Here is a 63,659-nt window from a genome sequence, read left to right on the forward strand (position 1 = left end):
TGCATACTTTAAAATATAATTTAGGAAATCCTTAGACATCAAAAAGATTATCAATAATTTTATGTGAAAAAAAGTATGAATTTGATGTTTAGGATTGATTATTTTTATATTGCTAATATCATAAAAAAATTTTACAAATAATGTTGGAAAAGCTGTAGCTTTTTTAAAAATCATTATATTTAATTTTTCAACAATATGATGTAATAGTGAAAATCCTTTTTGTAAAAGATATGGCTAAATTTGTTATTAGTCATATCACAGTCTAACTACCTTGCATAAATTCTTAAACTATTTACCAAGTTATACAACCTTTGACATAATTAATATTATAATATTTATAAATCTCTTTTTCTTAAAATCTTTATACCTAATAAAGGTTTTAATAAAAAAATTATCATTAAAACTTTTCTATTTACCATACAATTCAAATAATTGATAGAAATGATATTGCAACAATAATTGTCATGCGTTTTTATCAACACCAATGTTAAAGAAGGGGGTGAAGCTTTAAGAAAATCCTTGGACTTCAAAGATGCCATGGCAATAATAGGGAAGTCACCTAATGTAATTATTTTTGATAATTACATAATAATTTATTTTAATACAAATGATATTACAACAGGAATTGTTATGTGTTGTCATTAGCATCAAGTTTAAGAAAAAAGGGGTTATGGTCTTAGAAAATCTCTACACTTCAAAGATGTCATAGATTATTTTGTATGAAAAAACAAATATGAACTTGGGTTTGGAATATGTTTGGCATTAGTTTTGTTTATATTTTTAATATTGTAAAAACGTTTATTAAATAATGTTGGAAAAACTAATGACTTTAACTTTCTTAGAAATCATTATATTTAATTTTTCAACAATATCATATGATAGTGATGATCCTTTTTGTTGAGGATAAAGCTAGATTTATTTTTAGTTATCTCATATTTTAATCACTTCACAAAAATTCTTAAAATATTTACTAAGCTATACAACCCTCAACTTAATTAATTATTATCTCTCTTAAATATTTATATTTAATAAATTTTTTAATGGGAAAACAAAATCATCATTGAAATTTTTCTACCTACAATATAATTCAAAAAATATTTAGTTTTCACACAAAATAATCCATTGTATAATGTAAACGGCATTGCATTGTAATGAGAATTCATATGTTGTCATTGGCAGCAAATTGAAAGAAAGAGGTGAAGCTTTTCTAAAATCTTTAGAACTCAAAGCTATCATGGATTATATTGTGTGAGAAATAAATATAAACTTAGGTGTGGAATATATTTAGCATCAATTTTACTTATATTACTAATGTCATAAAAAACTTTAACAAATAATATTGGAAAAATTGATGACTTTAGTTTTATTTTAAATCATTATTTAGTTTTCTTACAATATGATATGATAGTGGAGATCCTTTATGGGGCTGATAGTGCTAAATTTGTTATTAGTCATGTTATATTCTAAATGCTTTTCATAAATGTTTAAAATATTTATTAAGTTATGTAACTCTTGACTTTAATGATGTAATATTTATATTTCTCTCTTTTGAAATCTTTATACCTAATAAATTTTTTACTAAAACAAAAATCATCATTAAAATTTTTCCACCTCTGATGTAATTCAAAGAATTTTTTTTTTCACATAAAATAATCCATTTTATGATGCAAATGACATTGTAACAAAAATTGTTATGTGTTGTTATCAATACGAAATTCAAGAAAAAGAGTAAAACTTTTAAAAAATCCTTAGACCTCAAAAAAGATATGGGAGAAAATAAGAAGTTATATGATGTAAATGCTTTTGATAAATCTATTAAAGTGAAACTATGGTATTAGTATTGAATCAAGCCTTAAAGGAGAAGTGTCTACCCATAGTGTGGACATTAAGAAAGGTTAAGTTAGCATTAGCATTAGGATTGACATTATTGACATAGGCATAAGAATTAAACTCACTTTTTATGGTTTTTCCTTTTTTATTTCTTTTGTTGATATATTTTTCTTACAAGGAAAGTAGATTAAGGAAGGAGGGCTAATTGTCTTTTGATTGATTTTTCTTTTGCTCAAGTTTTTCTTATTATTTCAGATGTTTTTTTGAGAATTCATAGACTAAACAACAAATTTCTTCTTTTTAAGATAGAATAACAAATATACTTTCGGATAGAATCATCATTATTAAAGAGTTCAAGTTTTGTTTAGAAAGTAAAAATGTTTGAATGCCACAATCTCAAATATATACTAGAGGGAGAGCATGAATTTGAGTTTGGAATATATTTGGCATTAGTATTGTTTATATTTGTAATTTGATAAAAAAAATTTATGAATAATGTTGGCAAAGTTGGTAACTTTAGTCTTTTGAAAATCATTATATATAATTTTTTCAACAATATGATGTAATAGTGAAGATATTTTCTATATAGAATATAGTATGTATGCCTTTTAAAGCTAAATTTATGATTAGTCATATCATATCTTAATTAAATCTTGTAAATTTAAAAATATTTACTAAGTTATATGGACCCCAACCCAATTAATGATGTAATATTTGTAATTCTCTATTTTAAAATCTTTATACCTAGTAAATTTTTTGATGGAAAAAAATTCATTCTTAAAATTTTTTACCTACTATAAAATTTAAAAAATGTTTATTTTTCTCAATATATTACATAAAATATCCGTTCAACTCAAAGAAAAGGGTGAAGTTATTAGAAAATCCCTAAACCTTAAAAGAGACCGTGGTAGTAAATAGGAAGTCATTATTTATAAATGCTTTTGGTGGATCTCTCAAAATGGGGTTGTGTGGCTATGGTATTGATATCAACTTAAGTCTTAAAAAAGGATTGTTTACCTATGATGTGGGCAAGTGAAGTTGACATTGGCGTTAGGATTAGCATTGTTAACATAAACATAAGCATTAGACTCATTTTAATTGAGTAGAGCATGTGCAACCTTGTGGCTTCCTAAAAGACCCTTATTGAGAAGGTTGTCTTTGGACAAATCATATATTTAAAGTTAAATAAGTTTAGGTTCGAAAAATTCTTTAAGGTGCAATTCAACTTTAGCAAGCATAGAGAAGCACAATTCAGCATCTCAAACCTTTACAAGTTACAACATAACTCTGCTTAAATCTTCAACCCTATAAGTAAAATGGTTGTTAATGGGTGATGGTAGAATATTGATCTTTATAATTCTTCTTCTTTTGTTTATTTTGTTGACACTTTTCTCTTATAAAGAAGGCAGATCAAGAAAAGAGGGTAAAATGTCTTTCAATTGATTTTCTTGCTCAAGTTTTCCTTTTTATTTGGGATTCTCTTTAATAATTCTTTTTTTTTTATGGACTGAATAACAAGTTTTCTCTCTTTTTAATGGAATAATATGCATCTTCCTTAACCTAAACTTCATAATGCCAAAGCTAATGAAGATCATATCTGCATCAATCCAAAAGCTAAGCATAACGAAGCTATGCTCGCAAGTGATCACCAAACGATCCTCCATGAATCCATCTATAGCAAAACGTAACTCACTTCATAGCAAGCACAAGAAGAATCATCAATGATCGATATATCCCAACTGAAATCCAGCAAAGATTCAATCACTAATTCTTTCCTCTTATAAAGCTAGCATAGTCCATGACTGAATCACTTTTCAAGGAAAAGCCAAAGCTAAACCTTTACTAAACAATCTCATCTAGAACACAACTAACTCAAACTTGCCACTTAGTTCATGTGAACGTCAAGACAGTTGCTAACTAGCAAATGCACGAATGCCAATAACACAAAGTCATAGCCAAATCATCAACACTATTTTCATTGAGACTAATGACACTCAATATCAATCATATGGAGAGATATCTCATTTCACTTGAATATCAACTTCAACAATGTCAATGAAAAGGCATCACTTCAATGCCATCAACACTAGAACAAAGCTAAAAGAAAGCACGAGTGTATCACCACTCAAAGCTCTCTAGCAACCAAGCTAACCAAGGTCGAAGATACTTTAGTTAGTATCCGAGACCAATCCTTTAGCAAAACTCAGTTATAGATAACACTTCTTCAAGGAGTGAATCACCACGTCCAAGACTCAATGAAATCCAACACTATGAACTAAACACAACCAAATGATATCAACAAAGGTAGAGTCGACATGCCAACATAGAAAACCCATGTAAGTCAAATGACACGATCCTCCGCAACACCATCCGATAAAGTAAACCCATCACTGCTAAATCTTCATCGAGCGAAGCAAGTGTTTAACAGTCCTCGACGAAGTCTACAAGCAACCATTAGTTGCAAAGCAACTAACCATCACTTATTCAACTCGCTTTCACGAGACCCAGACACTAAACTCACATCGTCAAGCTATATACTTGTCCAACATGAACATAATACCCCAGGTACGAGATAAAGGTTCATGGACAAGCACGAACTAAATGACCACTCGAATCCAACTCAACTGCGATAAGCTCACTAATGCATTTAGTCACTAGCTCTGAGCATTCCTTGAAGAGGCTAGCTATGCATGATCAACACTCAGCTGAAACTAAAGTGAAGACCATGAGATGGATCCATATCGGTACACAACCTCCTCATGGACAAAGCTACAGTATGGGTACCAACATCTCAAACTTAAAGAACTAAGTTGAACATCACCATCCTCAGCCAAGGCGCAGGGCCACCAAGACCAAGTCAAGATCAGTGAGAGCTCACTACTCTCATAGAGTCTAACGAAATGCAAAGTGCAACCTGCCACCAAGTATAACGCTACAAAAGAAAGGCACAAGGGTCACCTTTCTAGAAAAGTGCAACGGCCACTTTTCTACACTAACTCTAGATTCTATCCAACTCAATTGCAATAGCCCCAAAAGTCGGCATCCCTTTCGGGCCGCATCATACAAACTACATACTAAAGTCTAAGTTAACCAAAGTCAACTCCAACCCCTTCACTAGTTTGTATTGGCTTTCGAAAACGGAATGGTTTTCGAGCAAAGTGATAACAGATCAGCCATTGGAAGAGCTTAAGAAAATTTGTGGAAAAATTTCCATTCTAGAGAAAGAATGACTCTCAGTCCAGGAATGCAAACTTTCAACACTCAACCAACTTCCTCCTACTAACAACTTCACATAGGTTCACTTCAACACAAATTCTCATGACCTATAATATGCTTAAGCCTTGAACATCTTTTTGCCCATACTTTTGACATCCGCAGAATGCAAAGTGAACATCCAAGGCTTGATCACGAAGACCACATCTTCGGATATCCACATTGCACTAACACTCTTTTTCAATCATTCTCAAGATCCAATGTGAAGCCAAAACACTAACAAGAAAAATGACATGGAAAATCAAGCTCTAAGGAAAATTCCTCATCACTCGAATCAACAATGCCACTTCCACTAACACAAGTGCTAGCGCTATCAATGCCTTAACTACACACCTTTTCCATCCAACAATTTACTCCAAGTGCTAACGGATAAACCAACAAGCCATAGCAAATGAATGCTACAACCCTTTTCCAACACCTTAGTGGGCAAACTCAAGGAAATAAGGAACCAACTTAAGCTTAGCATAATGGACCACCATCGAGAATCCAGTCAAAGCTACTACAATGCTACTTTATGCAAGTAGACTAGCTTCACCATCAACCACTTTGGGGTTGATCATCACTTAACCAAGAAACTTCGTAAACACATTGCTCATTATCACATGGATATGATATAGAAATTACAATGACTTGATCATCAATTGAGCAACACCACAAGCAATGCCAATGTCATTACTTCAAAGGTTTATGTGAGTATCAAGTGCCAACTCAATTCGACAAAATGCAACATAAATGCCACACTCCACCAATAAAGACTTACAACACTCAACACCACTAACTTTTGTTCATAACATGGACAAGCTCATGCTACTCTCTATCCAACCAAACTCAACACTAATCCAACACCAAGCTACTTAAGGAGCAATAACAAGGTTCCCCAGAAAAGAATTGAGCATTGTAACCTAAGTCTTCCAATAGCAAGTCTAGATAAAATGGTTTAGCGCTTCACCATTATCCATCCCATGACTCACCATTTACAAGACCATCATTTCCAACATGCATCAAGGTAGGGACTCTTGATTGCATGATGTGAACACGAGCAATGAGTCACACCTCGTTGCGTATCATCTTTCCAAGAAGAGAAGATGATTTACGTGTTTGATCCTTTGTCCCTAATGACTCTCTTTTCGGTCTCATCTTTGACTACACCTCAAGCTTGCGTTTGCACTGCTTTCAGTCTAATCCAAGAAAAGTTTATGAGAGAGCACGGCAATGATTACCTGAATCAATAGACTAATCCCTACAGTCTTGATTGATCCACTTGTAATCATGCCTAGGAAGGACCCACTAGTGCCATGCTAAACAGCTATGGACTAGCCTATTTGCTACTCATAGCAAACCCAGGGAAAGTTTGCTTTCACCCACGGTACATGGAACAACTCATGGAACCACCAATAGGCTAACATTAATCCTGCCAACTCAAAGTGCAACTTTGAGTTGCTAATGTGCCTCACTCACGAGCCCAAGCGTAAACTCATGCTAACGGAGTATCTCAAATCCATCCTATGAGCCCAAGAGCAAGCTCACATCATAAGGTACAACAAGGTAACCAAATCCATACCCAAGGAACAATTGTGAACCCTTTGCACCAAACGTGTACCCACTCGGATCATCGTTTTCATCTCTGCGTATGCAACGAGACTAGTTGCCCAATCTCATTAAATAGTATTCGCTGAGACTCATTCTCTGATACCAAATGTAGCACACGTGGTTTTGACCCTTTATCCTATGGAGATTTACCATAGGATAACACCACGAAGCGGAACCTAACCCTCTTTGTGCCACGTGATAGATGCCACGTGTCCATGCCACGTGTCCATAGGAACCCGAGGTTCAGGGCCTTAGGCCACTGAACGAAGGAACGGTGCCAAACTCCCAAGCATAGAGCCAAGGAGTGACGGAACCGAACCACGGAGCAACTCCCGAGCATAAGCCCAAGGAGCGAAGGGACAGGAGCCCGGAGGGACTTGGAACAGTCCTGGAGCAACCAGCATCCCAATGCCAGGACTAGCATGCAAAACAGAGCCAAATGGAGTCTGGTGCTATTTCGGCATACCGGTGGCCTAACGTGAGGATATGGGTACTCCACCAGCTAGCATGGAATGGAACTTGGGCTTAGACCCAAGCCGGATGCAGAACAAGGACAAGCACGCAAGTGGAAGCTAGACTATGCCTCAAGTTGGTCGGCTATGCCTGACCTACCCACTATCCCTACTATACATTTGAAACCCCCTATAGCCCCCCCCCCCCCTTGAGGAACACACGCTTTGGGCTTTCACCCCAAGCTTCCTTTAGTATCAGGAGTTAGTCTCTGGGGCAAGCTCGAAACTTACTAAATATGGAATGTCCTTAGATTGCGAATTTGGACACGGGACAAACACCATTGTGTTCAAGACAATCTCTACATTCCGTAGATGTGCCAAATGAGCAAATCTGGACACTTTCCATAAATAGCATTTGGGACCGGAATGAGACCAACACAAAAGGCATGATAGCGAGGGTGTTTGGCAGACACGGTAAGCTATCATGTAGCGATATTGAGGGACCAATCTCAATATGCGAGGGTTCTTGTCACTAGCAAGTGCAAGACAAAATGAGACGGGAACTCCTTACCGGGCTAAGTATGCTTAGCTAATAACACGTAGGAATTCCGTCCTTATGCTCGTCTGGTCTCGAAATGCCCAATTAACTCCACTAGCACAAGAGGGACTGATAAAAGGTCCAGCAATACTGACCTCCTGCCATCGTGGCAGTAAGGTAAGAGTGTCCGTAAGGACTAGTCGACAAGTAACTTTCGATACTCGAAGTCACATTCGCGACAAATTCTAATACTTTTTGCTAACTTTGTGCTTTTGTGTTTTTTGAGAAGCTCACTATAAACAACCAAAGAGAACGACTTGAGAAATGATATGCAAGGATATAAATACAAAGGGAAAGGGCTCATACATCCCTTTTTTTTCAATTAGTTAAGGTTCTTAAGATTGTATGTTAAGTGTCTTTGAGTTTAAATAATACTGGGTTGTATAACATCTAAGGAAGTCCAAATTTAAGAGCTTACAGATCTAACTCTATTAATTAGATAAGAGAATCACACTATAAATTGAAATTATTGACAGTCCAATTTATTCTAATTCTATTAGAAAGATAAGAGAGTGAGATTCTTAGCTTTTATTTATGAGGGTGTGAACTTTAGGAAAGCTTGATGGATTATAAGGAACCAAAGAAAACAATTTGAAAGACAACCTATAGTGTTTAAATATAGAGGAAAAAGGCCCATGAATAAAAATATACCCCCTTTTCTAATTAGTTAAATGTCTTGGGATTTTTAGGGTTAAACATCTTTGGGTTTGAATAATATTGGGTTATATAACCTCCTAAGAAGTCTAAGTTCAATAGTTTACACTTATTACATAACTAGCCATGTCGTGAGATATTTACCAGTGACGTGGGCCAACTAGGGCAAGTTCAACTATTCCTCCTTTTTAGATAGCACAAACACCCATAATTTATACCACTAGTGTAGCATATGTGATTATAGAATTGAATATACTATCAATATAAATCCTTAGAACTTATAGGGATAAAATAATTATTAAAGGTGTTTTCATAAAGCATTTGCCCCTTTTTTAGTTGACTTAAAGTGTGTTATATGTGATATCAGAGGAAATGGCATGGGTTTGATTCATTGATTAGTGGCTATTTAAAATATAATATACCTTTGAGTTAGGTATATTTCTACCCCTATTAGGCATCCATGAGTACATCTTTTGTTTTGTAGAGCATTTATAGACAAAGGTATCTGCTGTGGGATTGCAGTATGAATGAATGATTAATTGCCTCATAATTGGTTTATATAATGGAAGGATTGGTAGATTTAGTGTGGAAATGAAAGTGCTAGTTCCTCTAATCTCAATAAAGGTTATTAATCAATGGTCAATAAAAACATTGATATCTCTAAAAAGGGGGGTGAGTATGGATTTGGATGGGGAAAAAATAGCTCTTAAGTGCTCTCTCATTAAATAATTACCCTTTTCAATTGACTTAAAACGAAGGAGATAAGATATACTTCACCAAGCATACCAAATAGTCAAACTCACCTTTATTCACCCATGTGTTTGGAAAAAATCCTATACTCACTTGGGCAAGTCCCTCTAAAAAATGCAAAAACAACAACAATAGTAAAGGCTAGGGAAATCCATGGCTACCCAAATCACTTATTGGCTGGAAAGATTAAACAATCAAGCTAGAAGCTCTTAGTCCTTATTGTACTACACAAGAGTAATCTTGTATGGGAGAGGATGATGTAGTATGTTCAAAGAAGGAGGGATGGCTTGAGGCCACTATGTTTCTATTGGTCAGTTATAAACCATTATAGAACTAGTAGAATGGGGGCTCCAAAGTGCTGGGTAAGGCATAATTACCCTCAATTGCCCCACCATCATATACTCTTGTAAAAAGAGAACAATTTTCTATTTCTTATATATGGTCAAGGCCTTTATGTTGCCACCAACAGCCATAAGGCACTCTTTTGCTCTAAAATTCTCCCTCAAACTTTCTCAATCCCCCTAGAAGAACACTTTGAAAATCTCTCTTAGATTCACTCTTAGATTCAACACTTTTAGATTTAAAATCACTATTCCAAGTCCATTGTTTTACTAGCAGTCTATGGAATGCTCACACATAAACTCAAGACAATCTATGAAATCCCTCTAGAAAACACTCTTCATTCTAATTCTATAAGAATATTATTAAACACTTTTAAACGTCTCAAGAAAAGGGTGAGGCCCCATCAAACTCTTCCTATCACCATCCCCTATTTATATATCTTACTCCCATCTAAATCTCTTAAAATTAGATTATAAATCTTTATTTGCACTTTGTCTTGTAGTGAAAATCTTAAACACCTAAATCATAAAAGAATATTTTAATGGATCTCCTCTCTTTTGCCTTAGTGCCATGGGGTTTGGATTATGTTTAGCATCAGTTTGGCTTATATATTAAGAAAATTTCCAGATAACATTTGGTGATTCTAGCTTCTTAGAAATTATTTTGGAAATTATTATAGGTAATTTTCCAACAAGGTAAATTTTTGTACAAAATAGGGCATTTATGGCTTTTAAAGCTAAATTTGCAACTAATCATATCACATCCTAACCACCTCACATAAATTCTTACATATAAATTCTTAACTACCTCACATAAATTCATATATAAAAATTCTTAAACTATTTACTAATATGATGACTTAAATCTTTATATTTCTGATAGGAAAACAATCTCATCCATGAAAATTTTCTACCTGCCATATGTAATTCAAAAAATGTTTGTTTTTCTCAATATATTACACAAAATAATCCATTTCATAACACAAATGGAGGAGCTCTTTTCACTTTCTTCTCTTCTCTTTTGTACATGTATCTCTTTGGATTCTTTTCTCTATTCTCTGCACAGGAAGAAGAAATCATCATCCTTCACAGCAATGCGTTCTAGTTTACCTTCAAACAATTAATAGCATGGTTGAAAGGAAGAGCTCCAGTTCGTTTCATCGTAATAACGAAGATCCTTTTGCTTCCGGGATAGAACGCTGAGCGTACTCACAGTTTGTTTCCCGGGGCCGTTCGATCCACGCTGCGAATGTTGTATTGCTCGTGGACTCTCTGCCGGTTCTCTTGCCACCATTGCTCGGCTTGCTTCTCACTAAACCGCTTGCGACTGGAAAATGAAAGAAGAGTTATCATCAGCAAAGAGCAAAATATAAGAAATCACGAAAACAAAGATCACAAAGAAAACAATGTAGGAAGAAAAAACAGAAACACAAGCAAGGCGCTGCTCAGGTAGTGATCGATCGAGAAGAAACGAGAAAAAGCAAAGAGAGCGTGTACCTGAATCTCACTCTCTTGAGCTCCCTTCCTCCGGCCGGAAGCACGCATAGTGTGAGATAAACTCCCGGCTGGTCTTGTTCCACCCAATCGTTCTCGGGCTCAGGGCCTCCTCCAGTGTCCGTCTTCTCGCCATCGGTGTCATAAGCTCGAGTGAGCAAACTTGGCCTTCGACTGGAAGCTTGCTGCTGCTGTGCAGGACTGGCGAGGCCATTCGTGTCTGGAGCGATGCTGCGAAGATTTGGAGTGAGAGCTCCCAGCGAGTATCTCAAGTGAGCCGTGGAGTAGCCACCTTCGTCATCGGTGACCGAGAGCGAGTCTAGAGTTGTCACCGGAGGATGGACGCCGTTTGGAAGTTGGTCGTGGTGGAACTGTTGCTGCTGCTGTTGCTTGTGGCGATGGAGTCCGGCTGGGACTCGCTCAGCCATTTCCTTGAGCTGTGTGGATTCAAAGAAGAAAAGTTGGCTCTTTACCTCTATCGGAAAAAGAATGGAGTACCTGTGCTGTGAGTTGCTTGATTACTTCTTTTGCTGCTTGGCACTTTGCACTCTCCTCGCCGGCGATTGCCAGAGCCTCTTGGACTTGTTGCGCGGACCTTCGTAGCTCCGCGTCTTGTTGAAGTAGCTTTCGATTCAAATCCTCGACCTTTGGGAAAAACGAGCCAGGAGGAGTGTAAGAATATCGAGCAAAGATAAATCAAAGAACAAGATCTAAGAACGAGGAAAACGAAACAAACGAGAGTGATGAACGAGAAAATCGCCAATGGAAGAAACAAGCGAGAGTAAAGAACGAGAAAGTATTAAAGGACAAGGAAAGAATGCTGCACGTACCTGTTCTTTCAATTTCACAACTTCGTGGTTGACAACATCGTTCTCCCTCTTGAGCTCATCCACCAGCGTTTTCGGAGTCGCAAGGCCAGCCAGAGTCGGAGTCGGAGTGGCCGAGCGAGGAGGACTCGGCCTCCTCGAGAGTGGAGAAACGCTCCTGGAAGCCACCCTGGAAGTCGGGACCGAGAGAGCCGACACCAAAGGTCTCAAACTGCTGCCACTCCCGCCGCTGGCATACGGATTAAACACCGAGGGAATGTCCACAGCACCCCACGGCTGGACCGAGCTCGAGAATTGCAAAGCCTGGTTGAGATGATACTGCGGTTGCTGCTGCTGCTGCTGCTGCTGCTGCTCGGGCTGGAGCTCCAGCTTCCTCGGCTTCTTCACAGACCCTTCGCTTAGTTTCCTCGCATCACTCCCTCCAACCGGCGGCTTTGCAGCTTTCCCTTCGCCGGGCCTCTCCGCTCGAGTAAGAACTTCGGAAGCTCGTCGACCACCTTGTTGTCCTTGCGTCGCCACCATTGATTTCCTCGGCACTCCAGCCCCACCACCGCCACCAGGAAGCAGAACTTCGCCACCTTTCTTGAGCTTGACGAAGCAAGGATCGCAGACCCGATACGGCTTCGCTGGATTCGGAGCCAGCGACGCCTTGAGCGCCTTCCTGGCGCTACAAGAGTGGCAAAACGCGTGTCCACAGTTGTAGCAATTGTGCCGCTTGCGAGTGAATCCAAACGGTTGCCGGCAACCCGAGCAGAGCGACTGATCCGCTCCAGACACCCACTTATGCAAGCAAATCGCGGCAGTGAATCCCGAGCCGCAAGCCACGCTCTTGACTTGCTTCTCCTTCAGCGCCTCCACCAAAGTTGGCGTGTTTCGATCCATCACGTCGCCATGCCCGAGCCTTCCATTCGCTCCCTTACCCCACGTATACACCTCCGTCTTGGCAGTGAGAACAGCTACATGGTAAGCCCCGCAAGCTATCTCCTCCACAAAAGCTTCCCACAGCCGGCCTTCCACAAGCCCGGGAAGCTTTCCATCAGCCCGGACGTCCCCAAGTTGCCCGTAGAGGCTGCTTCCCATCGTAAAAACTCGGCCATTGATCGTCAGCGCCACCGTGAGAGTGTGTCCGCAAGCTACTTGCTTGAAGTTATAGTCGACCAGCGCAGCAACGCATGTTGGCACAAGCTTTTGCTCCTTGTCTCCATGGCCGAGCCGGCCTTTGTCTCCGTCACCCCACGTAAAGAGCTTCCCGGACGATCCCCCGGCATTCGAGTACCCGACCATGACTTCCACCACGGCCGCCGTGTGCCAGACTCCGCAAGCCACTCTCACCGTCTTGAGACCTTTGAGCGACTCCACCTCCTTCGGAAGAGCCACGCTTCGCTTGTCTCCATGGCCGAGAACTCCGAAAGTCCCATCGCCGAAAGTGAAGAGCTGGCCAGCCGAGGTGACGAGCGCCGTGTGCCAGACTCCACACGCCACGGACGAGACCCGGATCCCCTCGAGCGGACCCCCGACTCGCTTCGGAGTCCAGTGGCTGATATCGTTGCCGTGGCCGAGGAGTCCATAGCTGTGAGTTCCATCTCCCCAGGTAAACAAGTCCCCGGACAGCGTCACCGCGCAAGAGTGGTACTCTCCGCAAGCCACGAACTCGGTGTTGGTGGTGGCCAGCGCCTCGACGAGCTTGGGATGCGCGACATCGACGTCCACTCCGTGTCCCAGCCGGCCTCCACTCTCGTCACCCCAGCAAAACACCTCGCCTTGCTTGGTCACCAGCGCGGCGTGCCGGTTTCCACACGCGATGTGGTGAACGTCGAGCACCACCGCTGACTCAAGCGCCTTGGGCAGCAAAGAATCCGTTTTGATGCCACCATCGCCGCTGCCGACGCTCTCACCCCACAGGAAAACGTCGCCGAGAGCGTCGCCTTCTTCCTGGCCGGACCCCTGGCTGGACGAGCTCACGGCGCTGGACATGCTCACGCGAAAGTTGGCGTCGAGAGGGATGGCGGCGGAGGTGGCGGCGGCGGCGCCTCCGCGGAGGTGGAGGACGCTGGCGGCGGGCTCCGAGCTCATGTCCGAGTGGAGAGATCCCGCCGTGGAGGCGTTTTCTAGGAAGAGTTTGGAGGAGGAGTCGAGCGATGGTGCTCCCGGAGAGAAGCTGCGTTGCTGGAGAGCGTAGCGTGGGGGACTTCCGTATGGACTTTGGAAGCGGAAAGCTTCTCGGCCATCCTGGAAGAACGAAGAACGAGAACTCATGAGAAAAAAAAGCTTTTTTGTATCGTTTGATCTTGCAGGAGTACCTGGCGAGGAAGATTATCAACGTTTCCGAACGGGGAGCTCGCTGGAGAGATTCTGGACCACGTCGCGGGGCTGTTTGAGTCCGAGGGAGGACCGCATTCGCTCCTCGAGTCAAATCGCAGGCGTGATAACTGGCCCCCGGAGACAAGAGCTTTGAGTCCCACGAACCACACCTCGGCCTCGTCCTTGTCTTTGCAAATCTGCGAAGAACACTTTTACTCTCAACAAACTTTCCCAAGAACATCACGCCGTACCAGGTCGAGCGAGCGATCGTTGCCATAAATGAGCGAGAACGATTGATACTCCTTCTCTAACCTCGGATATCTCTGAAAGTTGGCCTGCAAAACCAAAAGCTCTCAGCAAACTTTTCCGGGAACCGATGATGGATGAATTCGATCGCCGATTGATCGAGGAAAGAACTTACAGTTCGCTGGCCGGGGACAATCCTTGTGATGGAGCTCAACCGCAAACTCTTCTCCTCCTTTCCAGAGTACCATATCAAGTGTGTTTCATCCTGGAAAAAGTTTGTCACGACTCTACTCGCTCTAAAAAAAAGTGGAGGAAAGATCTTTCGATCGATCGAGCTTTAGCTTTTCACTCACATTGGAGAGCCGGAATGGGCAAAACTTTGGCTTTCCTCGTCTCCCATACTTGAGGAGCTGGGCTCCCTTCTTCAGCGCAGTGATAGCCTTTTACACACGAGAGAAGAGAAAAATTTAATCATGCAAAATAGGCAAGCCAAAGAAAAGAGAGGAAGGAAGAAGGAGAAGAAGAAAAGAAAAAAAACACGACGATGGATGGAACTTGGAAGAAGCGAGGAGAAAAAAAAGGTTTTGAGGAAGAACCTGTTCAATGTCGCGCTCCACGGCCCCATTTCTCGCAAGATCTGCCATCGCCGGAACCAAATTCCTCTAGCTCCGGCGAAGAACAAGACGCCGATGATGATGATAGCGACGGCGCTGTCGATGGCAACGATGCATCTTCACACCCATGACAAGCAGCAATCTAGCTCCGTCCTGCCGCGACCCTGCCTAGATCTAAGCTCGCCGCCGCCACTGGCGAGATCCCATGCCACGCCCAAAATCGCCACTCCTCCTTCGGCTCCTCTTCCTCATCCCTCCTCCAAATGGGAAAATAAACACCTAAAATGTGAGCGCGGGCATTTGGGTAGCGATTCTTTCCACCATAGCTGGCCTTGCGGTCGATCGATCGAGAGATTCTACCATTCTACTCCACTGTTCATCATCATCCCTGTGATACACAGTGACCGAGTCTGCCAAAACAGACAACGCAAATGGAGGGAGGGCAAAAAGAAGGAAGAGAGGAAAAAAGGTTTTTTTTTTCTTTGGCTTCCTCTTTTTTGGGTCGCTGGGAATTTCTCTGTTCTCGAATGGGTTGTGCTTGGATTCTCCAGTGGCGTGCTCAATCGATCGATCTACGAATCAATCCCTAGCTTCTCCTGGAAGGACTGGGTCTCATCGGATCAGAAGAGATGCACAGTCATCAATTTCTTGGATGGATCGAGAGAGGAGCGATCGGAGCTCCTTTTATTTCGGTGGGGGGACCTCCAATTTCTCGCCCTCGTCGCGATCGAGCGCGCAAGAAATTTCCCCTTCTCTCGAAGAGGGAGCGTTTAGAAAAATTAAATACAAGTACACTGTTCCGTACAAGCCCACAATCGCGATCCTCTTGCACGAGACAAAAAGTCAAGCGCTCGATTCCGACCACCGCCAGGAATATCCACCGCGCACCATTTCAAATGCGAGAATATACCCCCTCCTTCCAGGCTCTGTTTTTATTCTTTGTAAAAACGCTTTATTGCTTCTTTCTTTCTTCCTCTTCGCGACGACAAAGCCATAGCCTGCTCTCTTCGAATGAAATCATCTAAGCATCGAAGTTACGTATCCTTATGTATGTAGCTAAGAATGAGAGTGAAAGCTCTTGGAGATCTTACTAGGCGGTGGGGAGGGACTTGGACAATAGTTGCTGCATCGCTCGGGCATAAGTCTTGTGCTGGTAAGTCAGCGTCGATTCCAAGAGATCGAACAGAGATGTCTTGGGTTCCCACTCTGGATCAAACACCAAAAAGAGAGAGAGAGATGTTTAGACACGATTGGTTGATAGAACAAAAGCTAGAACACGATCGTAGCTCTTACCCAGTTGCTTCTTGATGATCGTCATGTCTGGAATGCGCTTGTCGCTGTCATCATATCCCTCCCCGTAAAACTCCTTCGAGCTCACGTCGATTGTGGGCTCGTCCAGCTGCGGCCTGCCGCTAACTTTTGTGTACACCTGTGTGGCACCAATGAGAAGTATGAAGATAAGCCTGGGAAACTGAAAGAAAGTTATAAAAACAACACTTGCCTCGGTCATCATCAGAGCAAGTTCTCTAACTGTGACTTCATTGTCTGGGTTGCCGACGTTGAACACGTAACCATTTGCTCGTTGTGGATTTTCCTGTCATGGTTCCAAGTGATTAGACTACATCTGGATTTATTCCAACATCATAGAGGCTTACCACCATACGCATCACCGCGTCAATGGCATCCTTGATGTAGACGAACGTCCGTTGTGATTGTCCACCATCGACGAGCTTTAGAGGCTCGCTCTTGAGCAAGTTCTGCACGGAAGTAATAAAGTAGCTCGTCACATAACATCAATAGCTAGACTCCACAGAAATGTGGTGGCTTGCATACCGTACTGAAGCAAGCCAAAACTCTTGGTACGCCTTCGCTTGGCCCATCGATCCCGGGAATAAAATCCATCCGTGGCCCAATCCAGTTGAAGGGACGTACGATTGTGAATTCAAGGCCGTTCTCTGCTCCCTCGGCTGGAAAGATTATATAACACCACAACCACATGACTTAGTTTCTTTCAAACAGAAACTTTGCTTACCATAGATGACACGCTCGATCAGCTGCTTTGCACAAGCATACGACCATCGCTGCTTCTCAATCGGGCCAAAAATGCAAGGAGACTCGTCCTCCTTAAGCACGTAGTAACTCGGGTCCTGTCGCCACGAACAGAATAAAAAAACACGATAGAAGAAAAGGTAAAGTCAGACGAAGAGAAACTGGATAGAGATCACCAGGAAAAACAAAATACATGCCTTCCTCAAGGAACTGTCCTCGGGCAAAAAGCTTCCAATCGTTTTTCCATACACTTCGCACGTAGAAAAATGGATCAAGCGCTTGTTGTTGTCCGAGCAATATCTAACCTGTTCGTTCTCAGTCACTTAAGTTCCAAAAAGCAAAAAATAAGCTCTAAAAACAACTATCAAGCTCTAAAAAAGAACTAAAAACACTCTCGAAACGCTAAGAAAAACTACCGACTTACCACTGGCAATGCGTCAATAAAATTACTGTAGATCGTGTCGAGCGGCCGCGTGTTATAGTCTGCCGGTGTGCAAATTGCCGCTAGATTGATAGTCTGGCCACACACACAAGGATCTCCCGTGAGGAAAAACTCGAAATCTCTAGCTACATTCCAATGGAAATCCCATCTATGGCGACTTACCAGGTCGGCGAGCTTGATAAGCCCCTCGAGCCGCGAATCGTGCTTGATATTGATCCTGTGGAACTCAATCCGGCTGCTCCAAGATTGCCCTGGCTCCAGCAAATGCTGGATTTTGTCGCTGTAGACATCAATCGCCAGCACCGAATGCTGCGTCTCCCACATGAGCTTCTCGCACAGATGCGAGCCGATGAATCCCCCAGCTCCTATCATACAAATCTTGAGCGGCTCTATCACCTGTCCATCCAGATCTAGCCTCGCCGCCATGGATGCCAGCCTGTTGCCACAGATCCGGGCAATGCCGCGCCCCCGCGCGCCCGCGCCCTCGCGTTCTTCCCACACTGAAAAAATGAAGCACCGAAAATTTCTTTTTCACCCTTCACGGGTGTTCTTTAAGGGACCTCTTAACGGACGGAAAATGCGGCAGGATATTCCGCCCGCACGAGGTACATTCTGTCGGACAATAATATTCACGGAATATCCCATGACGCGCTTTATACGTAGCCCATCCTCCAGGCAACACACTCAGCCCCTCTCGAGCTTCTGGAAAATCAAACATTAGCTCCAAAGAAACTATGATAGCGACCAAAACCTCTCGTAGAAAACCTCTAGAAAAGCAAAGAAAACATACTTCTCGGCCGCTTGGACGTCGCTTGTCAGCGAGAAAGCTCTGCGACGAAGTCAATCGAATCAGTGCCACCGATGTCCGGCTCTGGAAGCAAAGCGTTAGATCAAAAACTCGACTGGAAGTTCTACCGGAAGAATTCATGAAAACCAAAGATTTGTTTAGAGCAGCAGTTTAGACATACCAGTTCGATCAAGAACAACGTCCACCAGAAGCCGGGGAGCCCAAATCCAGCTCGGTAGAATGCCTGCACGATTGATGGAGACGTGAGAGTCGTGTGCTCCAAACGGAGTGATTTGGAAAGCTCACCAGGGTGACCATTATTCCGCCAGAGTAGCAGCAGACCATTGCGAAGCCTAGGAATTTGAGATCTCGTCCTGCCTGCCAGGACAACGAAAAGAATTGTTTAGAGATGGTCAGCATCCCGTAGACAAAAACGAAAAAGCTACTACATACCAGTAAAGTGCCTTCCAGTGCAAGCATGGGTGGAGTCACGACCAGCGTGCACAGCACCGGCAGACTTATTCTACGCATCTGAAAAGATTTCCCAAGGTGTAAGAACTCTCATCAGTATCAACAGTGACACTCACTTTCTCAATTATCACCACGTCCTTTGTGAAGACTTGCGGAACAAGCCACGGGATTGAGATCGCGGAAAACCCAGCAACAAGCCCCACTGTTGCACCAATAATGAGAAGGATTTGGAGAAGAACACGGGCCTGAGCATGAGATTAAACCGTGACGTTTTCTGTTCGAGAAACTAGGAAACGCGAGTACCTGATTCAAGTCGCGAGAGGATCCATCAAGTAACGCAGGCATGAATGTCTGCGCTGTCTGAGCTAAAGGTTCTCCCCATACGTAGCACAAGTTCTGGATTCCTATCATCACCTGCAAGTTTCATGGTTTTACTTCCGTCTTAGTACTGTTTGGCCGGGCCTGGAATTATAAAAACAATTACCTGGTGCGCAGCAAGATTTAGGGGCCCCAACGTCGATGCAAGATATGTACACAGAGTATAAAACACGACCTGCAGAATGTTTCTTCAGCAACCAAGTCAAGACAGGAACGAGGAGGCAACCTCAAAAACGGTCGTTGTCAAAACAGGAACGACTATTTTCAGGAGCTGCTTCAAATCTTTTCTTGACGGGAGGCAGACAAGAAATATGTTGTATCCTTTATGAACTAAAGACTTGAGCATCAAAACCACTGCAACATACTGCCGAGGAAACATTTCATATGAGCGTGAAGAACTTGTAGGCAGCATGAGTTACCTGAGCAAAAGATGTTGCCCAAGCCGCGCCGGCGATTCCAAATCCTAGAGACGAGCACAGAAGAATGTCTCCGACGGCATTAATAGCACCGGCAATGGCTAGCACCTTCAAAGGGCTCCAAGAATCCTTCATTCCAAGGCTGGAGAAACTCCGGTGCAAGTTATATGCTATTCACAGAATCCAACTTACATAGCACTTTGAGCAACCATTCCAACAAGCATTGCTGGCCATGACAAAGCTCTAATCTGAAAAAATAAGAGGGCAAACTGAGAAACCTACGTAAAAGATCGTAGAACTACCTTTACCTTTACGTATGTCGCAGCAGGAGATACCAGGAAAGAATTCTGTGACTTTAGGAAACCTGATTGATTTCAAAGCGAATGATTGAAGCTAAAGAATCGTCTTACCTTGGAGAAGTGGAGTCGCGTAGAACTCCATCAAAACGAGCATGCCGATGCCGAGGCTCAACGATATCAAAAGCAGCCGAGACAAATGCTGCGCTGCTTCTTCCAGATCCTGATATAAAAACGAGCGAGTGACTTCAAAGTCTGGAAAGATGAAAAAATCTCTACACTCACATTGCGAGCCAGCGAAGTTGCAATAAGATTGGAGGTGGCCACCGATAAAAACATGAACAAATACGAGACATGGTCGCAAAGAACTGTTGCTGGCCCTGTCTAGAAAATTCTACGTAAGGCAAAGAAGCAAGGAAGTGAAAAAGAAAAAGCTCAAAGCTTACCAAGCGCTGCTAGCTCGAGGGTGCTACAATTTCCAATCACCGCAGTGTCAATGAGGCTCATCAAAGGACTGAAAAGCCAGATCCCAAGCGCGGGTCCAGCAAAGGTCATGATCTTCCAAAACTGCCGTAGCAATTTTTTCCCCCAGACAAGACGAAGAACAACGCCGGAAGAACCATCCGCCGCTGCGCTGGACTCGTAGAACTCCTCCTTGGAAATATACTCAAACTTCCCATCGCTGTTTCGAAATCTATAGCCACCGCGCTGGCTCGCCTGGCTCCTCCAATCCCTTCTGGGCCTACATTCGCGAATCGAAGCCTCGAGCGACGGAGCTGGAGCAGCAAAACTCCTGATTCTCACCAGTCCCCAAGTGGAATCTGTGCCTGTCCACGATGGAAAACCCCCAACAGCGGCGCCGACATAGCCTATTGGCATTGGGATGACGTTTAGGGTTAGGCGAGTCGTGCGCTAGTGCTAAATTTTGCAAACCATCCACAAATTCCACCATCCATCAATTCATCGATTTCGTTCTGGTCCTTTCCACTTGCGAGCAATGGCGATGACGAGCGATGACACCATGCATTTGAGCCTCACGTTCTTCAGCTCCAAAGATTGCCCTTGCCCGTTCCTTCCATTCACAGTCAATCCCACCATGCCATTCTCGTTGGCGATCTTCTTCAGTTCACTGCTTGTTTGGAAATCAACCTTTTAGCTGAAAGTGTATCCAAGCATTCGAATATCCAGGAGTTAGTACAAGCCATAAGTTTAGGCTAATTTTTTTTGCTTGAGAGAGTAAGAAAAAAATAAAAAACAGTTACTGGTTTTGATTGTTTTTTTTTTACTGAATGAGCATTTTAATCACTGATGGATTAATTGAAGTAAAATTTCACAGCTGAAATACTGATCTTACTTATCACTAAAACTTAACAAACACAATTTTATCAAGTTTTTCATTAGCTCTAAACTTAAAAAGTATTATTTAAAAAAATTTAAATAAATAACTTTTTTGAAATATTATATTTTTGTAATTACATAAATAGAAAAATGATATATAAAAATATTTCTATTATTCATAGACTATAAAAAAAATGGACATTTGATATTAAGTAGATCAAGTGCATACATAAATATAAACTAAATGATGGATTAAACATAGTGATTATTAAATAAATATATTTTTTTTTATGAGAATAAAATTCTTAATTTTTCTAACAAGATAATATTTTATAGTATATTTTTCTTACCGTGAATTTGAAATGAATTTTTTTTCATTTAAATATATTCCATAAAAAAAATTATCTAAAATAAAACTACCAACTAAAACTAAAATTTATATTTAGGTAGTTAATTTTGTTACTTATGAATATTCATTATATAAACCAAGATGCTTTGCCAGGGATAGATTCCCTGCTCGGTCAGGCATAGCACTGGATTACAGTTGCCAAACACACGGCGTCCCACTTTGGCATTCGATCTCTCGCAAAGTTGCATTTCGAAAAGGACCGGACGGCTTGATGACCATGAAAAATACTAAAAAAAGGAAGTTTCGAGAGATTAAATGATTACACTCGATGCGTTAAAAGGAAATGGCAATTTGATAAAAAAGAGCATATTCCTTTTTTTTTAGCCCTTGGGCGGGAAAGCAGCGGAGCGCGATGGCGGAGAAAGAGAAGGCAATGAATAACAAGGTGGGTAAGAGGAGAACGCCAAAGCAGAATCCATGCCGCCTCACGTTCGTCAAAGAGAAGCGGCTCGATCACAACCTCAAGCGCTGGACTAAATAAGAAGAAAATAAAAAATAGCTATTGGTTTTGCTTGCTTTTTTGGTTGTTGAATGAGCATTTTGATCATTGATGGATTGATTGGAGTGAAATTTCACGGCTGAAATACTACTGAATTCAATTTGATACAAATGCATAATCCTACAAATAAGTTTCTTTATATAATTTTCACCCTTACTTATCACTAAAACTTAACAAACATAATTTTATTAAGTTTTTCATTAGCTCTAAACTTAAAAAGTATCATTATTTAAAAAAATTTAAATAAGTAACTTTTTTGAAATATTATATTTTTGTAATTACATAAATAGAAAAATGATATATAAAAATATTTCTATTATTCATAGACTATAAAAAAAATGGACATTTGATATTAAGTAGATCAAGTGCATACATAAATATAAACTAAATGATGGATTAACCATAGTGATTATTAAATAAATATATTTTATTTTTTATGAGAATAAAATTCTTAATTTTTCTAACAAGATAATATTTTATAGTATATTTTTCTTACCGTGACTTTGAAATGAATTTTTTTTCATTTAAATATATTCCATAAAAATAAATTATCTAAACTAAAACTACCAACTAAAACTAAAATTTATATTTAGGTAATTAATTTTGTTACTTATGAATATTGACTATATAAACCAAGATGCTTTACCAAGGATAGATTCCATGCTCAGTCGGGCATAGCACTGGATTATAGTTGCTAAGCACACGGCATCCCACTTCGGCATTCGATCTCTCGCAAAATTGCCTCTCGAAAAAGACCGAACAGCTTGGTGATCATGAAAAAATACTAAAAAAAGGAAGTTTCGAGAGATTAAATGATTACACTAAAAGGAAATAGCAATTTGAAAAAAAAGAGCATATTCCTTTTTTTTTAGCCCTTGGGCAGGAAAGCAGCAGAGCGCGATGGCGGAGAAAGAGAAGGCGATGAACAACAAGGCGGGCAAAAGGAGAACGCCAAAGCAGGATCCACGCCGCCTCACGTTCGTCAAAAAGAAGCGGCTCGATCACAACCTCAAGCGCTAGACTGAGGTGCAAGAATCTCTTTCTTTGCTTTGAATAATTCTTTCCTTGGACAAAACAAATCTTCTCCTCCTCCTCCTCCTCCTCCTCCTCAGGAGCACGACGATCCAGTGCCAGAGCCAGAGGCGGAGATGGAGATGGAGCCAGAGCCAGAGGCGGAGAATCCCATTGCCACAATGTATGTGTGGCCATGTATCATCCTATAAATGTCTGGATCCTCGTCTGGATCTCAATCGTTCTAAATTAATCAATCTTTCTGTTCTTGGTTCTAGGGTCTGTCTCGATCTGGATCGTTTCACGATGCAACTATTTTTCTAGAGTTTTGGCCATGGCGGAGCTTGCAATTGAAAGAATTTAAGCGGTGCAAATCTCTATGGCTCCTTCGAAATTGAGATCTCAACATAGAGCATGAATATGGATCTACTGGTAGCAAGCTGCAAAACAGGATCCTCCACCAGTGTATCCCGGAAGAAAAGAATGCCAACTTGTCATTTGAGCGTCGATCGGACCTTTTTTCACGCGCTCAATCCTCTGATCCGTCTCGTCCATAGTTTTCTTCCCAGCATCCATGAGTTGCTGGTTTGACATTGCTACAAAAACGAAGACCAAAGAGCTTAGAGAATCAAGCGAGACAAGTCGCGACTTACTGGACACCATCTTTAAGTTTGGATCCGTGAGGTCAGTGCGAGCACATTCGCCACCTTCCCTCAACTGCGACCTTTTGTTCCCCAGCGAGCTCGTGTACCTGGGCGAAACCAAGGAAAAAGAGAAGAACTTGTGAGACACCGGCATGGCGAAGGAATGCATACACAAGAACTCACGTTTTGCGCAGGGCCACATACGAGTTGAGCTCCTTGATCTGCAAGAGACACCATCGTAGCGCTCGCAAAATCTCCTGGCCTGGAACTTACCAGTGACTGCTCCTTTTCATTCAGCTGCTTCGTCAAATCCGGTGGATTCATCGACTCCTCCTCCTTGATCTCCCTAAACTCCTTCATGAGCCTACATTGACCCTTTAGCGTCTCTAGCTAGCACAGCCAGGAGGCAGCGAGACCGACCTCTTGCACTCGCGCAGCCCCTCCAGATCCTTGCTCTGCCGGCCAGGCTCCTTGATCTTGTCCATCTTGGATCAGTGAGAATTTCTAGAGAATTTCTATAGCGAAGCGAGCATGGCGACTGACGAGAGAGCCCGGAAGAGATCCTTGTGGCCATCTAGATCTGCGATCGTCGGGCTGAGCTCGGCCATCGTCTCGCGCCTACAGCCCTCCCGCCCAAACCCCCGCTAAAACCCTAAATTCCAACAAATATTCCTTCTTGGCCGCCATTCGCGCTTCGATAGCCCTAAATTCTAGGAATATGCTCAGGGTTCTCTAATATGCAGCACTTTGGAAAGGGCCTGGTTCCCTCCAACACCTTGACGAAAGTGTGGACGTCGCCCCACAAGCCCAGCCCACATTGCATGACCAGAATCCACAGGCAAACGCTCAAATCCACCGCCCAGCCCAGCCTCGACAGGGATTTGGAGCCTCCCTGCCACAAGAGACGAAGAGCGGCTTGATCCCATGAATTTGTTGCGGACATGGGAGAATGAAAAGTGATGAGAGACTATCTTCTTCACTTACCGTGTTCCATCCAAACGCATCTAGGACGAAAGACTCACGTGGTCCCCGTATCTTGGTGTCCATACCTCCTCTGAAGGTATAAACACTTGGGAGAGGGTCTCGTGACTCGGTGGGAGCAGGGCCTCTCGAGTCTTCTCTTTAGAAGTTTCTACATGACTTAAATGGAGCTCGAGGGGATGGAGCTTTGATAGGACTTTCACTGACCTTTCAGCGAGAATCAAGGGATAAACTCTTTAAGGTTTCTCGTTTGACCATGACTTTGGCATTTTTTTATAAGGGCCTTCGTCTGAGCGGGAAGATCTTCCTCTGGCAGCTTCGTCCAGGTCGAGCAAGTTCTACCTTGCTCATCGCCGGCAAAAGGTTGCGTTCCTCCGTGTAATCTTTCCCTCTCTCACGCTCAATCACAGAAGGATTTCGGCGACATTGCTGACCGAGAAGCCAAATCCGCCAGCGCCAGCGTCGCAGGAGCCGATTGGCAAGTAGCTCGAGCTCATCGAGCTCAAGCAAGCCCGAGCGGAGCAAGGGTTTAAACGGTACATACTCCTCCCACGGTCCTTTTTCTTCTACTTGTTTCCTGTGATCGATCGATCGTTCCTTTTCTTCAGGATTTTGTGATACCAATTTTGGATCGACTGCTGATCGTGACTACGACCTTCTTGATTCCTTTGGTATATATTTCTTTCGTGGTTCTCTTTGTTCTTCACATGTACGAGAGTTTCGGGTGGTGGAGACGAGCAGACTATCTCAAAGTACATTTCTCTGAGAGCTGGAATGAGCTCCATCACTTGCGATGAGCAATGGTTTGATCACTTCCTCGTTCAACACATCGCCGTGGCTTACTACTTCCTCACTTCGCTTATGTACGCCATCAGCCCACGCATGGCATGTAAGAATTTCTAGCTACTTGCACCATGGCAGATCACTTGTGGAGAAACACGACTTCTCAACTTACGACAAGTTCATCATCGAGAAATGTATTGCAAGTTCACTGGTTCACCCAAAATGGTTATATAGCAATTCCCACCTGTAGCTAAGATACCAGTGACAAGAACTTTGAGGAATTTTCAATTTTCAGCTCGAAGCTTGCAGAGTGCAAGGCTTCAAAGCTCGTCAGCCTTGGGACAACACTACGTCAATAGAAGTTTACGAAGCCTCCAATTTCAAGAGTTTGGATCCAAGGTAGACTATTTAAGAAACTCACCGACTCTTCAAGTTTATTCCAGAATTAAATTATAAAAAACGTCATTTAAATTTTTAACTTGATGTTTTTGACCCTTGATCGACTCCCAGAATTCTTGAGCTATCGAATCCTTCCACGTGGGAATTGTGGTGGCGACTCAAGCGTCGTCACCATCTCCCCATTGGTGGACTTGGATCGTCCAGGCTCGTACGTGGTCGTCGCAGAGATGCCAGGCACGCAGTCGGCCACCGTGGACATCGCTTGGGTGGAGGACAAGTCGGGCTTTGTGTTCAAGATCACTGGCGTTGCCGAGACGAAGATGATGGCGGAGAAGCGGTGAGAGTAGAGCGGGGAGAAGCGAGCACCAAAGTGTTTGCTCGCAGGCTTTACTTCCCCACGGTGTTGTGCAGGATGTGGCAACATATCACCTTAGTGATGGGCTTCTCAAGGTGACGCTACCCAAACATGTTCCAAGCCTTGGGCAAAGTATAGCGGGCCTATGGAATAAAGCGTTAAAGCATGTCATATGCCAAGGTGTTCAGTTTGGGAGGATGAGGGCGAAGTACTGAGTGTATGTTGTAAAACCTTCATCATAATCAATATCACATTTAAAATGCTGCTTTTTAATTCTATAAAAGGTTATGAGAGAAACTACAATATTTATTGCGTCATGAAGTTTATTATTGCAGACCTAAGAAACATTAAAAGCTTGCTCTTTGAATATGCTTCCAGGATTTCCTCTCGATGATGAGAGAATTTTTGAGGCCATGGCCAAGAACCATGTGTTTGCAGGGCATTAAAGCTCGGCCATCTCGCTCTTCTAGTTAATGCAGCTTGAGGGAACTATCAGATCCAACCTCAAGCCAAAGGATGTTTTGAAAATTACATTTTAGACAAGGACAGGTCATTATGAGTTTTTGGTGATGTTGTTTAGTTTTGACAAATGCTTTTATAACTTTTTAAAGATTGATGAATTAAGTTTTATACCCTTATTTAGGAAAATTTACAATTAATTATTTTGATGATATTTTAGTATTTAAGGAGGAACATGGTATGAAGTGTTTTACAACTTTTGAGAGATAACAAACTCTACTCAAAGTTATCAAAGTGTGAGTTTTTTTAAAGAAGATTGGATATTTCAGGCATTTGATTTTAGTACATGAAATGAAAACTTACAAAAATTCACATCGTGGTTAATTGGTTTATACCTTCAACAGTGAGGGCTGTTGATATAGAGGGCCCTTTCCCATCCTGGCTTGCTGCCATGCGTGTTCCAGAACACAGGTGCTACTGAAACTAAAACAGCGTCTTACTTCTTATTACATCAACTGGTTGCTAAAAGTTCAACTCCATCAACCACAGCTGGCAAGGTGACTTTGGATACCCTCAACCTCACCGAGCTCTGGATTGATACTGATAAGCTCAGCATCCAGTCGCATTCCCTGAAGAAGCTCGAGGTTATGAACAACAAAGATCTTCAATTGATCGTCCTCCGTCGGCAAATCTAGAGTACTTGAAGCTCTGAGTCTTGAAAAAATGAAGCTGTGCTTCTAGCCAACATAGCAGGTGGCTGTGTACGTTGGACCTTTCAAACTTCCAAGGGAGAGTCTAACAAGTACAGCCAAACTCAGGTGCTTGAGATTTTGATTCAGAGGCTTTCATTCACTGGATGCTCCAAAGAAGCTCGAACTCTTTTAACCTGTCTGGGAGTTGTTGAAGAGATGCTGGTGGAAGTAGATCACGCTGAGGAATAACGGTACTCGTTTCATTGATCATCTCGATGCAACGATGTTTCAGCTCCGGAGTTTGCCAGAAGTCTCCTCACTCCATAAGCTGGTGATCACCTGCTGTTTCGAGCTGCTTCCAACGATCAACTCCAAGGAAGGTGATTTAGTCGTAGTATCCTGAAATGTAGTCGTAGTCGACATTAAGAGCATGAACAACGATCTGTTTGTAGCCGCATGGTGGAGGGCCGCGGCCAGAGTTATTCCTTCAAACATGATGATGAACGAGTGCACAAGTGTGTAGAAGTCAAGGATAAAAAACTAATTAATAAATAAAATAAAGATAAAAAAATAAAAGAAAAAGGATAATGAAGCATCCGATGGCGATGCTCTGATCGAAGAAAAGCCTTAAAAAAATCCGAAGCCTTCCCCTCCCCTGTGCAGCTCGCTGCTGATCTGAAGAGAACCTCGAGCACATCTACTCCAAATGATTGGAAAAGCTTGTCAAACACCAGCAGCATACAGAAAACATTCAGCGAATGATTGTGAAAACTAGAAGAATAAACGTATTGAAAAAAATAAATGATTAAAAAGCCAGACCTCGAGCATGTTGTAGATCACATAGAGCTTGATGTTTGGCTCGAATCTGATAGAGTGATAGATGTACCTGATCTCTGGAACTCATACACACACATAAAAAAAATTGAATAAATGAATTTGAGCAGCGAAAAATGATTGAGGAGCTCACCAGCTTGCTGAAGAGCCTTCACTCCGGCGATTAATATGATCAAACAACATAAGTCGCACCAGTCACTGGGTCCGACTGTCCGGAAGTTCCTGCTCGAGAAATATATCAATAAAAATGAATGTATAAAAGATGTAAAATCACCTTACACGGTTCGGTAAAACCATCAGGAGCCGCAATGGAGTCACAGTTAAGAGTGACAAGAAAGAGTCTAGGCAGACAAAGAAACAAGCTGAGTAAGAAAAAACAAGAACAAAGTGAATAAATTCAAACCGAATGCAACCAAACAAAATAAAACTGGAAAAAAAAACCATAAAACTGACCAGCTCGCAGCGCCAGGGAACATTGCACAAGACATTGTACCCGCGCTCCCGGCTTTGTTCGCTTCCGGTTCTTGTCGTAATTTGCAGAGCAGCTCCATCAGTGAGCTCGTCCATCACATGTTGAACCGGAGAAAAATCCAGTTCCATGTCTGAAATATTTCAAAAAATAAAAAGAATTATATCCTGAAGAAAACAAAAAATGTCGCAACATACTTACACTCATTGCCAGCATTCATAAGTTGTCTCCAGTGAGCTCCACTGGTGGGATCAAAAGCTGGTGGAAGAGCCGGGAAAGGTTTGTCAGCCTCGTTCTCGAGCTTCTTCTGTGAACCCGGTTCGGTTTCACCATCGGGTTCAAAGTTGATAACCGAGGTATGTTGGCGGAGAAGCGGGCTTCTCCGCCAGAGGTGTGATGAACGACTGAGGTAGCCGGGTCTTCAACCCGGGAGCTGCATGTGTCTTCGTCCACCAGAAGAAGAGATCCATTGGCGGGCTCTGAAGAGCTCTTGCTTTCTGCCGGTGGGAGATCAAGCCTCGGGCGGTGATGGAGGCCGCCATTGGAGTGAACAGTGGCCTCCTCGATCTCTGGCGGGCTCAGCTCGGAGCTGGAGCGGGTGGGAGACCCTAAACCCTAAACCCTAAACCAGAAACATCGCGGAGCAGCACATCGTAGGAGAAGCTCCGGCTCATGCGATGATGATCCTGGGATGCTGCTGGCGCCATGAGTTGTGGACTATGCTCATCTCCCCCCTCCCCGCGACACTCAAGCTCCAGGAACCCTAATTCTTCCAGAGAAAGGAATATTCGCCCGCATCTCCATGTGGCCGCCGACAACTGGACAGCCTACGTGTCTGCGATCTGGGCTCAATAAAAGAGTAAAAATTCAGGGTTTTTCTCCGGAAGCAGCAGAAGAACGAGAAGGAGATGGAGGATCCGAACAAGGATTCAAGCGGCGGCGATGATCAGGTAATGATCTCTCTCTCAGGCTCAGCTAGAGGAGAAGGGTTTCCCGCTAGGTCACAGTGACGATCCACTTCGCTGAGCCAGATCTGGTCTACACTATCCACTACAGCGGTGGAGTGCTGGCGCAGGCAGCCTTCGATGAGAGCGTTGAGAAGGGGATCTCTCAGTTCCTGGAAGCGACGGGGCTGTCCAAGGAGGACTTTCTGAGCCATCCGGAAGGTATGTGGTCCAAGCCTTGTTTCTGGTCGACAAAAGTTGAACTCTTTGTTCTTCTGCAGCGAATCTGGATGGGAAGACGGTGGCGGAGTGGGCCAAAAACGCTGTTCCTCGGGTGATCCTCACCACCAAGCCGAAGAATGGGCTTCTTCACAAGCTGCAGTGGAAGACGAGGGAGGCCCAGGTCGCCAGGCAAGTGATGGGTGCCCAGGAGGAAACGGCGAGGCAGAAGGGTGTGGCGATGGCCAGAGCTGTGATGCTGAATCCGCAGCAGGAGCAGCTGGGGCGGCTGCAGAGCGAGAAGAATCAGCTGAAGTACCAGCTGCTTGCCGCGCAGGAGGAGCTAAAGGGGAAGGCGGAGTCCGAGAAGCAGCAGGTGATGATCAGGGAGGCCGAGCAGCAGCAGATGAAGATCAGGGAGGCGGCTCAGAAGGAGGCGAGGAAGCAGGAGGAGGAGGCTGCGAAGGTGGCGAAGAAGAGGCATGACCAGCTGGTGAGCCACATCGACAGCCTCCAGCGCCAGCTGCGAGAGAAGCGGGAGGAGCTGGACACGCACAAGAAGCTCCTCCGGGAGCAGCGAGATCTGCTGGACAAGCAGAGCGAGCTTGTCCAGCAGGAGGTTGACAAGCAGCTTCTCCTCCAGCAAGCCGAGCACGAAGCCGAAAAGCTTCTCCTCCAGGAGAAGGTCATGGAGAAGCTAGAGCTCTACAATGCGGAGAGGCGCTACCGGGACAATGACACAAAGCAGAAGAAATCCCTCCAGAAGGACCTGGAGAGAAAGAAGGTGGAGAAAGTGACTGATGAGATGACGATCGTGGGCCTGGAGAAGCAGATAGGGGAGCTCAGCAGCAGGGTGGTGAGCCTGGACCAGGAGAATGGGAAGCTCAGGAGCAGGGTGGCGACCCTGGAGCAGGAGAATGGGAAGCTCAGCAGCAGGGTGGCGAGCCTGGAGCTCCAGAACTCCACGCTCGTGCAGAAGAACGAGGAGATGAGCACCCTGTTCCTCAAGGAGATGATGGAGCTGCGGGACATGATGAGCACTCAGGAGAAGGAGCACAAGATCACCGTTGGAGCCCTGTGCAAAAGGATTGACGAGCTCGAGACCGGTCGCCCGGTCCCGGTGTAAGCTTCCTCTTCCCATCGATGGATCGAATCGATCGATGCCAGCTTTTTTCCTTTTAGTTTCTGGCTTTCTACCATCGCCTCCTTTATTTTCTGGTTAGCTACTACGTTTTGTACATGAATATATCTACAACGATCCCCCTGGGATTCTCGTCACTGGCGAACTGGCCTTGGAGATGTGATCAGCTTCGATCCCCCCCGCTTGCTGGAGGAGTATATGGAGCGGGTTAGCCAGGATCGATCAACGGGAGGCGGCGATGGATCAACACTGGGATTGAGCTTCTCGAGTGCTCGGGTGTTTTCCGAGCTGCAGGGGTTCCTGGAAGATTTCCCTTGGAGTACCCGGTGCTCGTCATGGAGGGGGTTTGGCACCGGGAGATGCCCCCGGGAGTTCTTGATTTCTTGATACTAAACAATTCTGGCTCCTTGTTAAGAATACTAACACAATATAATTCAGAACAATAACTGCCACAGGGCCTCTTTTGAGCTGCATGCACATATAGAAACCAGCCAACTCAAAGGACGCCGAGCCATTTGATCACAATTACCTCGATGACAATCCTCATTCCTGCTCAATCACTGTCGCTTACGCCTTGTAGCACCTGCACAGAAAAATAATATATTATATTATCTGAAACGCCTGAGGCGCACCTTGCTGCTACAAGTTCGGCAATCTTCGCAACCAAAGTAGACTTATTTGGAATCTGCAAAACCAAGGCCAAATCTAAAATCATCATCTTAATAATATATTACAAGTCGAACCTCAGTAATTTCATAGATGGTAAGTTCCCACTTATTTGAGAGAACGAGGACACGGGTCTCACTCACTTCTACTTTTTTTTTATGATGCGAGATCTGCTTTGCCTCTACCTGTAATCTTTCCGCGGCCTGTTCTAATGCGTCCTCTATCCTGCGAGTTACTATAGCTTGTAAGGCCGAAGGAAAGAGGCCCCAAAATTTGTCCTCCGGTCGGAAAATCTGGGGCAGGCAGATATTCCATCAGTTCTTCGATCTGTAAAAATCATGGTTGCAGTGACGTATCCTTTCTCGTTGAATTTTACAGCGTTGCTAAGAAGACTTACCTGCAGAGTTAGAGTCAGATGCGAATAAGCTGCAAGAAGTAACTGACCAGGATTTGGCGGATTCGAGCCGACTCCCCGAGCAAAGGGCTAGGAACAGAATCCTAAGTCAACTCAAGACCCTTCGCGACAAGATCAAATGATTCTTCAACACGTTGCAGGATCTCTGTAGGTTGCAAGTCAAGCTCCATGTTACCCGCTTCAATTTTGCTGCAATAGAACGAGAGCAACCAAGCTCAGCATGACGTGAATTTAGATCCGCTTCTTACCTGTAATCAAGGATAACATTGATAATCCCCAGCAATACCTCTCCACTGCTGCGAGTAGTAGAAGCATACTCGCCTTGCTCATCCGTTATGTCCGTTTCAGCGTCCATGCCAATCACGGCATTCATTGGAGTACGAATTTCATGCGACATGTGAGCAATCTTTGGAAGCCAAGTACCAGATATAAGTTGTGTGAAATACTTTAGTACCAGGAATTTTCGATGAAGAGGACCCTGTCGCGCTTGGGTGAGGAGAGCGCTGGATTGGGAGGAGCGTCCACAATCCTCCGGATCTCTCAGGCTGGCAACTGGTACGAACTGCAAAAGAACGCATAAAAAACTAGTAGTTAAAGTAGAAACAGATTCTCACCTTTTAGAGCTGATCCTCAGAAGGAAGCGTGGACTTCGTCTCCGGTTTTTTCCACTCTCCATTCTTTCTTCGCTAATCAAGAAGGTAGCAAATCAACCTCCTGCGAGAAAAACAAAGTTACGTTGTAATATTTGCACTGCTCGAAAAAACTTATCGCAATTTATCGGTGAGTGGAATAAGTGACCTCGCCAGAAGAAAAGCACTGGTCCAGCACATTGTCCAGCCCCTTCATACTTTCGTCTCGGGTAAATCAGTCGGCAACGATCGTAGCTACTGTGCTTTCTTGAGTCCGGGCACTGTCTGGTGAGACAAGCAGCTTCCTCGCTCTTCTGCAAGCAAATCAATGAGAAAAACCAGAACCTTCTTGAAGTCAAAATTTTCTTGTCTCGTATTTTATCGCCGTCAATCACATGCTCTTTGCAAGCAGCATTGCTTGCATTCCCAAAAAGATCTTGTTCCTAATCAAAAGAACTCAAGATGGAGAAACACGTCAAAGGAAATACTTACACTGAAACTAGAGATCAAGTGTTCTAGTCAAGTCAAACTTGAAACTAGAGCTGATCATCATGGTAGAATTGGGATGATAATTCTGCATATCACTTAGAATGGCCCCGTAGGTTGTAGCACCTTCTTGTATGTAGTGCGTCATATTGCTCGTGAACCAGCCCCTCTGATTGACTTCGTCCTAAAAGAAAACTTCACAAGATTAGTAAATGTGGAACTTTCTCTGCACTTACAAAATATGATAACTCAGAGTCTAAGCATGCAGAAATTGAGACCACGCTCGTTCTGAAAAACACTCCGGCTTGTAATATCTCTGGCGGCGTCTGGGACGATGCGTTAAACCATCCAGATCCAGTGTTTCCATATGGAAGATCAAGCACAGTCCCGCTGTGACAGGAATCGAATATGGCAGTCAGATGGACTCCTCCATGGAGATACTGGACCATGACGTTATGAAGTATGTCATCTACCGAGTACTGTAACAAAGACAGAAAATGAAATTGTAAACAGCGATGAAATCAACAAACCCCCGTCGTTGAAGCATAAAGCCTCGTCGTTTCCATCCAGCTCGTCCAAGTTTTTGTCGGGGAATTGAGTCCCGTGTCCACAAAAGTAAAACAACAATCTTTCGCCAGCGCTAGCAGCCGCAGCAAAATCTAGTATAGCGGTCAAAGCTTGGATCACTTCTGGGCCTGAAAAAACAAACACTTACAACAAAATCTCAAATAATCACATTACCATACTCTTGAATATTGTGGTTTTATACTTCCGACCGATCAGGTTTAATATGTCCTCTAAATCCTTCAAGCATCCTATCCCACCGTCGTCAACCGTTAGAAGTAAAGCGTTCATAGACGTTGACAATATCGTAGGATCTACCACGGAGCTCGTACATGTCTTGCAACTGAAGGAATTTTCGAGCGACACAAAGTGCCCTTCAGCTTGTGACAAAAGCACAAGAAGGACGATAACTCCTGCACCTGTAAACAGCAAAAATCTCATAACATTCAATCATCATAAGACATAATACAGACCTTTGCCTTGCCATAAGGACTCGGACAGTAGGAAGAGAGACTCCCATATCCGCCGGTTGAAAAGAATCTGGCTGGTGTTCGCGAGGGGAGATAATCCGGGAAGGCCGCAGATGTTCTTCTTCTTGGGATCAACAACCTGCCATTGAAAATTTAGAGCTCCTGGATAGAACAAGAGAATGGCTTTTACCTGGACGACGACCACGGCAATGGCGCCCAGGAACAAGAAGAACAATATGCATCTACCGGTAGCAAGCTGCAAAACAGGATCCTCCACCAGTGTATCCCGGAAGAAAAGAATGCCAACTTGTCATTTGAGCGTCGATCGGACCTTTTTTACGCGCTCAATCTTCTGATCCGTCTCGTCCATAGTTTTCTTCCCAGCGTCCATGAGTTGCTGGTTTGACATTGCTACAAAAACGAAGAGCAAAGAGCTTAGAGAATCAAGTGAGACAAGTGGCGACTTACTGGACACCATCTTTACGTTTGGATCCGTGAGGTCAGTGCGAGCACCTTCGCCACCTTCCGTCAATTCCGCCTTTTTGTTCTCCAGCGAGCTCGTGTACCTGTGGAAAAGAGAGAAGCACTTGTGAGACACCGGCATGGCGAAGGAATGCACACACAAGAACTCACGTTTTGCGCAGGGCCACATACGAGTTGAGCTCCTTGATCTGCAAGAGACACCATCGTAGCGCTCGCAAAATCTCCTGGCCTGGAACTTACCAGTGACTGCTTCTTTTCATTCAGCTGCTTCGTCAAATCCGGTGGGTTCATCGACTCCTCCTCCTTGATCTCCCTAAACTCCTTCATGAGCCTGCATTGAAACTTTAGCGTCTCTAGCTAGCACAGCCAGGAGGGAGCGAGACCGACCTCTTGCACTCACGTATCTTGGCAGTGAGCTCCTCCAGATGCTTGCTCTGCCGGGCAGGCTCCTTGATCTTGTCCATCTTCTGGAAGCCAGACCTGCATTTGGCCAGTGAGAATTTCTAGATATCTAGTGCGAGGGCGACTTACGATTGATCCTTGAGCTGGCCACCTACATCTACCTTGACGACAATCACGGCAATGACAATGAGGACAGGAAGAACAGTATGCATCTATCGCTAGCACGCTGCAAAACAGAGAAAGAAAAGAATGCCAACTTGTCATTTGAGCGTCGACCGGACCTTTTTTACGCGCTCAATCCTCTCATCCGTCTCGTCCATGGTTTTCTTACCAGCGTCCATGGGTTGCTGGTTTGACATTGCTACAAAAACGAAGAGCAAAGATCTTAGAGAATCAAGCGAGGCAAGTTGCGACTTACTGGACGCCATCTTTACTTTTGGACCCATGAGGTCGGTGCGAGCACCTTCGGCACTGCCACCTTCCATCATCTCTGCCTTTTTGTTCCCCAGAGAGCTCGTGTACCTGGGTGAAACCAAGGAAAAAAGGGAAGAACTTGTGCGACACGGCGTAGGAATGCACACACAAGAACTCACGTTTTGTGCAGGGCCACATACGAGTCGAGCGCCTTGATCTGCAAGAGGCGATGAGATCGATCGCTCGCAAAATCTCCTGGCCTGGAGCTTACCAGTGACTGCTTCTTTTCATTCAGCTGCTTCGCTGGGTTCTTCGACTCCTCCTTGATCTGTCTATCAAACTCCTTCATGAGCCTGCATTGACCCTTTAGCGTCTCTAGCTAGCACAGCCAGGAGGCAGCGAGACCGACCTCTTGCACTGGCGCAGCTCCTCCAGATCCTTGCTCTGCCGGCCAGGCTCCTTGATCTTGTCCATCTTGGATCTGCATTTTGGCAGTGAGAATTTCTAGAGAATTTCTAGAGCGAAGCGAGCATGGCGACTGACGAGAGAGCCCGGAAGAGATTCTTGTGGCCATCTAGATCTGCGATCGTCGGGCTGAGCTCGGCCATCGTCTCGCGCCTACAGCCTCCCGCCCAAACCCCCCGCTAGAACCTAAATTCCGACAAATATCTTTGCATATTCCTTCTTGGAAGAACAATTTGTTCTAATGGACGCCCGCCATTCGCGCTGGGAAGATCTTCCTCTGGAAGGTTCGTCCTGCTCATCGCCGACAAAAGGTTGCGTTCCTCCGTGTAATCTTTCCCTCTCTCACGCTCAATCACAGGAAATCGGCAAGGAATTTTCAATTTTCAGCTCCAAGCTTGCAAGGATTCAGAGCTCGTCAGCTTTGGGACAACAATACGTCAATAGAAGTTTACGAAGCCTCCAATTTCAAGAGTTTGGATCTCTCCAGACACGTCTAGGCTCTAGGGCAACATAGAGGCTGGCGAATCTTCAAGTTTATTCCAGAGTAATTAAATTACATAGCACTAAGTATATCTTTTTCATTTAAATTATGTTTTTAATAAAGTTTCCTAAACACCTCCTGATTAGAGCTATCGCGTGGGAGCTCATACCTTTTCTTTTCTTGTATATAAGTCCCCTGGTCCAGGTGCTAGGGCAGAGAAGGGCGAAGAATGGCGATGGCGGCAGCGGGGGCGGCGATGGTATTCTTGGTGCTTGTCGCGGCGCAGGCGTGCGGCCGTGATTACTGCTCTCTCCGCCAGGCGCGCGGCTGCGGGAACAGCACGGTTGAGGTAGAGCACGCTATGAGCGCGCACAAGTGCTTCATAGCCGACACGGTTGTAGCTGCCACGCTCACAGATGTGCGCCGCCTCCCCAACTCGTATCTCATCCTTTTGGAGATGCCGGGCGTGACGAGCAGCAGCGATGTCAAGGTGGAGGTCTCGGGCTCTCAGTTCCATCGAGTCGTCTCCATCGTTGGGATCTCTCACGAGGCAAAAGAGCGTCGCATCCTCAAGGATCGGGGCGCCTTCACCAAGATGTTTGCGCGAGAGTTTGTGCTCCCCGATGCAGTGGACGCGGAAAGGATAAGCTACCAGCTTCACAGTGGTCTCTTGCGGGTGACGCTGCCGCTTGTCCCAGGGCTGGAGCAAACAGGGCGAGAGCAGCGAGAACAGCGAGTTGTGGAGGAGGAGGAGTACCTTGCGGTGCCTGCCGCGCGTGTTCCTCCGGCCTCGTGCACCATTTCAGACGCGGCCGGGCTCATTCGGCCGGAAGCTCTCGCCTCCAACGACGCAGAGGATTGTGGTGACGACTCAAGCGTCGTCACCATCTCCCCATTGGTGGACATCTTGGATCGTCCAGGCTCGTACGTGGTCGTCGCGGAGATGCCAGGCGCGCAGTCGGCCACCGTGGACATCGCTTGGGTGGAGGACAAGTCCGGCTTTGTGCTCGAGATCACTGGCGTTGCTCGAGACGAAGATGATGGCGGAGAAGCGGTGAGAGTAGAGCGGGGCGGAGCGAGCACCAAAGTGTTTGCTCGCAGGCTTTACTTCCCCCGCGGTGTCGTGCAGGATGTGGCAACATATCACCTCAGTGATGGGCTTCTCAAGGTGATGCTACCCAAACATGTTCCAAGCCTCGGGCAAAGGATAGCGGGCCTATGGAATAAAGCGTTGAAGCATTTCATATGCCAAGGTGTTCAGTTTGGGAGGATGAGGGCCAAGTATTGTTTCAGGTAAATATTTAGACAGAGTATTTCATGCGGCTCTCATCTGATTAGACCTCTCTCCCTCGAGCTGCATCGACTGGAAGAGCGGATAGCCGAGCTTGGCTCCTGTTGGCCATGGCCTCGAAAGTTCTTGAAGAAATCCTGGAAGCATATTCGAAGAGCAAGCTTTAAATGTTTCTTAGGTCTAGTTGTAGTTTCTCTCATAACTTTCTATAGAATTAAGTAGCAGCACTTTAAATGTGATCTTGATTATGATGATATCCAGCCAGGCATCAGTCATAAGTCCGGAGAGCTGCTGTCCAATATCTGTGGCACGAATCGAAAGGAAGAGTCTGTCACTGCTGCTGCAGCTATTCTCTCGGACATGTGTTGCTCTCTCCTGGACGCGCTTGTAGCCGGCTTCTGTCAAATTTGGATCTCGAAAGAGCTTGATGGTGTTGGAGGCTAAGTCGAGAACACCTTCCTTGCCAACTTGGTGAAGCAAGCCAGTGGATTCGTCTACGACGATCTCTGTCGTTCCACTGGCAGCAGTACCCTGTCAAGGCAAAGTTGATCAGCCAATTCATTTGCACAGTGGTCCGATAGATTACCAGAATGGGAAGCTTGAATGCCATTGCTTCAATTGAAATCCTTCCCAAGCCCTCTTCCTCAAGGCATTCGCTCAGGCCGTAAAAACTAGTGCTGGAATTTTTGCTGTTATCGTGGGAAGTGACTGGGTCGGGCAGCCAAAGTTTGAAGCAGAGTTGCGAGAGCTTGTCAAGAAGAACAGCATGCAGCACGTAGTTCGATTTTGTCAACAAGATGATGAATATGGTTCCATATCTTGCTGCATCAGATGTTCTCATCCAAAACTGGTTCTTCCAGGCATGAGGAGAGGTTTGGCAAGATCCCCTAGCATGTTCTCTCCTGAGAACGTTCAAGAGAGCTCTCACCCAGTAGCTGTTGCACTGATTGAGTGCCTTCTCCTTGAGCTCCCACTTTCACCACCTTATGAATTCTTGATACAGCTACTGTGAGACTGATTCATCGTTTGAAACACTGAAATAATCACAAGTGAGAAAGACTTACATGTTGTTGTGACTACACTGCTATATTGATATGCCATAGCTGCCTTGGCCGATGTTAGATTAGTGATTGATCAAGCTCTGCCATGGCCAAAACCCTAGAACAATAACAAAACCAAGTTGCATCAGATCGAGACAAAATTAGGAACATAACATATGCCTAAATTAGAACAATTAAGATTCAGACATTTTAAAGAATGATGCATAGCCACACACAAATTGTGGCAATAGACTTCCGCTCTACCGTCTCCTCCTCCTCCTCCTCCTCAGGAGCATGACGATCTAAAGCCAAAGGCGGAGATGGAAACAATCGTTTTGTTCCTAGTTTTAGGGTCTGTCTCGATCTCTATATTTCACAACGCAATCTTGTTCTGTTATTGTTCTAGGGTTTTGGCCATAGCAGAACTTATCAATCACTAATCCAGTCACAACAACACGTAAGTCTTTTTCACTCATGATCTTGCAATACTTAGATGAGGCATTGCAATACTTAGATGAGGCAGATGATCAAATTGGTCTCACACTGGCCACATCATCATTAGGCTGCTTGGCTAGAGCTATGACAATGGAGCAGTGAGTGATTGTGACCAGGCTCCTCGTGACAAACTCTCCCGACAAGAATTCAGAAGGTGGCGAAAGTGGGAGCTCGAGGAGAAGGCACTTGATTGCAACAACTACTGGGTGAGAGCTCTCTTGGACGTTCTCAGGAGAGAACACGCTGGGGGATCTTGCCAAAGATTTTCTCCACCCGGGAGAGATTTGCGAGAGCCCTGTGCTCATGGCGTTCCAGGAGATCACATCGTGGTGCAGTATTGGATTGAACAGGTGCTGCACTTGTTCAAGATCCCCCTGCTGCATGTAGATCACGAGAATCAATTTGCAGGACACCACATCTCGCTCGGGCATTGAATCGAACAGCTGCTGGGCTTCATCGTGATTGCCAGTCGGCGAGAACAATGAGATCACTGACTTCCGTGACATGAGATCCCGCCGCTTCATCTAGCAACCGAAGATGGTCTTGGCCTTGTCCACCAGGATTGTGTTTCAGAGCGCGGTGCTCACCAGAGGAGTGAAATTGAAGATAGCTTGCGCTCGATCGACATTGCTAAGCTCGCTGTGAGCGGAAGATCAGAGAACTCACAGACACAATATCTCCTCCTCGATCGATCCATTGTGAGCAAATCCCACAATGAGAGTGTTCCACGACACTAGATTCTTCTCTGCGAAGCGCTTTTTGCAAATCCCCGGCTTGGGCATTTGCGTGAATCATAGCAGTCCAGGTAACTACAATCTATCTGGGCATTCTTGAAAAACCATTATCGGCGTCTGTCAAACCATCGTTTTTGGCATACGCCTCTAACATTGCGAAGAGATCACATCTCTCTCGTCCATGGTATCAAAGAGAAGCTTCAATTCTTAAGCATACCCGTTCTGGGAATATGCTGTAAGCATCGCGGGGAGAAGCAGCCTTCAATTTCCTGCCTTGCTCTCCCTCCATGATCGCCCTCACTTTCTCTTCCACCTCTTCTCTCGGCGCAAATCCATCCTTCCCTCCAGATCTCGAGAATGCTATTCCCTCCAGCACCAGCTTGGCATTCGGTTTTGCTCGAACATAGATGGCCACCCCAGCATTGGCACTCCACACGCCAAGCTCTCGAGCATGGAGTTCCATCCCCCTGTTGATGCGTACTGCGTGATCTCTAGCTGCGGCTCCCACCTCACGAACAATCCTCTAGAAACTTTTGTAGAACTCCTAGAGCAAAGTTTGATCGTATCACCCAGAGGAAAGGAACCTTGCTTGCCTCATGGCTAGACGAGCATGATCGTGGCTCGGCCCTCTCGTTTGGAAGTATCTCCATCATGACTGCCAGCAATTCGAGAAGACAAGGGAGTTCTCAGGCTAACCTTTTTTCAATCCAGTTCTTCTTTAAGTTCGCTGCTTGTCTGGAGATCAAACTCTTAGCTTAAAGTGTATCCATCTCTAACATTGGTGAATATCAGCTGTGTTAAAAAATGTAAGGCTCAAAAGCATGGTGTATGAACTGTCATCGCTCGCCATAAATGGATGATGATTAGACCAAGAAACAAAGAAGAAACTTTTCAAAGAGGAGGTTTTGATGGATCGTTTGAGATACCAGCACTCATGGGCTGAACTGGACATTGTTCTTTCTTCTACGTTTTATAGACGTGTTTTTAACATAGGTAAGTTATATGTACGAAAGTAAGGATTAAATGCGAAATAACCATAACTTTAAGGCAATATATAAATTTAAGTTAGGATGTGTGAATGGACCAATCTCCTTCGCATCATCCAAGAGCCCAGCTCTTGCAACACCAATCAAGCAAGTGATCTTGCTCGGGACTTAGATTGTATTCAGAAACCATTGGAGCCAAGGAGTCTCTAGCAGGGATTACCAGCCCAAGGTGGCAGCAAGCGATCAAAAGGCCCATGAAACTCTTGAATCCTTCCAGATTCAAGACTTTAAAGAGCTGAATGGATACAGATTCTGGGCAAACTACATGATAAGAACGTTCCTGGTCATGATGTTTGCTACAGCATCTAAACAATGTCCAAGCGTCGTCCTAAGTGTCCATTTTGCCCCTACGCTCCGATCATGCAATTCTTTTAGAACTTCTATAGTGCCAAACAAGCACTTTGCCTTGCGTACATGACCTCGTTCGGCATATGCAGTGATCATAGCATTCCATGCTAAGAAAACTGTCCACGAGACAAGGTTTCTTTGAGGCATTAAATCAAAGAGATTGTGTAATTGATTGGTTTCACTTCACTGGGTGTCTGGTCAGAGCATTGCAGTCCACGCTATAACACGAATGTTTCTTTTGCTATATCACTGCAGCCATGCTGCGCAAATGAGTTGGTAAGTGTTCCCCATGACACGGAAGCTCTCTGCGTCATCCTCGCAAAGAACTTTCTTGCTTCATTAAGATCTCCGAACTGGGCTCGTGCAACAATCATAGAGTTCCATAAAACTGGATTGATGATCTCTTTCCATCCTGTCGAACAGCTTCTTTGCTTCGAGAAAATCTCAAACGCTGGAATAATCACATTCCACAACACAGAATCTCTCTTGGACATGTTGTCAAATTGGTTTCTAGCCTCACTGATCATTCCAGCTTTCGCGAATCCAGTGACAGAAGCAAACAAGGCAGCGTCATGCAAACTACGTCCCAAGCCTTGCGACGTACATTTGCCAGTTTTGGGCATTTGCAAAACAAATCGCATTCCATGTCACTACATTCTTCCCGGGCACGGAATAAAGCTGACGATTGTGAATGTAAGCTTGGAGCAGGATTTTCCATGAAAAGGAGTCTGGGCAAGAACGTGGAACTCCTCTAGGCAGAGGATGATCACAGGAGCTTGTATGGCAGTGAGTGGGATGCAGGGTTGAGAGTGGCAGTGTGGTGGGATTTTGAGATCCCCGCTCCAATTTTGCAAAGAACTCTATGGTGTAGACCAAGACTTCTGGCTTGAATCCTCAAACCTTTCAGAGCATACAAGATTGCATTGGGATTTCTCTCCACCATTTGCCATCGTGTAAATTCTCTTGATCTTTTCTCTTTGCTAGATTTTCATGGATCAATCATTGTGATTTTTGTTTCTCTTCCAGTTTGGCCTCCGATCGAACTCTCATGATGGATTTGGTGCTGTGGACTGTCCATCATCTGCCACCAGCGCATCTCTTCGTCGTCTCCATGGGGCTGCATGAAAGCTATCTCGTTTGGTTTGATCCTCTCGAGCTGCATGGTTTTTAGCAGCTCCAGAGCTTGGTGAGGATGGCCATTGAGATTAAACGCCGAGAGCATCGAGTTCCCAGTGACGATGTTTCGTCTCTTTGCGGGCATGGAATCAAACACTTGCTTTGCACGAAATGCTTGCCCGTTTTGGGCATATGCAGTGATCATAGCGTTCCAAGCCATTTCATCCTTATCAAGGATTAAATCAAAGATATTCCTTGTCTTCTCGACAAGACCTTGTGCGCAAACGCTTGCAGAATTGTAGTTTGAGCGACCACGTCCTTCTCAGGCATGAGAGTCCTCTCGGCATTTTCAATTTCTCCAGCTTTGGCATACGCAGTGATCATCGCAGTGTAGACGTGAATGTTTGGGTTCTCCATCTCATCAAAAAAACGCTTCGCTTCTTCCAGCCGGTCGTGTGCTGCATTAGAGCACCCCAAGAAACAGGATTTCTCTCCAAAAAACGCTTTTTTTCTATCCAAATTCCTTTCTGGGTAAATGCGGTAACCATCACAGTCCATGCCACTACATTCTTCTCGGGCATTCGATGAAACATTCCCTGGGCTTGATCCAAGTTCCCATCAGCTGCGTAGCATCGTATCAGGATGACCAACAACTCTGCTCTAGGAGTTCTACAAAGGTTTCTAGAGGATTGTTCGTGAGCTTGGAGTCGCAGCTAGAGATCATGCAGCACGCATCAACAGGGGGATGGAACTCCATGCTCGAGAGCCTGCCGTGTGGAGTGCCAATGCTGGGGTGGCCATCTATGTTCGAGCAAATCACGAACCAAGCTGGTGCTGGAAGGCGAGGGCGTGGGAATATAATTCTCGAGATCTGGAGGGAAGGATGGATTTGCGCCGAGAGAAGAGGTGGAAGAGAAGTGAGGGCGATCATGGAGGGAGAGCAAGGCAGGAGATTGAAGGCTGCTTCTCCCGGAGGTTCTTCTCATACGAACCTTAAGAAATTCGTGGAGAGTCTCGTCTCATTCATTCATAAAAGTTTAAATCACTATTGGTTTTCGATCGCTCCTAATCCCTAGAACGCGATGCTTACACCATATACCCAGAACGGGTATGTTTAAGTATTGAAGCTTCTCTTTGATACCATGGACGAGAGAGATGTGATCTCTTGGCCCAAAATGTTATAGGCGTACTCTTAAAGCGATAGTTTGATAGATGCCGATAATGTTTTCGGAAACATTCTCAGATAGATTGTAGTTACCTGGACTGCTATGGTTCACGCGAATGCCTAAGCCAGGCATCTGGAAACAGAAAGACAGATCTTCGACACGATGATAGAGAAGAATCAAGTGTTGTGGAACACTCTCATTGCGAGATTTTCTCACAATGGATCGATCAAGGAGGCGATATCGTGTCTGTGAGTTCTCTGATCTTCCGCTCACAGCGAGCTTGGCAATGTCGATCGAGCACAAGCTATAATCGATTCCACTCCTCTGGTGAGCACTGCACTCTGAAACATGATCCAGACAAGGCCAAGACCATCTTCAGTCGCTAGATGAAGCAGCGGGATCTCGTGTTGTGGAACTTGATGATCTCGGCGTTCTTGCTGAGCGGCAATCACAACAAAGCCCAGCGGCTGTTCGATTCAATGCCCGAGCGAGACGCGGTGTCCTGCAAATTGATCCTCGTGATCTGCATGCAGCAGGGGGATCTGGAACGAGCGCAGCACCTGTTAGATTGAATGCCGTGCCACACTGCGATTTCCTGGAACTCCATGATCGTGGGGCTCTCACAAATCTCTCTCAAGCAGAGAAAATCTTCGGCGAGATCCCCCAGCGCGTTCTCTCCTGAAAACGTCCAAGAGAACTCTCAGTCGATTGCACCAATCGAGTGCCTTCTTCTAGAGCTCCCACTTTCGCCACCTTCTGAATTCTCGTCAAGAGAGCTTGTCATGAGGAGCCTAGTCATGATCACTCACTGCTCCATTGTTTGTCATATTGATTGCAGCTCTAGCTAAGCAACCTAATGATGATGTAGTGAGTGTGAAACTGATTCGATCATTCGCCTCGTCTGAAACACCGAAATATTGCAAGATCACGAGTGAGAAAGACTTACATGTTATTGTGACTACACTGCCATATCGATCCACCTTCGCCTCTGCCTCTGGCTCTTTCTCCGCCCAAGGAAAGAAAAAAAAAGGAATATGCTCTTTTTCTCATTTCCTTTTAACGCATCGAGTGTAATCATTCAATCTCTCGAAACTTCCTTTTTTAGTATTCTTCATGAGCATCAGGCTGTGCGGTCCTTTTGGAGGCTTAAAAGAGACAAAGGTGGTCACGGTGATCGAAGCGAAAGATCTGCTCGATCGAATGCCGGAGTGGGATGCCGTATGCTTGGCAATTGTATCAGTGCTATGCCCGAGCAAGGAATCTATTCCTGGCAAAGCAACTCTTCGATTCAAGGCCCGCGAAGAACATCGTCGCATGGTCTGTGATGGTGTGCTGACTAAAACAGGATTGAGGAGGCGAAGTATCTGTTTGGCATAATGCCCGAGAGAAACAGCGCGGTGGGGAATGCGATGCTAGCAGCATTTACCCAAGCAGGGTATTTGCATGACGCAGAGAAAGTCTTCGATCGAATGCCCGAACCGGATGGAATTGAAGACCTCTCGGGCTACTCACAGCTTGAGATTTCATGCGTAAGCCACGATCGTAGTTTTGGAAGAATTCCATGCAGGAGCGTGATCTTGTTGCCTGGAGCGTGATCATCCTGCATATGCCCAGATCGCGGATGTTGCTGTGGTGCTTAAGCTCTTCGATCGAATGCCCGCGCGGGACATGTTCGATTATCGCGGCTATTGCTCAGTACGGTCAAAGCGCAGCAGCGATGGAGAACAAGTCCAATGCCGGGGTGTTCGTTGCTCTTCCAGAAAGATCGAGGAGTGCTGGCAGCGTGTCTGGATCGCTCTCACGGCGCTGACGAGCAGCAAGGAGATCAAGCGAGGGGACATGAACAAGCTTTACGAGCTTTGGGACGCGGTTTCTAAGCAGCAAAGTTTCTATCTCGTGATATCTTTGAGGGATGCTCGTTTTGATGGAGTTTTACGCGCCTCTTCTCCAAGGTAAAGTGATTTTTCAATCATTCGCAGGAGTTTTACGAGACTAAAGCAGCGGCGGATGGTTCTTCCAGCGTTGTTCGTGTTGTCTGGGGTTAAACATTGCTACGACAGTTTCGGATCATCATGACTGGAGGAAATTGTAGCTGCGGAGCTCTTGGTAAGCTTTGAGCTTTCCTTTTTTCTATGATAATTGTCAGTGAGGTCCAATGGTTGCTGCTTTGGTAGATTGGAGACGAGTCTTTGGTAAGTGTTCTAAGCTTTCTTTGGTGTTTGCTCAGGTACTTCCATTCTTCTGCTAACAGGTTTGCCACTGGTATGTATGTTTCATTTTTCCTTTGTATGTTTTCTTTGGGTTGGGGCTATTGTCTATAGCGTGGAAGTCGGGCGTTACAGAGAAACAAAACAAGCTCGGTGAGGTACCGAAGCTTTGGTCGTTCATTTCTAACTTCGTTCCCCCAGGTTGAGAGAAACTAGCACGCATGGAAAATCGAGAATTCGAAAACTTTTCACGACTTCCGTTCTCTGGCTGAGCAAATTCAAACCTGCCATTCGTTTATCTGTGTGATCCAGTAATCTTAAGACACAAGTAATCGTCTCCATACAACTTTACAAGACAAGACCAATTTCATACCAAAAACTTCGATTCGTTTGATGCTCTAGCAAAATTACATGAGAACGAACAAGAGCTCGAGGAATCTCGTTCTCAAGGCATTGAGAGGAGAAGGCAGGAAAGCTCCAAGCTTTGAGCTTTAGAGAAAGAGGAGGAGGAGGGGAAAGGCACGAGCACTTCTATCCCCCAAAGATCCGACGAAGGGAAACAAAGGGAGGGGAAAGACACGATCATTTCTTTCCCCAAAAGCGCCGATGAAGAGAAACAAAGAGAAGAGGAAGGGAAAGGCACGATCATTTCTTTCCCCCAAAGACGAGCCCAGCTCCGATGAAGAGTCCGGCCACAGCGAGTCCAAGGCCTATGTTGGAGGCAGCATTCTCCAAAGACGATCCGAGAGTGGTCGCGGCCTCTTTCACTGCTTCCGAGCCGGATTTGGAGCTTTCCTTGACCCCATCACTGACTGCTTCAGCCCCGACGCGCACCACTTTCTCCACAGAGCTTGCTCCAGCTTGAAAGATCTGCTCCATCCTCTCTCCAGCCTTGCTCATTGTCTGCCCGATCACCTGGCTTCCCAAGATCACGCTCTCTCCCACACACGATGCGAGCTTAGGAGCCCCGTAATATATGGCAACTCCAGCGCCAGCAACACCAGCAACCCCAGCAACTCGCAAAGCAAAAGACTTCCAACTGCCTCCCGCGATCTTCCATAGCGCCATGCTTCCAAGTTCCCAAGCGTAAAACCCTAAAACTCTGGTTTCAAGTAGCAAGAATATTCGATTGCCAGTCCAAAGGATCACGATTCGCGGCTCGAGGGCGCCGACCTGGTAAGTCGCCATAGATGGAATTTGCATTGGAATGTAGCTAGAGATTTCTCACGGTGTATGGCCAGACTAGCGGCAATTTGCACGCCGGCAGACTATAACACCCGGCCGCTCTACAGTCTCTATTGACACATTGCCAGTGGTAAGTCTGTGGTTTTTTCTTTTAGAGAAGAGATTTCCTTTTGAGAACTTCAGTGACTGAGAGATATTGCTTGGACAACAACAATTTTTCTAGGCATGGAAAGTTTGCCCGAGGACAGGAAGACATGCTCAAAAGAACGCATATACTTACCTCCTGGGAATGGGAGTCTCGGCCGGCAAGCCGAAACCTTTCAGTCGACGAGAGTGACGTTCCAGAGTCTCGTCCGGCGAGCCAAAACCGTTCAGTGGACGAGAGTGATGTTCCACCCGCGCTCGTTTTCTCCTCCGGGGAACTGCTACCTCCAGATCGTCCTCGAACGCGTCGAAGTCGCGAGCTGCGAGGAAATCGACAAGAACATCGATGTCCTCCGCCCCTGAAAATGCAAATCTTGATAGACATTCTTTTCGAACGGAAAAAGCTCACCACACGATGCAATTGCTTGTGACGCCTGCTCGTAGCTGTAGCCGAGTGTCGTCAATGTATCTAACGCAGTCATATCCTCGTCCTGCAGATAAAGAATTCTCAACACCAGAGAAAGCTGACATTTCTACCGGCTGAGCGCCAGATCCATGCTCAATTATATACGCAATGATCGTTTGAATCGCTGCTCCTCTTCCTGAAGCCTTGCTCAAATCAGAAACCAGAAAAGAAAAGATTGTTCTCACCGCAGCTGCTCATAGCTTCAATGATGTCTTGAGTGGCAAAACCCATGCTGCGGAGGAGATCATTTCCAGTGCTATCGTCTAGTTCCTGCTTCAGAGAAGTTAGACCAAAGAAAGCACCTTCCATTCCCCTCGCAAATTTCAGCATTGCGGCACTCTCCTGGCAGCAGGAGCGATGGTGACGAGGATGCGCATTTGGACGAAGAAATCCGGACAATTGCGCTGGGGGCAAGGGTGGCGAGTCTTTATTCTGAAGTGCAGCGCTTAATTAAATTACAAATAAATTGCTACATGTTGCACTTGGTTTGTTAATTACTTATTAATTCAATTGATCAAATAAAGTCTATAATTATAAGTATGTTTGTAATTTATAAACACAAGATTAATCAATAAAAATAATATATAAGAAAAGGTTTCAGAAAGTTTATAAATTATAAACATGCTTATAAATTATAAATACAAAATTAATCGAAATGAATAACAACCGTTAGCTGGTAGAATATTCAAGAATATTTTAGGTATATCCACTCAGTCCATTTGCTTGTGGCATTCATTTAAATTAATTGTTTAAATAATTTATAAATTTTCCTAAACACATCCTGATTAGAGCATTAAGAAAACCACTTTCTTCAATTTATTTTTTCTCCACTAGCGAAGAAAGAGTGGACAAAAACAAGAGACGAAGATGGTGAGGATCTGTTTCCAGTTTAACTTGATGTTTTTGATCCTTGATCGACTCTCAGAATTCTTGAGCTATCGAATCCTTCCACGTGGGAGCTCATACCTTTTCTTTTCTTGTATATAAGTCATGGTCCAGTTGCTAGGGCAGAGAAGGGTGAAGAATGGCGATGGCGGCAGCGAGGGCGGCGATGGCATTCTTGGTGCTTGTCGCGGCGCAGGCGTGCGGCCGTGATTACTGCTCTCTCCGTCAGGCGCGCGGCTGCGGCAACAGCACGGTTGAGGTAGAGCACGCTATGAGCGCGCACAAGTGCTTCATAGCCGACACGGTTGTAGCTGCCACGCTCACAGATGTGCGCCGTCTCCCCAACTCGTATCTCATCCTTTTGGAGATGCCGGGCGTGGCGAGCAGCAGCGATGTCAAGGTGGAGGTCTCGGGCTCTCAATTCCATCGAGTCGTGTCTATCGTTGGGATCTCTCACGAGGCGAAAGAGCGTCGCATCCTCAGGGATCGTGGTGCCTTCACCAAGATGTTTGCGCGAGAGTTTGTGCTCCCCGATGCAGTGGACGCGGAAAGGATAAGCTACCAGCTTCACAGTGGTCTGTTGCGGATGACGCTGCCGCTTGTCCCAGGGCTGGAGCAAACAGGGCGAGAGCAGCGAGAACAAGTTGTGGAGGAGGAGTACCTTGCGGTGGCTGCCGCGCGTGTTCCTCCGGCCTCGTGCACCATTTCAGACGCGGCCGGGCTCATTCGGCCTGAAGCTCTCGCCTCCAACGACGCAGATGATTGTGGTGGCGACTCAAGCGTCGTCACCATCTCCCCATTGGTGGACATCGTGGATCGTCCAGGCTCGTACGTGGTCGTCGCGGAGATGCCAGGCGCGCAGTCGGCCACCGTGGACATCGCTTGGGTGGAGGACAAGTCGGGGTTTGTGCTCGAGATCACTGGCGTTGCTCGAGATGAAGATGATGGCGGAGAAGCGGTGAGAGTAGAGCGGGGCGGAGCGAGCACCAAAGTGTTTGCTCGCAGGCTTTACTTCCCCCGCGGTGTCGTGGAGGATGTGGCAACATATCACCTCAGTGATGGGCTTCTCAAGGTGACGCTACCCAAACATGTTCCAAGCCTCGGGCAAAGGATAGCGGGCCTATGGAATAAAGCGTTAAAGCATTTCATATGCCAAGGTGTTCAGTTTGGGAGGATGAGGGCGAAGTATTGTTTCAGGTAAATATGTAGACAGAGTATACGTTGTAAAACCTTCATCATGCATTTAAAATGCTGCTTCTTAATTCTATAAAAGGTTATGAGAGAAACATGCGGCCATGAAACATTTAAAGCTTATGCTTCCAGGATTTCCTCTCAATGATGAGAGAGCTTTCGAGGCCATGGCCAAGAACCATGCGCTCACGGGGCACCAGAGCTCGGCTATCTCGCTCTTCCAGTCGATGCAGCTCGAGGGAGAGAGGTCTATCAGAGGAGAGCCGACTGATCCAACCTCTTCTACTGCATGGTCGATCTCTTGGCAGCAGCAAGACGCCCGAGAGCTGAGCTTGGCGTGGCAAACACTCCTCGGATCATGCAAAGTTTCTCATGATATCCAGCTCGCCAAGCACGTTGCAAACCAGGCATCAGTCATAAGTCCGGAGATGTGCTGCTGTCCAATATCTGTGGCACTAGTCGAAAGGAAGAGGCTGTCAATGCTGCTGCAGCACTTCCTTGAGGACTCTTCCTATTCTCTCGGACATGTGTTGCTCGAGAAATCTCTCCTGGACGCGCTTGTAGCCGCAAAGAGACATGCATACCAGTGGCAAAGCGAGGAAAGATTTGGAGCCATTCTTCCAAATAGTTGAGAAATAGGTGAGAAAAAACTTGTTAGCAAAAGAGTTTAAGTACCTGAGCAAACACCAAAGAAAGCTTAAAACACTTGCATGGTGAGAGCTCCAGAAGCTTGTGAATGCCTCATCGCCATAAGATGAAAGTCTCATCTCCAATCTACTAAAGCAGACCTCGTTGACAATTATCATAGAAAAGCTGCTACAGAAAAGGAACCAAGAGCTGCGCTGTTACAATTTCCTCCAGCAAAGGTCGTGATCTTCCGAAACTGTCATAGCAATGTTTTCCCCAAGACAACACGAACACGCTGCTTTAGTCTCGTAAAACTCCTGCGAATGATTGAAGCTCAAGAATCATTTTACTTTGGAGAAGTGGAGTTGCGTAAGACTCCATCAAAACGAGCATCTCATCAAACATATCCCGTGTCCCGAAGCTCGTAAATCTTGTCCATGTCCCCTCGCTTGTTGCTCGTCAGCGCCATGAGAACGCACGGGAACGTTGCCTCCCGCTCCTCGATCTTTGGCAGCGCTCAGAACAGCGGCATTAGGCATTTAAATACCCTGGTTAAGAGGTTACATATGCCGGTGGAGCAAACTTCACTCCCCAAAATTTACATTTATGTCTATGAACATTTCCTATCCCAGTTAACTACTTAATTTCCGTGAAATAATATACTCCTCCTCCACAACTTGTTCTCGCTGCTCTTGCTGCTCCAGCCCTGGGACAAGCGGAAGAGTCACCCGCAAGAGACCACTATGAAGCTGGTAGCTTATCCTCTCCGCGTCCACTGCATCGGGGAGCACAAACTCTCGCGCAAACATCTTGGTGAAGGCACCACGATCCCTGAGGATGCGACGCTCTTTCGCCTCGTGAGAGATCCCAACGATGGACACGACTCGATGGAATTGAGAGCCCGAGACCGCCACCTTGACATCGCTGCTGCTCGTCACGCCCGGCATCTCCAAAAGGATGAGATACGAGTTGGGGAGGCGGCGCACATCTGTGAGCGTGGCAGCTACAACCGTGTCGGCTATGAAGCACTTGTGCGCGCTCATAGCGTGCTTGACCTCAACAGTGCCGTTCCCGCAGCCGCGCGCCTGGCGGAGAGAGCAGTAATCACGTCCGCATGCCTGCGTCACGACAAGCACCAAGAATACTATCGCCGCCCTCGCTGCCGCCCGTTTACCCATTGCCATCCCTTCCATAGAATTATATACAACATAAGAAAAGGGAACGACGATTTAAGGAAATAAACACCTTTATCAGTGTTTTTTTCAGTTATTTTTTGTTTATTCTTTTTCTTTCTTAGGGCTATTCCAGTGTGAGCAGCTCACAGCTCATGTTCGTGACATAGTCGGTGAGAGTCGTCGCTCTCATACTCCATGCGATGGTCCCATAACACTAAGATCCAATCGAAGAGCCACTTCACCTGCCCGGGGCCACACCTTCCGTACATCTGGACGAGCAGGTTGGCGAGGTATCGATTGGGCCAGTGGTCATTGCTTCGTACACGTTGGTCCCATCGTCAAGGTCTGTACACGCCTGCCGTAACGTCAAACAAGTCAAATGGGAGATTTCAGGCAGGAGTTGTTATGCAATGTCACGATGGTTTTTTCTCTCGAGCATGCATTGCATAGCCTGTGATCATCGTGGGCTAGGAGATGTTCTTTGTGGGATTTGCATCAAAGAGATGCTAACTGGATCACACAGATACCATATAGTCTTATCTACTGCTTTTTTCCATCTAATTGCGACAAGAGGGAAGGGATCTAAGAAGGACAATGCCCGTGCTTTTGCACATATCTTTTGGGGAACGGAAATTAAAGTTATCTTTAGCTGGTATGGAATAAGAAACGAATTTGTTTGATCAATTGCTGAGTGAATTATGGTGCTATGGACATTGTATGCACAAGGAAGATTTTAAAGCACACCATTCCTTTCTTGTACCGCAGCACAGCCCAAGTCCACGTTTCCAATGGCAACAGAAAACACGTGTGGGCTGTACGAATATTCCACATTTCAAATGCGCCTCCCCTTTATTCTCTACTAAACTGGGCATTAGATGCTGCATCAGTCAACATCGATTCCAAAACTTGGGTTCCCAATCTGGATCAAACACAGAAAAGACGCAAAGCAGTCAAAGCAGTCAAAGCAGACGCAATTGATTGAAGGAAACTGGAACTAGATCGAACAAAGGAAAGACGTTAAGAACTCGAGGACTCGGGAAAAAGAAAAAGACAATCGAGTTGTCTCTTGTGATTGTCATGTCTGGAATGTTATCATATCATACTGCTTTGAGCTCACGTCAGGGTCCTGTGTGTGCTGTGGCACCAATGAGAAGTACGAACATAAGGATTGCTGGCCCGATAACTTATCTTCCCGTGTTCCCGCTGTTCTTCCCGTGTTCCCGCTGTTCTTCCCGTGTTCCCGCTGTGCTTCTCGAGCGTGATCCTCACTCCAGGCTACTATCCTGGGCGGAAAGAACTGCTTTTGCTTCAGTCGCGCTGCCGATCAATCCATCGGAAATGCGCATCCTCACCACCACATGGTGTTGCTGCCTGGATGCAAGGGGACAATGCTGAAGTTTGCAAGGGGACTGGAAGGCGCATCGTGCAAAGATAAAGAAGCCGATCACCAATTCCTCTTATAGCGATCAAGAGCGTCAGGGGGCTCCCAGAGGTGGCGACGCATTCTCTCTCTTGTCAGGCTCACGGCAACTTTGGCATCTGGCCAGATAAAAGTGTGATCTTAAGTCAGTTCTTCTTCATTCTTTCTCTGTTCTTTAGATGGGCTTCGCTACCACCAGAGGTCTTCGGATTGTCCAGGTAAGCGAGTGTCCGAGAAAGAAATTTTTGTTTCTATATAATCGGCTTTTACCTTTCGTGTGTGTTCTTGTGTTTGTCGTCCCGGCAGTGGCTTTCAAGGACGTGAGCGATGCACTTGCCGTCCCAAAGGGCTGCACTTCATGTTCCAGGAGTAATTGATCTTTGCTCGGATTTCCTTGTGAGGATGGATCCCGTGTTCTACAAATCCCGTGGATCCAAGGCATGTGTGTTCTTTAAGCGCGTGAAAAAAACTGCCTGATTAGAAAAAGTATGGTCTAATTAGTGTTGGAAGAGCGCCATCGATACCATTTTTCTAATCATATCGAGCATGGTTTTCATGCTCTTGGTGATGGTGAAGTCTTTTTTAGTTTAGGAAATGGATCTGGCCAGAAATAACAAGAGTTCCAACTATCAATCACTTAATAGTATTTAACTATATATGATAAAAAGAGTATTCATATCCACTTTCAATATTTTGAAATCAAATAAATATGGCAATGAATATGTAGTTGTGCATGAGAGTATTATATATTTACACATGTACGAATATATATTTTTGTTTTAAGTTATATGCAAAATATTATGCACACAATTAACACGTAACTCTAGTTTTTTTTAAAAATCATACTTCTATCATTGAGTGTAAATTTTTTATCTTTTAATTATGACAATCTCTCTCCTCTTCTACAGCACAGATTCTAGCACAATCTATTGAATCTTTCTACATTAGAGCATGTTGCAATTGAAATATGCATTCAATAGTCTGGGCGATTTTATATAAAATGCTGAGAATACCAGTTGAGTGAAGCATTTAATCTTGTGTGATATGGGGCATCCTTGATTGGTCTTTTCTTGTTTGTAGCAAAGAATCTCCATTGCAAGAGAGGCTAATGGTTGATTAGGTTTTACATCAAGCTTTGCAGCAGCATCAGTAGTAAAATCTATAAGCTATGGAAGAGGTGTGAAAAAAAAGTGGTGAAGAAAGTTCAAATGGTTTAAAGTGAATATTAGCCATCAATTTGGCAAGCACACTTATTATTTCTTATTTTTCCTATTTATAATTACTAATTTCATTTTCTTGGTTTTTTTTTGTATCTCTCGACATCTCTTATGTCTCTGGCTAGCAAAACGTTTTTGGTGGGTGTTGAGAACAATCATCGATAAAAAACAAACTGGATATATGCCAAACAAATGTCACAAAAAGTTAAATTGCTTTCTCTAATAAAATTCATTTAAAAAACTGTACTTCCTAGGACTTAATATTACTTAATCTCAAAAAAGCTTAATTAACTTTGCCATTTTGATGAACAACTTAAATTCACAAAAATGACTTTTTTTGGAAGAAATTCTTAAAAAAAATTCTAAACAACAGCATGCCAAGTTCTTGATGAGCGGCACATACACTCAGGTACAGGGTAACCGAGCACATCCCTAGTTGGTTTCTCCATTCTAAGCTGGGGTCTTCCATTGGCCTCAGAGTGGAGCCTCTTGATCTCATCATTTATCTCTTCCTCGCGCATGGAGCTTGAATTGAGAAACAGCTGGATCAAATCTCTCTTTTGTGGCGTGATGTACTTGCGATGACCAACGTATGCTCGATGACCCTGGCAGTCAAGAGAAATTTTGTGAGATCATGTTTTTGAGGAACTTTGGAGAGAACTAAAACCTTGTTTTTGCTTACCCGGAGAGCGTGGCCCATGTTTCCACCATGGGAGGGGATGAAGACATCACTGTTGAGGGTGATGATATAATCAATCGCGGCCAAGCTCGAAGCTTTTTCCCTGAATGGCTCCATCTCCCATGGCTCAGCAATGGAGAATTTGTCGTAGAGAAGCGGGAACTCTGCCCTCAGTGGCTCCAGCGATTTAGATCCTCCAAATGCCTCTCCTCCAGCCCAGAATACCCGAGTCCTTGAATTCGCCCCCAGTGCTCTCAATGTCCTGCCATCGCAATTGATCGATCAATCGAAATCGTACTTTTCCTATTACCTTGCGATCTCATGCGCAGTGAGGGGACAGAGTCCCTGCTTACGTCGCTCCTCGAAAGTCATGTTGGATCGCGAGGTGAGCAATTGGGGGCTTTTGATCCTGGCGATCCGGATTTCTTCGTCCAATTCCGCGCTCAATCCCGGCAGGCATCCAGTTCTCACCCACACATCCTTCTCCAGCCTCAAATGGAGCGCCACGAAAGGCCCTTCTTCCCACATCCTCCTCGCGAGCTTCTCCCCGAGAGCTTGCAGCGACGGCGCGAATCTCAGCGCATGGAATGCCGCCTAAAAGGTTTCAAATTTAAAGCTCCCGCCAGAATTCTCGTTTCTAGGGTTAGGGCTCTTACCTTGCATTTGAGCTTCTGGAGGTCGGACGGGAGATCATGGGAAAGGCGCGAGTCCATTCCGCGTAGCAGCAGCACGCCGTCGCGGCGGAGCTGGAAAATGTCGATCGGTAAACATCCAAGCATCGATTTCTTGGCTTGAATTTGGCCTACCTTTCGGGTGTAGTGCGATTTAATCCAGTCAGGGCTTGCGTGTAGCGGCATATTGCTCTCCACCGCTGGCCTCGCCACGACGTGCGTCGATGGGAGCGACGAGACGATCCTGATGTCGTCTCTCAAGATCCTCTTGAAGTGCTCCACATCGAAAATCTCCGAGAATTCGCTGCGATGGAAAAGCTCCTTTGGTGGGAAATTTTGTCAAAGATTTTTTGCTAGCGCCTACCTCTCATCGCCCCAAATCTGGTTGACTTGCAGCACTGGAATCACAAGCGCGGCCTCGAGAATCCTGGCGATGAGCACGGCGTCGACGATCTGGTTCCTCTGTTGATTCAATCCTCCGTTCACGACCACCATGAGATACTTCCTCCTCTGCCGGATGATCGCGCTAGATGCCTGAGCATATTCCTTGCTGATCTCCAGGCACGGTCGGTACCCGAGATCGTTGGGCTGCTTCCAAAACTCCCTCTCCGAATCGCTCAAGTTCTTGGGCAATTCGTGCGGCTTGAGAGGGAGGATCATCAGCGGCAATTGCTGCTGAGGCCGCCGGTGGCTCGCGGGATCGAGGTTGAGGTTCTCCGTGATCAATCGCCGGTGAATTCCATAGATGGTTCTTACCGTTTGACATGGATTTTTGAGGAGGTTTCCCGGATGCCAGATGACGACCGACTTGATCATGGTCAAGAGCGTGAAGCTGACGATGAGGAAGAGCCACAGCGTGGTGCTTTGAATCCTTCTCCACAACCGGGAGTTCCTGCTGTGCCGAATTGCCGCAGCTTTGAGCTTCTTCGGGGAGGTGATGAATTCATCCACCTGTGGAGCGGCGATTGAGATCAGACTTGGCATGGTGAGCGAGACAAATTCCTCTCCTCTTTCGATTTTCCTGCTCTCTTTTCCTCCTTTTCAGATCATCCAGCTTTTGAAAAGCTCCTCATTCTTTTCGTCCTGTTCCAGATTTTTGGGCGTCAAAAGGAAAGCCACAGCTTTGCAGAGCAGCCGAAAGAGTGCTCGAGACGAAACACGGCGCGAATTCCGCGTCCCTGGCGAGTTTTGAATGCTGGATCCTTTGGTGGGCGATCTGGAATGCGGGATCGAAGCTCGAATTCCAGCGAATTCCCCAAGAACAAGGAGAAGAGAAGGAGAAGGAGAAGCTAGCTTGGATTTCCAAGGCACTCACTCTTCTACTCGCTCACCATCATTCCTCTCAGGTCAGCTAGCGCCTTCCTTCCATCGCAATTCTTCCTCCTTTCCTTCTAATTACTACTCCCCTGTACCAGTGACGACTACTACTACCGCCTCCACCAACAGGCGCAATCGCGAGCGAGAAATCTTCAAACTTGTGATGGTGTGGATGGGCGATGGCGTCGCGATCGCGTGGATCGTCGCTTGGGCCCAATTGGCCAACCTCCAGAAGGGATCTCTCCTCCCAATTCATCGCGTTTTTCTAATCCTCCCTTCCTCCTCCCTCCCCCTCTGCTCATGCCCATGTCCATTTCGCTGGCCATTCCACGCCGGAATGTCCAGCGTCTCCGCGTAAAACCTCTCCTTTTCCCCCATTTCCCGCCGGACGGAATGTTCGTCTGCTGACACCCCAGTGTGACGGAATGTCCGCCGCCGGACCTTTACCACTTTTACCGCCGGGTAACACAAACGGCCAAACGTGGGCTGACACTTAAACCACCGGGTAAACGACGCTACCCAGGACGTCATGACAGGCGGAACGTCCACATTGGTGACGTGCACCCCAAATGGGCCAGTTCTCCCAACTCCACCACCGGCAAAAAAAAAGTTTAGGGCTCTTGGTGAGATCTCACACTCAGCAGCTGGTATGGTGTGCCCTAGACACCTAGAAACACACTTGCCTTTGCTATGCTCGCCAACTTTCTAGAAGAGGGCCAAGCCAAACAGTAGTTCGCGGAATCTATTATTTGAGATCATTCCATGCCTTTTGATTTGGGGCATTTTGGTTGGCGCGGTGGTTTTGGGGTTTAAAATTCAATCATGGAGCCACATCACCAACCATAGCTGCCAATGCAATCACGTATATGACAGATTGGCACTGGGTGGCATGGAGGCACGAAGGGTTGGCCTGTAGCTCCACGACAAGGTTAAAAAAATGGAAGGTACGTTCTCTTCTCGATTGTCAAGGTATCGATGGTGACGACGTAGCCGAATCCAGAGAAGACTCTCTCGTGACCGTTGATTTTAAAACCCTAGTTAGGGCACAGATGGAGCTCGAATTTTAGGGTTTAAGCAAGATGGAGAGGTAAGCGCGACCGCGATGGCGCTGCGATTGCTCTCTAGGGCTCTGTCCGGCGCCTCCAGGGTGAGGATCCACAATGCCGGGTGGATCTCTAGGGCGGGGATGTGTTCCTTGGCCAGCGATGGCGGCATGGAGGAGCGGCTGCGAGCTGTGGTGGACGGGCTCGGAAGTTTTCTCCACTCGGAGAGGAAAATGCCGGCGGAGGTAGCGCAGGCGATCGCGGGCAATGCGTCGACTTTCGTGAGACAGGTGTTGGATTCCTTCGAGAGAGCGCATGGGCAGAATTCCAGCGCTGAGATTATAGCGGAGAAGATCCAGGGCCACCTCGCGAAGATGAGAGTCGACAAAGTCTTGCTCTTCTACGAGAGCATTGGGATGGAGTTGCCGGGAGATGGTGATCCGGAGAAGATGGCCGTGATGAGGACTAGATACCAGCACGTCGTCGCTGTGACGGCGTTCTTGGAAGAGCTCAAGGTGGAGAGAAAGACCGTGGGAAATCTTCTCGAGAAGAACAAGTTCTTGTTCGAGGCAAACACGTCGGAGGTTTTCAATCTCTTCCAGTACTTGCATACAAACGGTGTGGTGGCCGAGGGACTCCAGGTGCTGTGCTCGCGCTATCCCGGGATTTTCACGCCATCCATCAAGGACGACTGGGAGCCATTCTTGCAAGTTTTACGTGACTTTGAGATCCAGGAGCCCGCGATGAGACGACTCATCAAGCATTTTGGTTTTTTGCTACTGGAGCTTCCGAAGATCGACTACATCACGACGCTGGATTATCTCCAGCTGGATCTGAATCTGGAGAAGCCTGAGATCTCGAGAATTCTCAAGAGCCACCCGGAGGCTTTACTTCTCGACTTCAACAAAACGATGAAGTCCAAGGTCAAGTTTTTGAGGAGCCACAAGGTCCACCCGGCGGATATAGCTCGTATCTTTGCACGGTGTCCGAGCATCGTCGGCTACAGCGTTGACAGCCTCTCCGAGAAGATCGGCTATCTCCAAGGACTGGGACTGAGACCGTGGAACGTGAGGCAGATATTGGTTGCTTTCCCGGCTATTCTGGCGCACAGCGTTGAGAACAAGATGAAGCCCACGGTGGCGTTTCTGGAAGAGGCCGGGATCACGGGAGAGAAACTCTCGAAGCTGATTGTCAAAAGGCCGGCCATCTTCGCGATTGACAACAAGGAGAAGCTTCCGAGGCTGTTGAAAAATATAGCGTACCTGGGGCCGGATGGAATGGTGCTGGCTTTGTGCTGGGGTGTCGCGGAAGGCATCAGGCACATGAAATCGCGCCTCAAGTACCTGCAAAGCCTGGGATTTAGTGGCGAGGATTTGGTAAAGATGATATCCAGGGACCCGCGGATCCTGAAGATAAGCAAGGATGGACTGGAGACCAAAGTGAAGTATCTTACGGAGGTAATGGGATTATCACCGCAGGCGCTGCTGGGAAACCCGACTTTCCTCTACAGCCACTTTGAGCGGAGGATAAAACTCCGTTACGAGGTTCTCAAGCTGCTCCACGACAGAGGCGAGCTCTCGCGCGAGCCGCAGCTTTCGCAGATGCTGTACATGGACAACAAGGAGTTTATGGCGCGCTACGTGAATCCATATCGGCCCTGCGTGACTTTGGCGAAGAAGCACTATCGGATGTTCCAGAGGAAACCAGACGGCGACCACCTGTTCATGATGAAGTACCTTGACGAGCAAAAGGAGTCGCCGCTGCCGGAGGGCACCTCGAGACCGTGACAAGCGGAACAAAACGCAGACGACCGGGTTTAAAGCAGTGTAAGCAGTCACAGGTACGATCTGCTTAGATTTGTGAGATGATCCATACTGAGGCTTGTACGTAACTGGCGCTGCAGGATTGACGCAATATGCTAGCTTTACAGCAGCACCACTAAAGCAGTGGAAAACTCCACTAGGGAGTAGAAGCTGTGTTGTTGGATGCCCAAGGAACCAGACGTCTTCATCATGCAGGTGATGATGCTGAGCACCGAGTGGGGACAGGTTCTTGCCAAAAGCTGTAGTTTTCATAGAATGCCACTGAACGGTAAAAGAAAAAAGGGAGAAGCAAAAACGCAAAGCTGTCTCGAGGTTTGCAGTCGTTTTCCATTCTTTTTTTAAAAAAATTTGTGGTGTGTTTTTCTTTTCGTTTTTTTTTTTTCTTCTTCTATGCAGCGACGAGGAGCACGCACATTCAAGAGATTTGGACAGTGGCATCGGGTAGTAGTAGAATTGCTGGAAAATGCTGTGATCAATGTCTTTCTGCTGAGCAGCCATTGTTTGTGGCTGGTATGTGTGTCAGGGGAAAGAAAGAGGATGGCATTTACAACAGGCTTTCGACTGGGGTTCGCTGCTGCGACTGAGCCACTGCTGCTGCTACTGCTGCCGCTGCTAAGTTTTCGAAATAAAGCCAAGTAAGTACCAGCGTGATATTGAGATGGCTCTGGAGCTCCTCTCCTCTCCGTTGCTAATCCAAAAAAATATAGTTTTGCTGATTTGCTTTCCGGTGGCCGCTGTGACCAACGCGATACTGTAGCTGGAGATGACACAAAGACGTCCTCCTGGTTCGTGTTTTTATAGTTTTTTATTCTCTTATCATCCTTGTTGTGTGTGTTTTATTATCTTTTTCTCCCTGTGGGCATGTAGCTGGGCCTTGGACAGACTGCGAGAACTAGGAAGTGGGCTGTTCCAACTCCTTATTTTATCATCGCGAGACAGGAAAGCATAGTCTATTCATTTCCATTCCGGCTAATATTCCTCCACATCTGGCTCCAGGAGAAGTTTGTTCCGTCGACTTTCTTTCCCCGGCTTGGGTTTCAGGTATGTAGCAACCGATTTTACTGTGGAAGTTCCCCCTCTCCAGTACTGATCGTTGCCTCGTTTGCTTGAATCTGTAACTAGGTGCTGTCGAGTGGAACGCAAGATACACTTGGTCCTCCACCAACACGCTTGTGGTGTGATCTTCCCTGTCATGCATGCGGTTTGCATTGACAGCCCCCGAGCGTTTGCTTTCAAAGCCAGCCGGGAAAACAAACAAGAGCTGGATTCGACTGGGAGGTATTCTTGTCAACGTCTTACCTGTGTAGAGTAGCTAACAAAGTTGTGGCAGGGAAAGTGAGAGAGAGAGAGAGAGAGAGAGAGAGAGAGAGAGAAGGAAAAAATCGATTTTGATCGCGGAGGTTTGATTTGTGTACCAATGTTAAGCTCAATCTAATCTTTGCACTGCGTTTGATCGACGAATCGCGAGTGGGGTCGTCCGTGGAAGAAAACGACGCTTTGGAGATAGGATTCGTCCTTTGGCCACGAATATACCGCCGGGTCATACACGTAGCGGGGTTGCGACCGTTGATGGCAAGACCATCACATGGACCGGGCAGCCACGTGGCGCGTACCGGGTGGCGAATGGATGCGTGACGCGTGTCGTTGTGGATCCACGTGTCAATGACATTTCTTTGCCCCTCTTTTTACTACTTTGGTTTTAACTCCCAGTGTGTGGGTGTGTGTGTTTGTTTTTGCCCTCGCCCTTTGCCATCTTCTTTCTTTCTTTGCCGGGGCGCGCACGCCAGCGGCCGCGTCGTCAAGATCCTCGCCTTCTTGCCACGATCTCGCGCTCCATTCCATCGATTCATCCAGCGATCCCTCGAATTGGCTGCTTGGTTCTCTGCAGATCCGCGGAATTTGGCAGCGGGCTCGCGGTCGCCGCGGGAACCATCGGCCATAGCTGGGAGAGCAGCTCCTCCTCTCCCGGCGAGGAGCGAAGAATCGCGAGTGAGAGGAGGTCACTGCAGTCACAGGGAGGGTAATATCGATTGATCGATAGATCGATATTTCGCGCAGATTCACGGCGGCGAGGGCTAGATCGCAGCGTGCAAGAGCTCCGCGCCATGGTGGCTGGGGCGATGAGCCTCGCCCCAAATGCCAAGAACAGGTTGAATCAATCGGCGAGTATAAGCAGCCTGGGCGAGGGAGAAGCAAAGAGGCGCGATCCCTGTCGTGGTCATGGCAGGAAGGATAGCTTTGGCGCCAGCGACGATCGCCATTCTCGCGATCTAGAAGAGCAAGAACAAGAATGCTGCATGTGTGGCGATGTCGGTTTCTCCAGCGAGCTCTTCCGCTGTAGGAAATGCGTCTACCGATTCCAGCACACGTATGGGTTTGATTCATTCTCATTCTTCTTGCGTGAGAATTGTTCTTCCTCCAATTGTTTCTTGGTTCTTCTTCCATTCTTGAGTGATAGATTCCTTGTGCGTGAATTTTTCCTCTTGTGACTAGTGTATTGACGCGGTCTTCTTGTTGGTCTTCTTTACCGATTACCAGGTACTGCAGCCGATTCTATCCAGGCAGTCCCAGCCAAGATATCTGCGATTGGTGCTCTCAGGATCCAAATCCCTCCACTGGCAGTAGCAGCGCTGGTACCTCGAGCACCAAATTGAGAGGAGTGCTAAAACTCGGTGGCAGCAGCGTTATCGGTGGTGGTGGCGGCGCTAGCAAAAGGAAGGTTGCCGGCCAGCTTATAGGTGAATCGTTGAGTCCAGTAACAGGAGCTACGAATTGGCCCAGGAAGGATGAAAGCGATCGTGATACCAGAACCAAGCTCCAAGGCAGCAATGACACTGGCAAGAAGCGCGACGAGAATGCGATGATAAGAAACTCCACTGGCGCTGGCAGCCCCAGGAGCTCGATCAAGCATGGCCACAAGGATGCGCTGGAGCTGCTGCTCGAGGTGGCCCAGACAGTGGCGGCAGATAATGGAGCCATGGATCAGACGATCATGGGTGGGGATGCCATCAAGAATCCACTTGCGAGGCAGTGCTCCATCGATCGCCCGTCCAGCTCCGGGCGGCTCCAAGTTGCAGTAACGACGAGCTCGAGCTCTCCCTCGCCCAAGAGGCAAAAGATAGCCACCACTACGCCTGTGCAAGCTGGTATAAGAGGCGATCATCATCACCCTCATCATTATCATGACAATGATCATCATCACCAGCAGCAGAAGCAGCAGCAGCAGCAGCAACATCATCATGGCTTCAAGAATCTGATCAAAGGTCACCATGGCGGCCTGAGAAAAGATAAGCTGCAGCACTTGAGCAGTAACAGGAGCATTGGCAGGCGATACAAGCTACTGTCTGATGTTATGTGCTAGATCATGCAGCCAGGACAGGGAACCAAGATCTTCCACACCAATCAAGATCGAAGTTGCTGGAAGCTTATGATCAAGCATAAGATGAATTGTGTCAACCAGACAAGGCTTAGAGGAGTGCAGCAATGCTACATGAGGATTGTTCATCTCCTCAAGTTTGCTGCCAGTGGGTGAGCTGTAGAGATTGATGTGAATGCATGGCTTTTCACTGGAAGAAGAACAAGGATCATCAAGCTTGGGTACTCAGGAATCCTAAGCTTTTTGTTATTTCTGTTGCTTGTCCTCACCATCTTCTTGGTTTCCTTGAAAACAAGTACGAGCTATGTCTTGTGTTCCTTATGTTCTTGGTTTGGTTTTGTGCTTGTGGATGCTATGGAAATAAAAAGAATGAAAAACAGCAGGAACTCTGCAGATATGGTGGTTTCAACGTCCCGGTGGGTACCCGAGAGAGCATTGTTTTAAGAGAATTCGGCAAAATGTCTCTCGCCATCACTGCCTTCGGATTTTTTCTCATGTCGTTTTGCTCTCGGCGTGAATGGACCTGCCTTGCCTCG

General features: G+C 45.8%; 10 protein-coding genes, 1 long non-coding RNA gene and 1 pseudogene across 16 annotated transcripts; 4 read left to right on the top strand and 8 right to left on the bottom strand.

Moving 5' to 3' along the window:
- Positions 1–10,410: 10,410 nt before the first annotated feature.
- On the bottom strand, positions 10,411–15,418 carry LOC9647100 (PH, RCC1 and FYVE domains-containing protein 1). Of its 2 annotated transcripts, XR_002993540.1 has the most exons (10): positions 14,953–15,418; positions 14,710–14,796; positions 14,532–14,621; positions 14,362–14,445; positions 14,110–14,307; positions 11,813–14,038; positions 11,481–11,627; positions 10,986–11,419; positions 10,599–10,815; positions 10,411–10,546 (listed from the first exon to the last, which is right to left on the bottom strand). XR_002993540.1 is itself a non-coding variant. In XM_024685008.1 (9 exons), the coding sequence occupies exons 1-9, from the start codon at positions 14,998–15,000 to the stop codon at positions 10,698–10,700; spliced, it is 3,432 nt and encodes a 1,143-aa protein (XP_024540776.1). In that variant the 5' UTR covers positions 15,001–15,418; the 3' UTR covers positions 10,411–10,697. The 2 variants fall into 2 exon arrangements, 1 of the variants encoding a protein (XP_024540776.1); XM_024685008.1 differs by having other exon boundaries at positions 10,411–10,815.
- A 459-nt stretch (positions 15,419–15,877) lies between these two features.
- Positions 15,878–18,123, bottom strand: LOC9647101 (UDP-D-apiose/UDP-D-xylose synthase 2). Of its 2 annotated transcripts, XM_024685011.1 has the most exons (10): positions 17,624–18,123; positions 17,444–17,536; positions 17,217–17,324; positions 17,003–17,117; positions 16,804–16,937; positions 16,626–16,727; positions 16,472–16,564; positions 16,264–16,399; positions 16,062–16,176; positions 15,878–15,991 (listed from the first exon to the last, which is right to left on the bottom strand). In XM_024685011.1, coding segments are annotated over exons 1-10 (1,161 nt in total). In that variant the 5' UTR covers positions 17,888–18,123; the 3' UTR covers positions 15,878–15,990. The 2 variants fall into 2 exon arrangements, with proteins under 2 accessions (XP_024540779.1, XP_024540778.1); XM_024685010.1 differs by having other exon boundaries at positions 15,900–16,176; positions 17,624–18,122.
- LOC9647102 (protein DETOXIFICATION 46, chloroplastic) lies at positions 17,974–20,698 on the bottom strand. 2 transcript variants are annotated; one of them, XM_002980063.2, is made up of 15 exons: positions 20,256–20,698; positions 20,095–20,189; positions 19,924–20,032; positions 19,822–19,877; positions 19,706–19,761; positions 19,517–19,655; positions 19,324–19,461; positions 19,204–19,272; positions 19,023–19,133; positions 18,836–18,964; positions 18,702–18,779; positions 18,555–18,626; positions 18,430–18,492; positions 18,252–18,332; positions 17,974–18,163 (listed from the first exon to the last, which is right to left on the bottom strand). In XM_002980063.2, the coding sequence occupies exons 1-15, from the start codon at positions 20,686–20,688 to the stop codon at positions 18,146–18,148; spliced, it is 1,647 nt and encodes a 548-aa protein (XP_002980109.2). In that variant the 5' UTR covers positions 20,689–20,698; the 3' UTR covers positions 17,974–18,145. The 2 variants fall into 2 exon arrangements, with proteins under 2 accessions (XP_002980109.2, XP_024540777.1); XM_024685009.1 differs by having other exon boundaries at positions 20,095–20,193; positions 20,256–20,370.
- Positions 20,699–23,416: 2,718 nt separating this feature from the next.
- Positions 23,417–24,317, bottom strand: LOC9647103 (novel plant SNARE 13). The gene is made up of 5 exons (XM_024685091.1): positions 24,131–24,317; positions 23,984–24,074; positions 23,894–23,931; positions 23,720–23,817; positions 23,417–23,662 (listed from the first exon to the last, which is right to left on the bottom strand). The coding sequence occupies exons 1-5, from the start codon at positions 24,193–24,195 to the stop codon at positions 23,493–23,495; spliced, it is 462 nt and encodes a 153-aa protein (XP_024540859.1). The 5' UTR covers positions 24,196–24,317; the 3' UTR covers positions 23,417–23,492.
- A 3,161-nt stretch (positions 24,318–27,478) lies between these two features.
- On the bottom strand, positions 27,479–29,433 carry LOC9647104. Of its 2 annotated transcripts, XR_002993546.1 has the most exons (6): positions 28,884–29,433; positions 28,667–28,815; positions 28,488–28,554; positions 28,347–28,435; positions 28,199–28,272; positions 27,479–28,098 (listed from the first exon to the last, which is right to left on the bottom strand). It is a non-coding gene; the product is annotated as an uncharacterized LOC9647104 (long non-coding RNA). The 2 variants fall into 2 exon arrangements; XR_002993545.1 differs by having other exon boundaries at positions 27,479–28,272.
- A 127-nt stretch (positions 29,434–29,560) lies between these two features.
- Positions 29,561–31,123, top strand: LOC9647105 (golgin subfamily A member 6-like protein 7). The gene is made up of 3 exons (XM_002979920.2): positions 29,561–29,632; positions 29,683–29,848; positions 29,908–31,123. Exons 1-3 carry the CDS (start codon positions 29,591–29,593, stop codon positions 30,969–30,971), a joined length of 1,272 nt encoding a protein of 423 aa, XP_002979966.1. The 5' UTR covers positions 29,561–29,590; the 3' UTR covers positions 30,972–31,123.
- A 2,315-nt stretch (positions 31,124–33,438) lies between these two features.
- On the bottom strand, positions 33,439–36,123 carry LOC9646808 (annotated as a pseudogene).
- An 11,200-nt stretch (positions 36,124–47,323) lies between these two features.
- LOC9647317 lies at positions 47,324–47,914 on the bottom strand. The gene is made up of 4 exons (XM_024685097.1): positions 47,885–47,914; positions 47,771–47,835; positions 47,643–47,724; positions 47,324–47,592 (listed from the first exon to the last, which is right to left on the bottom strand). Exons 1-4 carry the CDS (start codon positions 47,895–47,897, stop codon positions 47,366–47,368), a joined length of 387 nt encoding a protein of 128 aa, XP_024540865.1. The 5' UTR covers positions 47,898–47,914; the 3' UTR covers positions 47,324–47,365.
- A 6,618-nt stretch (positions 47,915–54,532) lies between these two features.
- Positions 54,533–56,628, bottom strand: LOC9646811 (O-fucosyltransferase 20). Its single transcript, XM_002980069.2, has 6 exons — positions 55,929–56,628; positions 55,700–55,868; positions 55,550–55,639; positions 55,204–55,487; positions 54,897–55,155; positions 54,533–54,819 (listed from the first exon to the last, which is right to left on the bottom strand). Exons 1-6 carry the CDS (start codon positions 56,546–56,548, stop codon positions 54,577–54,579), a joined length of 1,665 nt encoding a protein of 554 aa, XP_002980115.2. The 5' UTR covers positions 56,549–56,628; the 3' UTR covers positions 54,533–54,576.
- Positions 56,629–56,734: 106 nt separating this feature from the next.
- On the top strand, positions 56,735–57,369 carry LOC112349893. Its single transcript, XM_024685098.1, has 2 exons — positions 56,735–56,910; positions 56,980–57,369. The coding sequence occupies exons 1-2, from the start codon at positions 56,757–56,759 to the stop codon at positions 57,237–57,239; spliced, it is 414 nt and encodes a 137-aa protein (XP_024540866.1). The 5' UTR covers positions 56,735–56,756; the 3' UTR covers positions 57,240–57,369.
- Positions 57,370–57,942: 573 nt separating this feature from the next.
- On the top strand, positions 57,943–60,252 carry LOC9647319 (transcription termination factor MTERF4, chloroplastic). Of its 2 annotated transcripts, XM_024685092.1 has the most exons (3): positions 57,943–59,764; positions 59,828–60,059; positions 60,144–60,252. In XM_024685092.1, exon 1 carries the CDS (start codon positions 57,984–57,986, stop codon positions 59,709–59,711), a length of 1,728 nt encoding a protein of 575 aa, XP_024540860.1. In that variant the 5' UTR covers positions 57,943–57,983; the 3' UTR covers positions 59,712–59,764; positions 59,828–60,059; positions 60,144–60,252. The 2 variants fall into 2 exon arrangements, with proteins under 2 accessions (XP_024540860.1, XP_002979970.1); XM_002979924.2 differs by lacking the exon at positions 60,144–60,252 and having other exon boundaries at positions 59,828–60,113.
- Positions 60,253–61,484: 1,232 nt separating this feature from the next.
- Positions 61,485–63,376, top strand: LOC9646812 (probable nuclear hormone receptor HR38). Its single transcript, XM_024685128.1, has 2 exons — positions 61,485–62,115; positions 62,286–63,376. The coding sequence occupies exons 1-2, from the start codon at positions 61,853–61,855 to the stop codon at positions 63,106–63,108; spliced, it is 1,086 nt and encodes a 361-aa protein (XP_024540896.1). The 5' UTR covers positions 61,485–61,852; the 3' UTR covers positions 63,109–63,376.
- Positions 63,377–63,659: the final 283 nt, after the last annotated feature.

The sequence above is a fragment of the Selaginella moellendorffii genome, unplaced genomic scaffold, assembly GCF_000143415.4.
Source record: "Selaginella moellendorffii unplaced genomic scaffold, v1.0 SELMOscaffold_43, whole genome shotgun sequence".
Taxonomy (NCBI): Eukaryota; Viridiplantae; Streptophyta; class Lycopodiopsida; order Selaginellales; family Selaginellaceae; genus Selaginella; species Selaginella moellendorffii.

What these genes read in the sequence shown, in the direction of transcription:
- LOC9647100 (XM_024685008.1), bottom strand. Translation starts at nt 15,000, where the DNA reads ATGGCAGATCTTGCGAGAAATGGGGCCGTGGAGCGCGACATTGAACAG. An exon ending in GCCCATTCCGGCTCTCCAAT is followed by an intron (nt 14,622 to 14,709) that starts GTGAGTGAAAAG and finishes AACTTTTTCCAG; the next exon opens with GATGAAACACACTTGATATG. An exon ending in CTCAAGAGAGTGAGATTCAG is followed by an intron (nt 10,816 to 10,985) that starts GTACACGCTCTC and finishes TTCATTTTCCAG; the next exon opens with TCGCAAGCGGTTTAGTGAGA.
- LOC9647101 (XM_024685011.1), bottom strand. Translation starts at nt 17,887, where the DNA reads ATGGCGGCGAGGCTAGATCTGGATGGACAGGTGATAGAGCCGCTCAAG. An exon ending in TTATTGACGCATTGCCAGTG is followed by an intron (nt 17,325 to 17,443) that starts GTAAGTCGGTAG and finishes GAGAACGAACAG; the next exon opens with GTTAGATATTGCTCGGACAA. An exon ending in GATCATCAAGAAGCAACTGG is followed by an intron (nt 16,177 to 16,263) that starts GTAAGAGCTACG and finishes TGTTTGATCCAG; the next exon opens with AGTGGGAACCCAAGACATCT.
- LOC9647102 (XM_002980063.2), bottom strand. Translation starts at nt 20,688, where the DNA reads ATGCCAATAGGCTATGTCGGCGCCGCTGTTGGGGGTTTTCCATCGTGG. An exon ending in ATGGTTGCTCAAAGTGCTAT is followed by an intron (nt 19,656 to 19,705) that starts GTAAGTTGGATT and finishes GAGTTTCTCCAG; the next exon opens with CCTTGGAATGAAGGATTCTT. An exon ending in GGGCAACATCTTTTGCTCAG is followed by an intron (nt 19,462 to 19,516) that starts GTAACTCATGCT and finishes TTTCCTCGGCAG; the next exon opens with TATGTTGCAGTGGTTTTGAT.
- LOC9647103 (XM_024685091.1), bottom strand. Translation starts at nt 24,195, where the DNA reads ATGGACAAGATCAAGGAGCCTGGCCGGCAGAGCAAGGATCTGGAGGGG. An exon ending in GGGCTGCGCGAGTGCAAGAG is followed by an intron (nt 24,075 to 24,130) that starts GTCGGTCTCGCT and finishes GGGTCAATGTAG; the next exon opens with GCTCATGAAGGAGTTTAGGG. An exon ending in ATGAAAAGGAGCAGTCACTG is followed by an intron (nt 23,932 to 23,983) that starts GTAAGTTCCAGG and finishes TGTCTCTTGCAG; the next exon opens with ATCAAGGAGCTCAACTCGTA.
- LOC9647105 (XM_002979920.2), top strand. Translation starts at nt 29,591, where the DNA reads ATGGAGGATCCGAACAAGGATTCAAGCGGCGGCGATGATCAG. An exon ending in CAAGCGGCGGCGATGATCAG is followed by an intron (nt 29,633 to 29,682) that starts GTAATGATCTCT and finishes GTTTCCCGCTAG; the next exon opens with GTCACAGTGACGATCCACTT. An exon ending in CTTTCTGAGCCATCCGGAAG is followed by an intron (nt 29,849 to 29,907) that starts GTATGTGGTCCA and finishes GTTCTTCTGCAG; the next exon opens with CGAATCTGGATGGGAAGACG.
- LOC9647317 (XM_024685097.1), bottom strand. An exon ending in ATGGATCTGGCGCTCAGCCG is followed by an intron (nt 47,725 to 47,770) that starts GTAGAAATGTCA and finishes CTTTATCTGCAG; the next exon opens with GACGAGGATATGACTGCGTT. An exon ending in ACAAGCAATTGCATCGTGTG is followed by an intron (nt 47,593 to 47,642) that starts GTGAGCTTTTTC and finishes TTGCATTTTCAG; the next exon opens with GGGCGGAGGACATCGATGTT.
- LOC9646811 (XM_002980069.2), bottom strand. Translation starts at nt 56,548, where the DNA reads ATGCCAAGTCTGATCTCAATCGCCGCTCCACAGGTGGATGAATTCATC. An exon ending in ACTGCGCATGAGATCGCAAG is followed by an intron (nt 55,156 to 55,203) that starts GTAATAGGAAAA and finishes TTGCGATGGCAG; the next exon opens with GACATTGAGAGCACTGGGGG. An exon ending in ACATGGGCCACGCTCTCCGG is followed by an intron (nt 54,820 to 54,896) that starts GTAAGCAAAAAC and finishes CTTGACTGCCAG; the next exon opens with GGTCATCGAGCATACGTTGG.
- LOC112349893 (XM_024685098.1), top strand. Translation starts at nt 56,757, where the DNA reads ATGCTGGATCCTTTGGTGGGCGATCTGGAATGCGGGATCGAAGCTCGA. An exon ending in CTCACCATCATTCCTCTCAG is followed by an intron (nt 56,911 to 56,979) that starts GTCAGCTAGCGC and finishes CCCCTGTACCAG; the next exon opens with TGACGACTACTACTACCGCC.
- LOC9647319 (XM_024685092.1), top strand. Translation starts at nt 57,984, where the DNA reads ATGGCGCTGCGATTGCTCTCTAGGGCTCTGTCCGGCGCCTCCAGGGTG.
- LOC9646812 (XM_024685128.1), top strand. Translation starts at nt 61,853, where the DNA reads ATGGTGGCTGGGGCGATGAGCCTCGCCCCAAATGCCAAGAACAGGTTG. An exon ending in GTCTACCGATTCCAGCACAC is followed by an intron (nt 62,116 to 62,285) that starts GTATGGGTTTGA and finishes ACCGATTACCAG; the next exon opens with GTACTGCAGCCGATTCTATC.